We start from the raw sequence: 67,773 nt of genomic DNA on the forward strand, positions 1-67,773 counted from the left end.
CACTACACCACAGCGCTGGCCCTGACTGGGATGTTTTAAGACAGATAGATCGTACTTGGGTGAGTTAACAGTGTTTTTCATTTTACTTAAAGAGGTCACCTCTCCCATCCCTTACTGTCGTCACAGGATTTTTCATAGGACATTGGAGAGAGCAGATGAAGCACAGCATCGATGGGAATAACTAAAGCCAATGAGTCAGCAGGAGGCGGCGTGTGTGTGTGTGTGTGTGTGTGTGTGTGCGCGCGTGCTGCTCACCCCCGGGAAGGCAGGCAGGCGAGTTCACGGCAGCGGTTAAGACAACGCACAGGATGCCTGCAGCCCGGGTCGCGGTGCCGGCCTGGATGCCAGCTGCACTCCGGATCCTGGCTTCCTGCTGATGCGCACTGTGGGAGGCGGCAGGCGATGGCTCAAGTAGTTGGCTCCCTGCCACCCATGTAGGAGACCCGGATGGAGTCCCAGCTCCTGGCTTCCGCCTGACACTAGAGGGTGCAGGCACTTGGAGAGTGAACCAGCACAGGAGAAATCTCCCTCTCTTCTCCCTCTCTCTACCCCTGACTCCCTTTCCTTCTCCCTGTCTTCCCCCTCCTTCTTCTATCTCTTCCTCTCTCTCTCTCTCCCCTCTCTCTCTCTCTCTCAATCTCTCTCTCTCTTTCTGCCTTTCAAATAAGTAAAAATACATAAAAATTTTTAAAATAAGCACAAGCAAGGCCCGGCACTGTGGCGCAGTAGGTTAATCCTCCACCTGCAGTGCCAGCATCCCAAATGGGTGCCCGTTCTAGTCTCAGTTGCCCCATTTCCAATCCAGCTCTCTGCTATGGCCTGGGAAAGCAGTAGAAGACAGCCCAAGTGCTTGGGCCCCTGCACCCACGTGGGAGACCGGGAGGAGGCTCCTGGCTCCTGGCTTCAGATTGGCACAACTCCAACTGTTGCAGCCATCTGGGGAGTGAAACAATGGAAGGAAGACCTTTCTCTCTGTCTCTCCTTCTCACTGTCTGTAACTCTACCTCTCAAATAAATAAATAAAATTTTTTTTTAAAAAAAGCATAAGCAAATTCCCCAGTATGCTATAACACAGGTGAAGCTTGAAGACATTTTGCTAAGGTAAGGGAAATAAGTCAGCTATAAAAAGACAGCTACTGCACGAGTCCACTCATCTGAGACATTCAGAATAGTCCCAACCACAGAGACACCGCAGGCAGGTGGTGGTCAGGGCTCAGCCTGGGGGTTGGGGGGAGATGGGCGTTGTCACTGAATGGTCCTGAGACAGAAGGGCTGTGGGGTGGGCGGTGGTGACAGCTGCCCGACATCATGAACACACACAGTGCCACCATGCTATCACTCATGTTACAGTGGCAAGTTTTATATACGTGTATTTTACAACAGCAAACTCAATAGAAGAAAGGTTGCTAGAAAATGCCTTTCTTTTTACTTACTTGGACGCAAACGATTCTCCTCAGCTCTCAACTCCTTCCTAAGGTGCACCCCTGTAGCCAGCACCCCCGCCCCCCGCCAGCAGCTGTGCCGGTGCACGACCCAGGTGGAGGCAGGTGGGTTAACAGAGCCAATTCTGCAGAACAGGACTGGCAGGGCCTCTGAGACCGCCAGACTCTCCCACTCACATTGGATAAAACTCACAGGAAACAGTTTCCACAGGTTAACTCATACTCTGCATACTCAAATGGAATTGAAATCTTTTTATGAAATTGTATCACAAAATAGTTATCGGCATTAGAGTCAATCATTATCCCTTTTATAAAACAATCATTTCTACCTTCTCTTAATAAAAATAAAGGATATGCTATTTTCCAGACTGATTAGTTTTTACTAGTTTATATCATCCTGTTTCATAAAATATCTTAAAAATACTTGGTCAAGATGGTTGTCAAAATCAATGACAAAAGTTGTCATTTTCAGTTCCCTGCTGATGTGCCTGGGAAAGCAACAGAAGATGGCCCAAGCCCTTGGGCCCCTGCACCCACGTGTGAGACCTGGAAGAAGCTCCTGGCTCCTGGCTTCAGATCGGCGCAGCTCCAGCCGATGCAGCCATTTGGGGAGTGAACCAGCGGATGGAAGACCTCTCTCTCTGTCTCTCCCTCTCTCTGTCTATAACTCTACCTCTCAAATAAATAAAATCTTTTTTAAAAAATCACCACGGCTACACTGCTCATCACACACATGCAGTTGTATGTGGGTGCCATGGTGGCTCAATTCCCACCATCCACCATCTGAGTGAGCAGGCTCTGTCATCCAGACACTGGGGTCTAGGAGAGGGTGAGGGCACTCTGGAAGCTCTAATTAGGATCTGCTTCTGATAAGAGGCGCGTAAACAGCCCAGGCAGAAGAGATCAGTGATTAAGCTAACTCGAAAAGGCTCCTGCTACAAACATCGAATTATTTCTCCTACTCATGACCACACACATGCTAAACACTGCCCCAAAGTCTCCACCCACATTATTTCATGTAACCCCGCAACAGCCCCACGAGGCGGGTCCCATTATGATCCCAAGTGTACAAACAAAGCTGGCCAAGACCCTAGCCCTCGTTAGTGGTGATGCCGGGATTCCCTCCCGAGGCCGGGGACGAGGCGTGAGCCGAGTGGGGCGCTTGGATTCTCCCAAGAGCCTCCGGCATTACTCTCTCGGCAGCTCTTCCAAGCAGCGGGGCCAGGATCGGTATTTGATTTCTATCAATATTAAAGCTAAAGCTCATAAAAGCCCCAGAGACTCAGGCAGAGGGGAGTGGGGCTTGTGGAACTTCGGGATCGTGAGACACAGCCCCAGGTCTCCATGAAGGCTCCGGCTAGGACTTAGCTCAGGGCGGGGGCGGGGGGTGGACTTCAGAATCAGCCTGGACAGGTTGCATGTGGAGCACAAGAAAGAGCACCTCCACCCCTGGAACTGCAGACGCAGTCCCCTGTCCCCAGACACCCCGGGTCACACTGAGCCAGAGGCCTCGCTGTCTCATCATTGGCTCCGCTCCAAGGGAGAGACCATTTCTGGCTCCACACAGTGGCTAAAAATTCGCCTCAACGATGGGATTCAGCCTCTCAGGAAGCAAGCTTTTAAAACTCTAAAATGTGGGGCCGGCACTGTGGTATAGTGGGCTAAGCCACCGCCTGCAGTGCCAGCATCCCGTATGGGCACCGGTTCAAGTCCCGGCTGCTCCTCTTCCGATCCAGCTCTCTGTTATGGCCTGGAAAAGTAGTGGAGGATGGCCCAAGTCCTTGGGCCCCTGCACCCCCATGGGAGACCTGGATGAAGCTCCTGGCTCCTGGCGCAGCTCCACCCTTTGCAGCCATTTGGGGAGGGAACCAGCGATGGAAGACTCTCTCTCTCTCTCTCTCTCTCTCTCTCTCTCTCTCTCCCCTGCCTCTCCCTCTGTAACTCTACCTCTCAAATAAATAATCTTAAAAAAAAAAAAAAAAAAAAACCTTCTAAAATGTGTCCTGAGACTGGCGGCATGTCTCTGGTCTGGAGCCGCCAAGGAGAAACGTGAGGCCAACGTGAGGCCATCGGGTCTCTCGCTCCTGCTGCAATTCAGAGCACCATTTGGGGTCCCAGCGGCACCAGTTGAGGCGAAAGCGCAGGCTCTAAGCAGAAACGCGTGGAGCGCGACCCCGACGTGCGCATGCGTGGCGCTCACTCACCGCTTTTTGTAGTCCTCCACTACGTCGCGCATGTTGCGAAGCTCCGAGTCCAGCCTCACCCGGTCGCCCGACAGCATCTCCAGCTGCTTCTGCATGGTGCTGATGCGGCCCTCGTAGATGGGCTCCAGGTTCCTCCGGGAGATGTTAAGGTCCAGCTGCTGCAGCAGGTTCCACTTGGTCTCCAGCACCTGGTTCTGCTGCTCCAGGAAGCGCACCTGGAAAGCACAGGCGGTCACAGCCCAGAGTCCCCCGTGCTGTTGTCCCCTCCCAGCGTGGGGAGGGGAAGCCTCGCATGTCGAGGGGGTGGGGTGGCAGCAGGAAGGAGCCAGGCTCATCGAAGGGTGGCTCTGGCCAGAGGGTCGGGTCTCTCAGATGAGGAATAAAAGAAAGGAGGAAGTGGGCACAGCAGCACTATCATCTCTTGCTGTAAAGTGCCGGTGCTGAGTAAGTCCCATCCGTGTCACCAAGCAACATCCCTGTCAGTGTCACCCCCGGTTACTCTCGGCCCCTGTCACTTCGAGGCCCTGTCGTCTTTCCCCACTCTGAAGTCACCGCCTCTGCGTCTCCAGGCTCCCTCCCTACCACCCCGATTTCGGGGCTCACTCCTCTTAACACGTGTGGCGTCCAAAGCTCCCCCAATCCCACCCCTTTTCGCCCCTCCCGGCTCACACGACCACCCTGAATCCTCCCTTCCAGGTCTTTCCTGGTTGCCTGGGCACCATGACGGGTGGCAGTCCCGGACCTGAGCCCATTGTACAGATGAGAAAATAGAGGCTTGGGGAGGGCGGCTTTAGCTCTCCTCGGCTGTCACAGAGTTCATCAATGGCAGAGCCGGGTGCACCGTGGGCTCCGCAGGGAAGATGAGCAGGTGCACAGAACCCACCTTGTCGATGAAGGAGGCGAACTTGTTGTTCAGCGCCTTGATCTGCTCCCGCTCCTGGGCGCGCACCCGCTGGATCTCAGGGTCCAGCTCCAGGTTGAGGGGCGCCAGCAGGCTCTTGTTGACGATGACTTGAGGGATGCCCCCGGGCGGGCACACGGATGGACACGCAGGTCCCAGCCCAGCGCTGCCGAAGACCGTGCCCACGAAGCCGCCCAGGCGGCCGCCGCTCCGCCCGGCCCCAGCCGCCGCTGCGCTGAGCGCCAGGCGCCGGCCGCCCCCGACGCAAAACAGGCTCCTGCTGCCAAAGGCCGCCGCGCCCTTGACCCCGGCCCGGAACGAGGTGGAGCTGCTACTGAGCCGGCCCGAGACGACGGCTGAGGAGCCGCTGAAGCCCGGGCGCTCCCCGCCGGAATACAGGGACAGCTGGCGGCTCATGGCTGGCGTGGACGGACTGCGCGGGGCGGTGCGTGCCGGTCGTGCGGGCGGTGCGGACCTTGAGGTCGGTGAGTGCTGTGCGCGCGTGCAGGAAGGGGGCACTCCAGCCGCTGCGCTGCGGGGCTGGCGCGCCCCTTAAATATCCGGGCGCACCAAGGGGCTGGAGTCAGCCTAATTTGTAGGTCGGGAACTCCTTTTAGATCCCCAGGAGCCTCTTCATAGGGGAAATTACCATCCGCTCTCAGATTTTTGTCTCCCACCCTGAGTCCCCAGTAAAACGGCCCAGAACCCAGCATTTGCTTTGCTCCTGCATTATAATAATTTGGCCGCCTATCTCCGCCTGCTGCCCTCCAATTACCAGGCTTATCCCGGCGGGATCTCGGAGCACACACACCTCCTGAGGGTCTGGCCAGTGCGTGGGTGCCCGGGGGCTGGGGGTGTTTGTGGAGCGATGTGCAGACTGGTTCTGCCGCAGGTGCACAGGACCAGGGTCAAGAATGTTCTAGAGAGTCGTCCCCTCCTGTCAGGGCAGGAACTTCTGAGTAGGGGTTGGGGGGGGTGGGTCGCGGCCCCTCGTACAGGAACCACCCCACCCCCACCCAGGGCGCAGGGCTCAGGTCCCAAGTGCCTAGGGCTGATATGGAGCCAGAGCTAAGAGCAGGTCTGGTTGAAGGGTAGGGGAGGTGGCGGCTGGAGAACGCAGGATGGCTGTGGGTGTGGCTTGGAAGACTGCTCTGCTTAATTTTAAGAGCGGAAAATGTTCACTCGTCCAATCCAAGAACCCCCGGAGTGACCCCTGCAGCTCTGGCATTGCTGATCTGGCATCAAAAGTGGCCGGAAGTCCGGCAGCAAGACTATACCCCCATAGAACAGCGTCAGAAGCGGAACGAGTCGCTGCGGAATTTTAAATAACAGAGAGGATATCAGCGGCTGCGAGCTAGTGGCCACTGGACATGCAGGCATTACCCTGGAAAGCAGTGTTTTGGTTCTTCCCTGTTTGCCTGCACCGCTCGGTCGTGAGCCTAAGCTTGCCGTGGGACCCTCACAGGGGCTACCCGAGGACACCTGGGGGTGCTTGGCTGACACAGCCTCCCCTGGGCCAACCCCAAGGCATAATAGCAGCCAAGGTGAGTGGTGCAGATGGCGCCGGGCCAGATGGACAGATAGGGGCGTCTGCGGTGTCCCTGGGCTGCCTTATTGGGGCCGGGTGGGGGCGGGGGCGCAACCTGTAGTCCTCAGGGAGAAGTGATGTCATCACAGCTGGGGACCAGTAGCCTTGAGAGGGGCTCCAGGTTACGCTTTTCAGTATTTCGTACGATTTTTCCTCTCCGCCCCCTAATTTTAGCCAGAGTGTTTGTTTTTCCGAAAAGCACAAAGTGTTTGTTTGCTAATTCTGGCCCCCGAGGACAGACGCAAGGAAGGGAATCCGGCTGGGAGAGGAGCAGCCCTTCGGTGGAGTGACCTACAGAGGGAGTTTCTGAGACCATGTCTCCTGGGTGACTTCTCCCACCCAGGGAACAGGAAGGATGGCATCCTTATCTCCCCTGAAGGCTCGGCTGGCATGACCAATCAGGATTCCTCCACCCTGGGATCACCCTTATCACAGATGCTGTAGGGACAGACGTGTGGGATCAAAGGCGGCTGAGGGCTGCGAGAAGGAACCCTTGTTGCACCTGCTCCTGGCGGCGGCTGGCTGTGCCACCTCAGGTTCCGGTGGCCACCTCTCCCATTAGCTCTCAGGCTAACGCCATCCCTGGATTGCTAGACCAGGCCAGCAGCATTTCCCTGGGAAGCCAGAGCTGGACAGTGAAGGGCAGGATACTGCAGCAGTGCACAGGGGTCGCCGTAAGTGTGTCGTCCAAATCCACAAAACCTGGAAGACCATCAGTGAGCCCCAAACTGCGGACTCTGGGTGAGAGTGGCCCCCCGACGTGGGCTCATGTGATGTAACAAATACTGCGTGCTCTAGTGGGGCTTGTTGGCCCCAGGGAGAGGCCAGGGGCAATCTCCATACCTGCCCCCCTATTTTTTGCTGTGACTCAACAACCGCTCTAAAAAAATTAAAAATGAATAAAATTATCTGGAAAAATGGATCTCCATAAAAAATTAGAAAGGGAAAGGCAGACGGAGGAGAAAAAAGGGCGGGAATGTGAGTGGGAGAGAGAGAGCGGGGAAGAATCCTCAAGTTCCCAAATCTGTATATATTAAACACATGTAGCTGTATTCCTTAAACAAAATAATTTTTAAAAAGTTAATGCAAGTGGAATTTTAAAATAAATATAATTTATGCAAAAAATAAAAAGTTGGCAAAGTCATAAAAAATTAAAATCTAGGGGCCAGCACTGTGGCACAGCAGGTTAACGCCCTGGCCTGAAGCGCTGGCATCCCATATGGGCACTGTTCAAGACCCGGCTGCTCCATTTCCGATCCAGCTCTCTGCTATGGCCTGGGAAAGCAGTAGAAGATGGCCCAGGTCCTTGGGCCCCTGCATCCACATGGGAGACCTGGAAGAAGCTCCTGGCTCCTGGCTTCGGATTGGCACAGCTCTGGCAGTTGTGGCCAATTGGACAGTGAACCAGTGGATGGAAGACCTCTCTCTCTCTCTCTCTCTCTCTCTCTGCCTTTCTTTCTCTCTCTGTGTAACTCTGACTTTCAAGTAAAATAAATAAATCTTTAAAAAAATTAAAATCTAATAAATAAATAAATAGATGGGTGGTGCTGAGCTGTCACCCAGGGCTGGGGAGACTTGGTGCTTTTGCTGTGCCAAGGAATGGCCCAAAACTCCATGTTTTCCACAGCCACCAAGAAGTAGGATTGTGTACAAATGGGGTTGTTCCTCCACTTTTCACTATTTCTGGATTTTCTAATGTGAATGTCTACGTTTTGGTAAATGACAGCTTTCAAAAAAAAATAAATAAAAGGGCTAGCATTGTGGCATAGCAGATAAAGCTCCCACCTGCAGTGCTGGCATCCCATATGGGTGCCAGTTCGAGTCCCAGCTGCTCCACTTCCCATCCAGCTCTCTACTGTGGCCTGGGAAAGCAGTGAAAGATGGCCCAATTGCTTGGGTCCCTGCACCCACAAGGGAGACTCAGATGGAGTTCCTAGCTCCTGGTTTGGCCTGGCCAGACCCTCACTGTCAGCCATTTGAGGAGTGAACTAGTGGATGGATGAAAGGTCTCTTACTCTCTGTCACTCTGCTTCTGGCTCCTGGCTTTGGATCCATGCAGCTCTGGCCATTGCGGCCAGCTGAGGAGTGAACCAGCGGATGGAAGACCTCTCTCTCTCTCTCTCTCTCTCTCTCTCTCTCTCAATCTCTCTCTCTGCCTCTGCCTCTCTGTAACTCTGCCTTTCAAATAAATAAATAAATCTTAAAAAAAAAAAAAAAAGAAATTGCCTAGAATAATCAGTGCAATATACTGAACTGATCAAAATGGAATGAACTTTGGAAAACAAGGCTGCAAGACTGTCACTAACATCACAATCATTATGTTGCAAATGACAGGGATATTGCTTATTATGGTTCTTCCCAGGGAGGGACAACTGAAAGCCTTTCATTTCAAAGGCGGGAGAGAAGCTAATTAGCTGTCTTGGTAACTGTACATTTGTATACTTTAAGCACTCCTTAAAGGTTACAGAAAAGTAATAAACATATAGGGATACTACAGTGCAGTGCCCTATTTACAGTACAGCGGAAGATCAAATTTAAAGTAACCGAGTTCAAATGTACATAATTGTTACTGCATTGGCTACATTATACCCAGAGGGAACAAAAGCTCTCTCCCTGCTCCCAGACAAGACCTATGTAATAGCCAGCAGGGAATAAATAGAAATCGCAGACACCTGCTTTCATTTCTTTTTTTTTAAGAGCTCATATAGGGGCTGGCTCTGTGGCATAGCTGATAGAGCTGCTGCCTGCAGTACCGGCATTCCATATGGGCACTGGTTCGAGTCCCAGCTGTTCTACTTCTGATCCAGCTCTCTGCTGTGGCCTGGGAAAGCAGTAGAAGATGGCCCAAGTCCTTGGGCCCCTGCACCTGCATGGGAGACCCAGAAGAAGCTCCTGGCTCCTGGCTTCAGATTGGCCCAGCTCCAGCCATTGCGATCCTCTGGGGAGTGAACCAGTGGATGGAAGACCTCTCTCTTTCCCCGCCTCTCCTCTCTCTGTGTAACTCTGCCTTTTAAATAAATAAATAAATAAATCTTTTTAAAAAAAGAAAGCTCACATGTGTGAAGGGAACATCATCCACTAAGTCATGTTTTTCAGGTTCCATATTCCTAAAATAAGATGGGGCTTACATTTGACTTTTTTTTTAGCCATTTTAAAAAATAACAGGAGTGGCTGTCATTTGGATGCCACCAGTGCTCATCCGCCTCCATCATCCGGAGATTTTTCTTGTGGTTAATTTACTTAAAAAGTACAAATGTAATTTAAGTACAGATACCAAGAAAAATTGCCTTTTGCCTGGAGTACTGTACCCAAGCATTAATACACTCCGAATCTCCTAAAAAGCATTTTCTGGAAAGTCCCAATAAATTCCAAGTTCTTTTCACAGATGACTGCGCTGCCAGTTTGGAGACGCTGGCTGCTTAACTGAGGGTCCAGGGAGTCATTTGTATCCACCTGCAGTGATGAGAAATGACCACCACGAGAGAGGGGGACACACAGTAGCTGCTTCCCCTGCCTGCTGCTGGAACACTGGCCCGAGGGGACCCAGGCATGTCATTCATCACAGAGTTCAAAGCCACTTCAAATAATGCTGTATTAGGAACTTGACTCTCCCCTGTCTCTCCTTTTCAGAAGTCCCACTGGGCTGGTTCAATGCTGCAATCCTGCTGGTATTTAGGAAGCAGAAGGATTTTCCAGCTGGTTCAAACTGGAGGTCCAGTTACCACCTTACCGACTGCTGGTTGCTTCTGTGGGTCCAGTAAGGTCTGTTCCTCTTCCTCTAGCAGAATTCATCCCTGGAGTCTGGGCTTCACCTTTTTAGCATTTGCCCGAACTGTTTCAGTGACATCCGTCGACATTTTAACTGATGGCTCCTTGAATAATAAGCTGTTGTTGCCTGCATAGGTGACATGTGTCGCGCCTGAAGCTTTTTTTTTTTTAAGATTTATTTGTTTATTTGAAAGTCAGAGTTATAGAGAGGCAGAGAGAGAGAGAGTCTTCCATCTGCTGGTTCACTCCCCAATTGGCTGCAACAGCTGGAGCTGTGCTGATCCGGAGTCAGGAGCCAGGAGCTTCTTCTGGGTCTTCTTATGTGGGTACAGGGGCCCAAGGGCTTGGGCCATCCTCCACTGCTTTCCCAGGCCACAGCAGAGAGCTGGATCGGAAGTGGAGCAGCCAGGTCTCAAACCAGCGTCCATATGGGATTCTGGCACTGCAGATGGTGGTTTTACCCACGACACCACAGTGCCGGCCCCTACCTCTGAAGCTCTTTAACCCATTTTTTTGCTCTTGCAAAGGACTCCTCATTTGTGACACTAGGAACAACAATGGCTGCTTGTGTGGGGTGGCCTTTTGTTACTGATAGTGCACAGGCTGCAGCTACGCCTGTTGTGGTTGTCTCTGTTAGGGCCTTGCGCAGGTGTCTTTGTCCCTGCGTCCCAAGCACCAGCACATGCCACGCACAGGAAGGACACCCGGTAAGCATTTGTCGAGCTGCTCTCTTCCACTGGTCCAAGCGCAGACTCCCAAGTCCGCTTACTCTATCAGCCTCCCTTGGGAAATAAACGGACTGTCCTTATGGTTTATGGGTATTGTTATGACTTCGATATTAATTTGGGTGGCCCCCGAAGTCCCATGTGTTACAGGCTGGGTCCCCAAGTGGTTGATGGATTGACACTCACGGTTGATGGATGAAGGATGAAAGCTGGGAGGTGGGCTCAGTGGGCAGAAACCCCCCAAAGGCGGTTCTTGGGAGTGGCTTAGTTACAGAGGCTGAGTTTGGTCTGGCCGTTTCTCTCTGGGTCACCCAGCCCTTCCCCTGCACATGTCACAGCACCCAGCACCCTCTGGCGGTTGCCACCACCCACTGGTCAGGTGCCAGCCTAGTGGGGCCACCTGATCTTGGACTGTGAACCTCCAAAACCATGAGCCAAAATAAGCCTCCGCCCTTCTTAAGTGGCTCTGGTCAGGAATTTGCTACAATGAAGAGAAAATGACAAAGGCAGGGGCCACCTCAAGTGTGGATTTCAGGAAATGCTTTGGCAGCAGCTATAAGCTTCTTCCAGTGAGCGACTTAAGTTTTTGAGCCACAAAGATGGAAGACAAGCTTCTGTCCCCACTAATATTTTTTTAAAGATTTGTTTATTTATTTGAAAGTCAGAGTTACACAGAGAGAGAAGGAGAGGCAGAGAGAGAGAGAGAGAGAGAGAGAGAGAGAGAGAGGTCTTCCATCTGCTGGTTCACTCCCCAATTGGCCGCAATGGCTGGAGCTGCGCCAATCCAAAGCAAGGAGCCAGGAGCCTTTTCTGGGTCTCCCATGCCGGTGCAGGGGTCCATGAACCCGGACCATCTTCTACTGCTTTCCCAGGACATAGCAGAGGGCTGGATCAGAAGTTGAGCAGCCAAGACATGAATCGGAGCCCATATTGGTTGCCGGCACTGCAGGCGGGAGCTTTACCTGCTATGCCACAGCGTTGGTCCCTCCACTAACATTACTAAACATCAATTCTGTGCCAGGAACTGCATAGGGCAGCCTCTGCTGTTTTGTTTGAGCTCACCAGGCACCTGGGTGTACCACTTCTGCCTGTTTTATAGTCAAAGAGAGGAAGTCCAGAAGGGGCTGGAAGCTTTGTTCATGGTCCTCCAGTCCTTGCAGAGTCTACCTCTGGACCTGAAGCCATGGACCCCACTCTGATGCAGCACGGAAGCACACCCTGAGGCTGGAGCTCTTGCCTCTCACTGGCTTTTGCATCCTGTGGTGTCCTGGCATGGGGACTTAGGGGAAATCTCTGAGCATCTGTTTGTTGGAGCAGCAAAGCCACGTATGTGACAGGGATGGTCTCTCTCTCTCTCTCTCTCTCTCTCACACACACACACACACGAACACACAGCATATTCATACATGCACACACACATACACATGCTCATCCACACGCAATTCAGTGGGAAGTCTGTGAGGCTCAAGAGAGCAGCAGCTGTTGCCTTAAAGAGGAATCTACTCCTGGGTCCTTTCTTGGGGTACAGGAAGCAGGCACAGGGCAGATGCAGCTCCAGCCCCAGCTTTTCTAAAACTGGCTCCTGAGCAGTTCTAAATCTTGCCACCAGACAAGGATTGGCTTCTCCTCCCTGCTGATAACACGCGGTGTCCTTAACGGAGCGTGCGTTCACTGGAACACAGGCCCGGGAGAAGCATGGGTGGAAGGCACACCTGCTGGGGTTGGAGAGAGGGGTGAGCCCCGGATATCAGAAGCCCAGTGGAGGGGACAGTGGGGTCCATCTATGGAGGACCTCTCGCTCAGATCCAAAGACACTCTGGGGCTCTGTGGAGCAGACTGGACCCTGGACACCCCAGGTTCCCACCCATTGGCCATTCCACATGGGCCAGAGATGACAGTTTCCTTAGGAGAGAGACACAGTCTGGCTCTGCGTGAGTTTCCCAGTTTATTGGTGAGACATGGAAAGCAGGGGTGTGAAGTCTGAACCAGGACATGAACTCACGGACTCAGAGTACAAATCCCTTGACTGATAGGACCAGCGACAAGGGGGACTCCATGCTGAAGAGTGAGCGGCGGACGCACAAGGTGCAGCCTACAAGCAAGTATCTGATCTGAGCGCGTGGCCAGGGAGCACACAGCCAAATAACTCCCTAATGCCCGCTGGGGAAGTGGCTGTGCTTTATCTTGTGGTTTTCTTGGGGGCTGAGGTCTTCACTGGGGTGTCCCTGAATTCGCCTGCACCACCCAGCTTGGCCTTGACCTCCGCACGGGGGCTGCAGTTCCCACTGCCAGTGATGCAGCCCCCCGACAGCATATTGTAGCTCCCGAGGGTGCCTGGCCGGTAGCTGTAGGTGCCAGCACTGCCGAACCCATAGCTGGGCCCTGTGCCCACAGTCCCAGCTGTAGAACTGCTGACGACTGCTGTGGAGGGTGGAGAAAGGCATGGTGAGTGGGTGTCCTGGACAGCAGTGACCCTAGGTCCCCCCTCACCTTCCCAGTCCAAGCTCAAATGTCACCTCTTAAGCAAACACTTCACAAACGCCCATGAACTTGGGGTTGGTGACATCTGCTTCTGTCCTGAACATCTCAAATGCCAGGAGAAACAGCCTGGGCCCCCCGAAGCCACAAAGCAGGTCTCTGTTTTCAGGGAGGATGTGGGACCCTCTGTGCTCACAGCATCTTGCTGCAGGAAGCTGGGGGAGAGGTGGCACCCGGAGCCTCCGCCATGCATGCTGGGATTTCTGGGACGAGGCCAAGGTGGGGAGGCTGAGTCCCCTCTGAATGGGGAGGCTGCAGGTCTCCCATGGGAGCAGGGATTGGGGGGGGAGGTCTTCAAAAAATGCCAACTATAAAAAATAAATCTTGGCCAGAATTTCAATTTTTTGCACCAAAATGAACATACTTTTGAATTCTATTTTCCCACACACTTTCTAAAGTGCCCTCATATGTCACCATAAGGGTCCACCAGGCGGAGCCCAGGCTGTCCCGCGGGCACACCCACTCACTCCCTTTGTGCTTGTTGATTGCCTAAAGGAAATTCCTTCAGAGGTGTGAAATACTCACAAATGCTCACGGAGTTGGTGTATTCTCCAGACATTCTGCACAGAGAGAAAAGCACGGTGAGTCCCCACCCCAGCCTGGACACCATCCCAGAAATCATCAGCTGGCCCTGCCTGGTCTCCAGGAGCCAAGCTGCTGGCCAGATGCACCTGCCACGTTAGGCCCCTCCCCCACACATCCCCTCCCACCTGCCCACAACGCTGGAGCCCCGCCCTCCACTCCACTCCTGGGTGTTGGGGGGTCCCTCCTGCAGGGTTTCTCTTAAACCCACTGCTGCAATCAGTGCAGCTGGTGCCCAAGCAAACCCAGGACCAGGAGCTAACAAGGGGACTTCAGGGTGCTTTCCCTCTCTGGGTGTCAGTAGCAACATGGTGCTCGGCTGGCGCAAGGTTCCTCGGAGGCCAGTGCCTCCCGTAGCTCCTTCCAAATGCTGTTGTGACCACATGGAACATCCACGTGCTAGAGCTAGCGTTTAATGAGCTGTGCCTTTTATCACCAAACTGCATTTCTCTTATAAGGAAGCCTTGTATTGCCAGGGTAAATAGGGAGTCAGAAATGCCTCTCCAAAGAAGAAAAAAAAAAAAAAAGTAGCAATGCAAGCAAAGATACTACCATTAAATGACTTAATTTGTCTTTGGCTGAATGCCTCCTGCCCAGAGACTCAGAGCCTGGGTCCTCTTGCATCACAATTAATATGGAGGATATGGGTGGGTGTCTGAGTGGTGTCATTGAGACTCTGTCATCTGCAAAGGAGGACACTGCTGCCCCATTATCTAAGTGGTTGCTGCTTCAGGCTGTGTCCCGGGCCAACGGCAGGTGGCTCCAGGCCCCACCACCTGCCCCTCGAGATGGACTCTGAGGATTGCCAAAGTGCTTCCGGCCCCTCCACCCCGCACCTGCACTCCTCGCCCTCCAGCAGCTTGCGGTAGGTGGCGATCTCGATGTCCAGCGCCAGCTTCACACTCATCAGCTCCTGGTGCTCACGCAGCATCCGGGCCAGCTCCTCCTTGGCCTGCTGCAGGGCGGCCTCCAGCTCGTCCAGCTTGGCCCGGGCGTCCTTGAGGGCGCAGTCACCTCGCTGCTCGGCGTCCGCCACGGCCGTCTCCAGGTTGCCACACTGAGGGCAGAAGGAAGAATTCCCTGCCCACCATGAGCTCCCTGGGGCTAGACCTGCCTGTTTTGCCCCAATCTCTAGAGCAGAGATACAGCCACAGCCACGGTGAGGGGGGCCCCGCTGGAGGCTTGGTCTCTGGAGCCCTTCGGCTTTGTGAAAAGGCACTGGGATTGCTCCAGGCTCGGGATGGGAGCTGAGTGCGGGGGATGAGCCGGAGATTCTGGGCTGGAGGATCCCGAGAAGGAGGAGGGCCAGGGGCTGTGCTAAGCGGATCTCCCCTGCCTTGGGAGTGAGTCAGGAGCCTCCCCAGCCTTTCACCTGCTTCTTCACGCTCTCGATCTCCGAGCGCAGCCTTTGGGTAAGCCGGGTCAGCTCCGAGATCTCGTTCTTGGTGTGCTTGAGGTCGTCCCCTTGCCGGCCGGCCGCCAGCTGCAGCTCCTGGAACTGGGGACAGAGGGGCCGAAGCAGTGGCATTGAGTTGAGGTTGGACTGCACCCCGCCCAGCTCCGAGGCTGGACTCTGGCTTGGGGGCGTGGCAGAGGTGGGGAGAGGTCCTTGTCTCCACCAAGCCTGTCCACAGCCTCCTGGTCAACCATTTGTCTGTTGAGTTTGGTTGCCTTGGGGTTGTCTATTTGGCTTGAGACTGCTCAAAGTCTCCTGTTCTCTGTGCTGCAACTTTGTAACACAGCTCCAGTGAGGATGCCGTTGCCTACAGCTCTTCAAACTCAAGGTCAAATTCAAACTCATAGAAGGGAACAAGATGCTCAGTTCTCACTGCCCCTGCCCAACCTGCCTGTCTCCCCAGTTGTGCCAAACAGTCCCTCGGCTCCCCCAAATGTCCCATGTGGTCTCCCGTCTCTGAGTCTTTGCATGAGCACCCCCCCAACCTGGAAACTCCCCTATCCTGCCTGCTTTTTCCCCTGGCCGGCTCCAACCCATCCAGAGCCACTTCCTCCAGGAAGCCTTCCCTGATCCCTTGGCTAGATGCAAGTGTGCATCCATTGCCAGTCCATAGGTCTTACCTCACTGTACTGATTGCACACTTTTGTCTCCCTTGGAAGACTTAGAATGAATGGATGGCAGGGGACTTTTATTTCTGAATCACCAGTGCCTAGCATGCCACCTGGTTGGGGCCCAAAAAATGTCTCATGGGGGCAAGCGTTTGGCTCTCAAGTCAAGGTGCTGCTGGAATGCCCCCCATGAACTTCAAGTCATTTGCTTGTTTTCAGCTCCTCCTGCCTGTGATGTCACCCACTGACAGTTCTACCCCAGAATTTGGCTTAGAAGGTGCACAGAACAGGTACAGCTTTGGCCAGGCCCCGTCTGTCCCTGGAAGCTTGGCCACAGGTGCAGGTTTCCTGAGAGACTTGTGGAGCGCAGGGTGGGGTGGGGCTGGGTGCAGTGGGCGGGGCTCCTTGTGTTTGCTCTCAGGGGCACTCTTGCTTGGTCAGTCTTGCTCTTAGTGGGGGAAGTGGGGGTATGGATAAGCCCAGACAGCAAGGGGTGCAACGCCCCCGTCTGAGCAGACCTGGCCTGTTCCCTCTGGAAAGAGCTGGTGGGGGGAGGGGAGAACAGCCCAGGAAGCAAGGGGCTGGTGACAACCCAGAGTACCATGGCCACAAGGCACTCCCAGCCCTGGCTCCCAGTACCATCCTATGAGGATATGGGGCCCAGGCTGGGCCTGCGTTGTCTCCTGGGCCTCAGCGGAGTCACCTCCTCCCCAGCTACAGGTCAAATCTGTCTCCAGGCAGGAGGCTGGGGAGGGAGAGATAAGATCTCCCAAGAGTGTGGATTTCCCTTGAGAAAGATCCAGATAAACAGCAAGAAGCAATTAGGGAAAAGGAAAAAGGCATGGGAAAAGGCAGATTACTTGGAGCGCCCGGCCCCGCCCAGTGCCCAGTGGAGGTCTCCACGTCTTGGGTGCCCCCTTGGTCCTTGCAGCTGGACATCGATGAAAAGGTAGGGACCACCTGACTCCAGGCCACCCCGCAGAGCCCCCTCGCTTACTAAGGTTCCTGGCGGAGTTGAGATGCTGACTCTGCATATGTGTCTACCGCCTGCCCCACCCCCGCCCCAGACTCCACCATGGCTCATCCAGACTCCGCCCCACAGTCGCTGGCTCTCAGTCCTGCGCGTCCCCATGGGGCTGCCGCGGGAATGAGCCACAAGGACAGATCTGGGCTTCCTCCTCCCTCCTGATGGTTCAGACCAGACAGACACTGGGCCCGGAGGCCCCTCGGCACCGCTGACCCTGGGGAGCTGGGCCGCCTCACCTTGGTCTGGTACAGTGCCTCGGCCTCCACCTTGCTTCTCTGGGCGATGTCCTCGTACTGGGCGCGCACCTCGTTGATGATGCTGTCCAGGTCCAGGTTACGGTTGTTGTCCATGGACAGCACCACGGACGTGTCGCTGATGTGGGACTGCATCTGGGCGATCTCCTGGGGACAGGGGGAAGTGCGGAATTGTGACATGGCTTCAGGAAACAAGGAAGGTGCTAAGGTGATTGGCCCCTCCTCACCAGGTGGCCCAGGACCACCCCAGGCAGAGCCAGATTCCCTGAAGCTGGTGAGAACAGAGTGCACTGCCCCAGAGGGGCCAATCCCACACCAAAACACTGCTAATGGGTCTAAAGTGGCCCCAGAGGAAAGCAGCCTCCATGTTGGTCCCTGAGACAGGACAAGAGGGGGTGAGTGGCCACCCTGGAGGGGACACTAAGCTCAGGAACCCACACACGCCCAGCCACAGGCTGAAGCCTGAAGCCAGATGTTCATGGCGGGGTGGGGGGGGACCTCCACACACATTCTCCCCCGCAGATGCCTGCTCAAGACCCCAGGAAACAAGCAAACAGGAAGAAGAATATATTTGGCTGGGGCCAGTGCTGTGGCATAGTGGGTAAAGCCACCACCCACAATGCCGGCATCCCATATGGATGCCAGTTCGAGTCCCAGCTGCTCCACTTCCGATCCAGCTCTCTGCTATGGGCTGGGAAAGCAGTGGAAGATGGCCAAGTTGTTGGGCTCCTGTACCCACATGGGAGACCTGGAGGAAGCTCCTGGTTCCTGGATTTGGATCTGCCCAGCTCCGGCCACTGTGGCCATAACTCTGCCTTTCAAATAAATAAATAAATCTTTTAAAAAAAGACTGTCTGGCTGGAGCTCAGTGGGAACTGACTTCCAGAGACTGGCAGGGACGCAGAGGGTTCAGGCACATTGCCACTTTCAGCTTTAGTCTACACAGCTCCCAGCACCCCTGTGATGGCGGCCCCTCGGGCTCCTACAGTAAGTAGCTGCCCATCACAGGTCTGACCTCACAGGAGGGGGCTGGGGCGTCTTACCCCCTCATACAGGCACTTGAAGAACTTGGTTTCTCTGTCCAGGGCGTCCACCTTGGCCTGCAGCTCCACCTTGCTCAGGTACGCAGCATCCACATCCTAGGGAGATGCCAGCACCCCGACATCACCCAAACAGGCCCCTCCCCGGCACGGCCGTGCCAGCACCCAACCTGCGGCTGCTCCCCAGGGAAGCAGACTCAAGCCCCAGGGGCGAGGACCGGCCGCCCAGCCAGGGCTCGTGGTGAGCCCTTGGCCCCGTCCCTGGGATGTCCTGGGCTCCTCCTGCCTCTGTTTCTCAGGGAGCAGGTGTGGGGCCCTCCCCGCTGCCAGGCGGGGTGCACACGGCTGGAGGCTCCGCACTCAGGAGCTGCAGCAGCCACGGACATTTGCCAGAGCTGGAAGGTCGAACGGTGGCCCCTCCCAAAGCGAGCTAAGGTCCAGACGCCCCCAGCCATCCCCAGTCCGCCCAGCTGTAGGCTCTTCTGGCTTCCGGCCGTGAACCCTGCTCACCTTCTTGAGCACCACGAACTCATTCTCAGCAGTCGTGCGCTTGTTTATCTCCTCTTCATACCTGGAGGAGAAGCATCAGACTGAGCATGGGCGCATGTGTGTGCGTGCATGTGTGTGTCTGCATGTACATGTGTGTGTGCATGTGTGTGTGTGCGTGTACATGTGTGTGTGTATCCGTGTATGTGTGTGAATGTATGTGTGTATGCATGTGTATGTGTGTATGTGTGTATATTCTTGTGTGTATGTGCATGTACACATGTGTGTATGTATGTGTGTGCATGTGTGTATTGTGTGCATGTATTGAGTGTGCATTTGTATGTGTGCATGTGTATATCCATGTGTGTGTATGTGTATGTGTCTGCATGTGCATATGCATGTGTGTATGTGTGTGAATGTTTTGTGTGTACATGTGTATGTGTGTATATCCTTGTGTGTATGTGCATTGCGCATACATGTGTGTGTGCATGTGTGTGTGTCCATTTGTGTATGTGTGTGTTGTGAATGTGTGTGAGTGTGGGTGCGTGTGTGCATGTGTGTGTGCACGTGTGTTCTCACAGTGCAAGAAGAAGAGAGAGGCCCCTCCGACAGCTGAACGTGGTGTAAGTCTGTCCTTGTGCCAGCCTTCAAGGACTGTTTGGGCAGTGGTGTGGGTGGGGTGGGAGGCCCTTCCCCACCCCTCCCAGGCCCGGGGACTGGATGGCCAGGCAGGGGGTTTTCCTGGGATGCCAGCGGAGAGATAAGGTTCATCCTGCTCCCCGCGGTCTGGTGTCCCTTCCAGCGTCTCCACTCCACGCCGAGGCAGGCATTCCAGGGAAGCCAGAACTATCCTCAAGACAAGAACAAGGAGCATGGCCATGTGTCCAAGACCTAAAGCCCTATGGGAACCGTGCTGGGGGGTTCCCTGAACCCGGGGCACAGGTGGCAGGCAGCTGAGGAGCGAGGGGCCATGGTGCACACACAGGCCCCTTGGGTGGGCGGTGGAGAGAGGTGGATCACCTGCAGGGACAGCCCTGACACTGCCCACGCAGCTGCCTGGCCACCATCCAGCCCGCCTGGCTCCCATTGCCCATCTGTGGCCAGAGGCCAATGCCCTGGTGCCTGCTGGGAAAGCCCAGCCCCAGGAGGCGGCCAGCCTGGCTGCCCTCTCCCTGCTCACCGCTTCTTGTAGTCCTCCACCACGTCGCGCATGGTCCTCAGCTCCGAATCCAGCCTCACCCGGTCCCCAGACAGCGTCTCCAGCTGCCTCTGCAGGCTGCTGATGTAGCCCTCGAAGATGGGCTCCAGGTTGTTCCTGCAGTTGTTCAGGTCCAGCTGCTGCAGCAGCGCCCACTTGGTCTCCAGCACCTGGTTCTGCTGCTCCAGGAAGCGCACCTGGGACCCAAGGCACACCGCAGGCAGTGGGTCAACGGGGAGAAAGGGGAGGAGGTTTCTGTCCCAAGACAGGAACTGTTGCCTGCCTATGCCGCAGGATTTTGTCGGAGGTCCTCACTCCACGAGCAGCCCCAAAGCTCATTTCCTTCTAGATCTGTCAAGATCAAGACCTCGGGGCCAGCGCTGTGGCATAGCGGGGAAAGCCTCTCCCTGCAGTGCCAGCATCCCATAGGGGCGCCAGTTCGAGTCCCAGCTGCTCCACTTCTGATACAGCTCCCTGCTAATGCACCTGAGAAAGCAGTAGAGGATGGCCCAAGTCCTTGGGCCCCTGCACCCACATGGGAGACCCGGAATCCAGGTTAGAATCTGCATTATCTCAGAGCCTTATCCCAGGGAGGAGACCAAACATTCTTACAATACAATTATTGCAATCTAACAATATCCTTCTTCCCTGCCTTCAAATCCTGGGGTGGCTCCACCTCACCTGCAGGGTCAAGTTCAAGTTCCTTATCTTTGTGAAGAGCCTGGCTGCTGGCTGCTCCTCCTCTCTCTCCCCATTCACCCAACGTGCAAGAACTGAGGTGCCCTCCCCAGGCAAGTTCTACCATGGTACACACGCTCTCTCTCCCCAGACTGCCTTTCTCTCATCTGCATCTGGAAAACTCCTACTCATGCTTCAATACCCTAGCTCAGAGGTCCTTCCTGGGGAGCCTCCCCCGCTCTGCACAGCTCAGGAAGTCTCTACTTTCCAAGACCTTTGGCCACCCTGTTCCTCAGTGGTTCCCAAACCTGAGAGTTTACCATCATCTCCGTGAGGGTCCCGCACCAAGGTCTCTGATACAGACACTCTGGGCTGGGGCCAAGAAAGTGCATGTCCACTAAGGGTTCTGGGGATGCTGGTGCCGCTGGTTTGGGACCATGTCTGAGAACCATCGCCCTGGTGCACGTGGCCCCTGCCTGCCTGGCCTTACCGCTCGAGAGTGCCGCAGACTGAGGTTGGAGTCCCACGAGGGAGGAGGGGTGTCCCCCAGTTATCTAGATACTCCGGGCTGCCAAGGGGCCTCTGCTCTGCCTGGCTTTGACACCTCCCAGGCCATTCTGTCCGTCTCCTATGCCTGCTCCCGGACTAAACTCTGCAGCTCCCTTGGCATCCAGGGCTTGGTCCACCTGCTACGCCTGGGCCGCACCCGCCTTCCTGCGCTTCAGATAGCATCCCCACCCCCCACCCCCACCCCTCCGGGGCCCAGAAAGATGCAGCTGCAAGCCCTACAGCTCCCACCTTGTCGATGAAGGAGGCGAACTTGTTGTTCAGCGCCTTGATCTGCTCCCGCTCCTGGGCGCGCACCCGCTGGATCTCAGGGTCCAGCTCCACGTGGAGGGGGGCCAGCAGGCTCTTGTTGACGGTCACCTGGTGGATGCCCCCCGGTGGGAAGATGGACGGGCCCGTGGACCCCACGGCCACACTGCCAAACATGCTGCCTGCAAAGCCGCTGGGCCGGCTCCGGCCAAACCCATAGCCCCCAGCCCGCCCGCTGCCACTGGCTACATTGAAGGAGATACTCCGGGCGCCCCCCAGGCTGTAGAGGCTCCGGCTGCCGAAGCCCCCATTGAGCCCTTTGCCCCCTGCCCGGAAGGAGGATGAGCTGCCCCCGGAGAGCACGGCTGAGCAGCCGCTGAAGCCCCCCTTGGCGGCGGACACGGGCTTGCAGGTAAACTGGCGACTCATGACGGGGAGGCAGAGGGCTGGGGTAGGCGCTCACTGTGATGCAGTCAGCCCGCCTCTGATCTCAGGCTCCGGCTATATAGGGCTCAAGAGGGAGCCACCGCTCTAATTGATGGGTTCAGTGTGCCTGGGAGCGAGAAATCATTTTTTCCCCAGCAAAATCAGAGGCACTGGGTAAATAACTTGAAAACCCCTGAAGTGCTGGGCTTGCAAGCCTTGCTCCTGTAATTGAGTCTTATCTCACTGACATGAGTAATTAGCCTGGTTGGGAGGTTTGTCGCAGCCCCAGTAGTCCTTCCCCAGGGAGGGGGGAGAGGCTGGGACTGTGGGGGTGCTCAGGCGGGGGAGGAACCTCTAATTGCCAGTGCCATCCGTGAGAAATCTCAGGACCATGCAGGCAGGCATCAGATGGGCTGGTGCAGAGCCCTGCTGGGTGGCTTTTATGTGGTTAGGAAGAGATCGTCCTGGTCTGGCTTCCCAGGCCTCCTGGGATGGCTCTCAGGCTGTGTTCCCTGCGCTGAGCCCCCTGGGCAAGTCCCCTGCTCCCTCGTGCCAGCCTGGCTACCCTGCTCATTGTCCCCCAGTGCACACCGACTCCCCTGTCCTGTACCACCCATCCCTCTGTGCCACTCTTAACCTGGAGCTAACAGCCGGGGCCACCGTCACGGTGGCTGGCACAGGTGCAGGGCTGAGCAGCGTTGAGAGCGCACTTTGCACACTGAGCTCATTCCCTCTGCTTGGCGTTCCTGGAGAGGAGCCGAGATGAGGCGTGAGGCTCAGACATGCAGGTACAAAAAGATCGTGGGCAAATGGAATCAAAAGAGAGCTCATTTTGATGCAAAAAAATGGAAGCCGTGCACATGAGGGCTGTAGCCTGGGATAACAGTAGAACATGGCCTAGGTCCTTGGGCCCCTGCACCCACGTGAGAGACTTGGAAGAAGCTCCTGGTTCCTGGCTTCAGATCAGCGTAGCTTTTGCTGTTGCGGCCATCTGGGGAGTGAACCATCGGATGGAAGACCTCTCTCTCTCTCTCTCTCTTTCTCTCTCTCAAATAAGTAAATAAATCTTTTTTTTAAAAATGTTAGAATTATTGGCAAAGATTTCAAAGCATCCAAGGAGAACCTGCCGAGCTCATTAATGTGCTAAACAGACGGCAACTTAGGAAGTCCCAGCAAAGACACAGAAGCTATCAGGAGGAACCAAGTGGAAGAGTTAGAATTGCAAAATGTGATGCCCAGGGTGACAGCCACTGCAGTCATGCTTATCGGCAGAGTTAAAGGGACCACAGCAAACCCTGGCCGAACGGGAGGCCGGGACAGCAGGAGTCACAGAACCTGAGCAACAGAGAGAGCGCAGCGCCGCAGCATGTCAGCGCACACGTGCAGTGCTGAGCTCACAGGGTCACACCACCAGCTGCTGCTGTAGCCTTCTCGGTGTGTGTCACACAACAAAACCACTCAACACACACACGTACCAGAACACAGCCCCGCCCTTATGTGACAGCTGCAGCCTGAAAAAAAAAATTTTTAATGAACTGAGCCTCAGGTTCATGTGAGGCTATAACCTAATGGTCATGCCCTCAGAATGTTCTAGAAGGAAAGAGGGAAGATTGGCTGATCAAATCAAAAAGGACAGGAAAAAAGTCCCGAAAAGTAGCTGACATAAACCTATAGAATGAAGAAGCTGAGCAAACCCCAAACAGGATAAATCCAAAGGAATCCACATCAAGGGATATATTCAAAGTTATGAAAACTGGTGCCAGTGCTGTGGCATAGCAGATAAAGCTGCCGCCTGCAGTGCCGGCATCCCATATGGGCACCAGTTCGAGTCCCAGCTGCTCCACTTCCCATCCAGCTCTCTGCTATGGCCTGGGAAAGCAGTGGAAGATGGCCCAAGTCCTTGGGCCACAGCACCCATGTGGGAGACCTGGAAGAAGCTCCTGGCTGCTGGCTTCAGATCGGCGCAGCTCGGGCTGTTGCGGCCAATTGGGAAGTGAACCAGCAGATGGAAGACCTCTCTCTCTCTCTCTCTCTCTCTCTCTCTCTCTCTCTCTGCCTCTGCCTCTCTCTAACTCTGCCTTTCAAATAAATAGATAAAAATTTTTTAAAAAAAATTACAGAATCAAAAAGGAAAACATGTTAGTTTTTAAAAATGGGCAAGTACAATAGATTTAAAAAAAAAAAAAAAGATTCATTTAATTGTTTATTTATTTGAAAGTCAGGGCCACAGAGATAGACAGGGAGAGACAGAGAGATCTGCCATCTCCTAGTTCACTCCCCAGATGGCTCCAGTAGCCAAGGCTGGGCCAGGCCATAGTCAGGAGCCAGGAGCTTCACTGGGGTCTCCCACATGGGTGGCAGGGGCTGAAACACCTGGGTCATCTGCTGCTGCTCTTCCCAGGCCATCATCAGGGAACTGGATCGGAAAGTGGAGCAGCAGCCGGGATGCAAACCGACACCCATAGGGGATGCTGGAGACGCAGGTCATGGCTTCACCCACAATACCAGCCCCCACGATAGACATTCTGCTCTTGAATTTTCTAAATTATGCTTGGTGGTGGCTTAAGCAAAAATTATAGCGGAGTCTGATGCGATTCTGGGTGTATTTAAAGTAAATATTTAAGAAATTATAAATGGGAAAGGGAAAAAGGATGTGGAGTTAAGGTTTCTTCCTTTCACTTGCATGAGTAAAAGGAGGGTGGCAGTAAATCTGTATTATGTACACAGAATGAAATACCTAGCAGCAATGAAAATGCTATACAAGGACATAAATGCAAAAACACATACAGAAGTCAAAATTGCTTCTTACAAATGTTCAAGTAACCCACAGGAAGGTAGGGGGAAATAGAAATGAAAAACAAAGATAATAAATATCAAACAAAAATGTCAGCAGCAGGCGTAAGCCCTAACATGTCAATAATTACACTAAATATAAATGATCTAAATATACCAATGAGAAGTCAGAGATTATCAGATTACTCAGCCCCACGAGCCAACTATCTGCTTCCTACAGAAAAAGTCCCCTCGGATATAATGATATGTGCAAGTGGAAAGTAAAAGGACAGAACAAGATGCCTCATGTGAACATGAATCAAAAGAAAACAGGGGCGGCCATATTAAAATCAGATAAAGTAAACTTCAAAGCTGAGAAGCTGATGAGACAGAGAGACAGCACATGATGATAAAACAGACAGTTCAGCAAGAAGACATAACATTCCCAAGGCATAAACACCAAACAACCGAGCCACAATGTAAGAGAGGCAAAAACAGATAGAAATGAAAGAACAGACAAATCCACAATATTTAGGGACTTCAGTATTCCTCCCTAAACAAATACCAGAACGACCAGACAGAAAATCACCAGCGTTATAAAAGTACAGACGCATCACTCCACAGGAAAGACAGCGTCAGTGCGGCAGGAGGGACTGCACAACCATCGGCAAAACAAAACAAAATCACCTTGTCTCACAACTTTTTTTAAAGATGTATTTATTTATTTGAAAGTCAGAGTTACACAGAGAGAGAAGGAGAGGCAAAGAAGCAGAGAGGCAGAGAGAGAGAGAGAGAGAGGTCTTCCATCCGCTGGTTCACTCCCCAGATGGCGGCAATGGCTGGAGCTGTGCCGATCCTAAGCCAGGAGCCAGGAGCTCCTTCCGGGTCTCCCACATGGGTGCAGGGGCCCAAGGACTTGGGCCATCTTCTACTGCTATCACAGGCCACAGCAGAGAGCTGGATCGGAAGTGGAGCAGCCGGGACTCAAACCAGTGCCCATATGGGATGCTGGCACTGCAGGCAGCGGCTTTACCCACTACACCACACCGCTGGCTCTGAGGATTTTATTTGGAGCCTGAACCCGCTTTCAGGAATCCTACCTCATAGGAGCTTGCTGTCATTCCACTTCCAGAACTTAGCTTCCCAGCCACAGGTATTTGCAAATCAGGCTAGGAAAGGTCGCCTTTAGGTGGGTAGCCACGTGCTCACCTCAATTACTGCTTCTGTGGAAGAGGAGAAAGGGGGCTGGGGAAGGGGGGCATGAGCAGGCTCTGTCGCACTCTGCGCCTGGATCACTCACTGCTTAGTCCTGCAGCACGGGGTTCAAATCTCTTGCAATGTGTGAGCCACAGGGCTGACTTGTTTGGCACCCAGTGGGTTCTCAGGACGTGGGAGCTTCCGCTTTTAAACATGAACAGGAACAAGGCGTCCGGTCCACCCAGAAGGGATCTCCAGTAGTCTAGCCCCACCCACCTCTCTGCCACATCCCCCTTCAAGCCCCACCAGACTGCACTTCTTCAAAAGAGCCAGGCTCTTGTCAATCTGCCTTCATTCAGTCAATATTTGCTGAGCACCTGCGGGGGGCCATGCGTGGCGTCAGCCACAGTATCTACCGTCACCCCTGCTTGCCCCGGCTGACGCTCGTCCATCTATCTGTCTGTCTGTCCATCCGTCAGGGCCCATGTTGCAGCTTTCAAAGCTCTTCATCAAGAAACCCTGCCCTCTTCCTCCCCACGTGGGTTCCTTGTCCCCGGCAGGCGGCATTCCCACTTCACTCAGCACTGTCACTTGCCTGCCTTCCCAGGAGACTGAGGAGGTCACGGTCGCCTTTTGTTGCTAGTGCCAAGTGCAGCGTTTCCCAGAGGCTTGTGGAATGAAGGAAGCCAGCCGGGGGTGGGGGGTTTGCTCCAAGGCTGCAGCGTTGCCCACCCTGTCCCTGTCTTCCCTCGCCGGCTGGCTCAGGACAGAGCTCATGACGAGGAAATGAGGAGGTTCACTTCCCCAGCAAAGCTCGGGACACCAAGGGCACAGCTGGGCCCCTGGGACCGAGAGTGTGAATGTGCATGTGTGTGGAGTATGTAAGTGTGTGTGAGTGTGTATGAGTATGTGTGTCAGTATCTGTGTGGAGTGTGTATGAGTGTGTGTTCAGTATCTGTGTGGAGTGTGGATGTGAGCATGTGTGTGAGTGTGTATGTGAGAGTGTGTGTGTCAGTATATGTGTGCATGGTTTGTATGAGTGTGTCAGTGTGTATGAGTGTGTGTGTGTATGAGTGTGCATGTGTGTGTGTTGCAGGGTGAACAATACTCAAGGTCTGTGTGGTCAATGAATATTTGGAAAGTTCCCAGACAGAATGTATTTCCCATGAAGTTACTGGAGAAGCGCAGAGGAGAGGCAGGTGGGAGCCGCCAGCCCTGTTCGATGAACCAGAGTCGACACCACCTCTGCAAACCCGCTGCCAGACGTGGCAGGCAGTGCGGCCCCTGGGACGCGTTTGCCTCATCCCTGGGGAGGGGGAGGCCCATGGACCCACGTCACCCACACACTGTCTCCAGGAGGATGATCCACAGTTGTGTCCTGGGGTGGGGGGAATATATGTAGACGAGTGTGTGTGTGTGATATATTGTAGATGAGTGTGTATGTGTGTGTGTCTGTGTGTGTTTGTGTAGCTCTTATCTACCAAAGCTAACTTTGAAGGTAAATGGATTGAATTCTCCAGCCAAAAGACTTAAGTTGGCCAACCTGATTAACAAAAGCCAAGACTCCACTATAGTCTGCCTACCAGAAAATTACTTCACAAACAAAGATACACAGAGACTGGAAATGAAGGGCTGGAAAAATATATACATGGTTAAGGAAAACCAAAAATGAGCAGGGATAGCTATCCTCATGTCAGGTAAGACAGACTGAATCAAAACCTGTAAGAAGATACAAAGAAGTTATTATATGTTGATAAAAGGTTTGATTCAGCAAGAAGACACAACAACCATAAATATATATTTGCACCCAACAGAAGAACATCTAGATATATACAGCAAATACTATTAACCTAAAAGGAGAGATAGACTCCATTTTAATAACAGTGGGTGATTTCAATGCCTCACTTTCATCCACGGCAGATCATCCAGGCAGAACATCAATAAAGATATGTCAGAGTTGAAACACACTATTGAACAGGCAGCTACAATACATTTCACACAACAGTCACAGCTATACATTCTCCTTGCCAGCACGTGGAACATTTTCTAGGACAGACCATACATTAGGCCACAAATCAAGTCTCGGTAAATTTAAAGATATTGAAGTCATACCACATATCTTCTCAGATCACAAAGGAATAAAGCTAGAGATCAACAATAAGAACAGTAGAGTACTCATAAATACATGGGAACTAAACAATATGCTACTGAATGATCAAAGGGTCACTGAAGAAAATAAAAAGGAAATCAAAAACTTTCTTGAAATAAATGAAAATGAAAACACAACATATCAAAACCTATGGGATTTAGCAAAAGCAATATTTAGAGGCAAGTTTATAGCATTAAGTGTTTACATTTTAAAAAGAGAAATGTCTCAAATAACAGATCAAATGATGCATCTCAAAGACTTAGAAAAAAACAAAACAAACCAAACCCAAAATTAGCAGGAGGTGAGAAATAGTAAGGATCAGAGAAGAAATTAATGAAACAGAAAGTTAGGGGAAAAAAGATAACAAAGCAAAAAGCTGGAGTTTTTTTAGAAAATAAACAAGATGGATAAGCCTCTAGCCAGACTGTCATAGAAAAAAAAAAAAAAACAGAAAACAAAACTCAAATGAATAAAATTAGAGATAAAAAAAAAAAGAGATATTACAACTGACAGCACTGAAATACAAAAGATCCTAAAAAACTGTTAGGAGGGATTATATGCTAATAAACTGGAAAGCCTTGAAAAAATGGATAAATTGTTAGATTCATATAACCCACTAAGGTTAAATCAAGAAAATATAGACGATCTAAAAAGCCCCATAACAAGCAATGAGATTGAAGCAGTAATCAAAAGTCTTCCATCAAGGAAAAGTCTAGGACTTGATGGCTTCGCTACTGAATTCCACAAAACATTTAAAGAGGATTGAATTCCAATACCTTTCAAACTATTTGAAAATATTGAGCAAGATGGAAACTCTGCCAAACTCTTTATTTGAGGCCGGCATCACTTTGATACCAAAATCAAAGAAAGAAATGACACGAAAAGGAAACTATAGACTTAGATCCTTAATGAACAGAGACTCAAAGATTCTCAACAAAATACTCACAAACCAACTCCAAAATCACAGGAAAAGATTATACATCAGGATCAAGTGGGATTTATCCCAGAGGTGGGAGGGGGTTCAACAGTCGCAAATTAATATGCATCATAAAGTACATCAACAGAATGAAGATAGAAAACTGTATGGCCACTCAACAGATGCAGAGAAATCACTCCATAGGATTCAACACTTCTTCATGATAACCATTCACAAATTAGGTACAGGAAGAACATACCTCAAAATTGCAAAGGCCACGTATCACAAACCAACAGCCAATATCCATCTAATACTCCATGGGGAAAGCGCCTCCCCACAGATCTGGAACAAGAAGACAAGGATGTCTACTTTTGCCACTCTAATCCAATATAGTACTGGAGTTTTAGCCAGAGCAATGAGGCAGAAGAAAGAAATAAAGGCATCAGAACTGGAAAAGGGGACAGTCCAAAGCCCCGTGTTTGCAGGTAACATGATGCTATACGTGGAAAAAGCTAAACACTCCACCAAAAACTGTTAAGAAGTGGTCAACAAGTTCAGTAATGTTGCAAGTTACAAAATAAAGATAGAAAAAAACAGTAATTTTTTATTCACTAATGAGGGAACTCTCTGAAAGAAAAATCAAGAAAGAAATCCCATTCAAGATAGCCACAAAAAAAAATCAAATATTTAGGAATAACTCTATCCAGAGAGATGAAAGCTCTGTACAATGAAAATTACCAAACATTGATGAAAGAAATCATCAAGGACACAAAGAAATAGACAGATATTCTTTGCTCATGGATTGGAAGAATCGGTGTCATTAACATGTCTATACTACCAAAAGCAATCTACAGATTCAATGCAATCTCTTTCAAAATACCAATGACATTCTTCACAAAATTAGAAAAAACAGTCCTAAAATTCATATGGAATCACCAAAGACCCAGAATAGCCAAAGCTATCTTGAGCCAAAAAAAAAAAAAAAAAAAAAAAAAACCAAACACAAGCTTGGGGGCCAGCGCTATGGCAGCTCCAATCCGATCCAGCTCTCTGCTATGGCCTGGGAAAGCAGCAGAAGATGGCCCAAGTGCTTGGGCCCCTGCACCCACGTGGGAGACCCGGAGGAAGCTCCTGGCTCCTGACTTCAGATGGGCACGGCTCCAGCCGTTATGGCCAGTTGGGGAATGAACCAGCCAATGGAAGACTTCTCTCTCTCTCTCTCTGCCCCTCCTCTCTCTCTCTCTGCCTCTCCTCTCTCTCTCTCTCTCTAACTCTGACTTTCAAATAAATAAATAAATCTTTAAAAGAAATAAAATAAAAACTCAACAACAAAAATAACCGATCTAGTTAAGAAATGGGCAAAAGACTTCAAGAGACAGTTCTCGAAAGAAGAATTGCAAATGGCCAACAAATACATGAAAAAAATGCTCCCCGTTGCTAACCACCAGGGAAATGAAAAATCAAAGCCACAATGAGATACCAGCTCACCCCTGTCAGAATGGCCCAAATCCAAAAGACAGAGAGAGTAACGGACGCTGGCAGGATGTGGAGAGAGGGGAACACTTATACACTACTGGTGGGAATGTAAATTAGTGCAGCCACTGGGGAAAATAGTATGCAAATTTCTTAGAAAATTAGAAATAGGCTTGCCATATGACCCAGCAAGGCCACCATCGGGTCTACACCCAAAAGATGGGAACAGGTTGTGTCAAAAAGATACCTGCACCTCCCTGCAACATGTTCACAACAGCCGAAATATGGAATCAACCAAGATGCCCATCACCAGATGAATGGATAAAGAAAATGTGGTATAGATGCACCATGGAATATTATTCAGCTATAAAATAGACTGAAACTCTACCCTTTTGCAACTAAACAGATGGGCACAGAAAGACAGACATCACGTGCTGTCCCTTATATGTGGGAGCTCAAGAAGCCGCCCTTCCTATAGGAAACCCTTGTGTGGACCAAGGGCATGGCATGGCCCCTTCTTGAAGTCACTCCATAAGTTCCTGGCCGATGGCCTGAGAAAACGTTCTGGGTCAGGCTTGCAGGCTGCCTCACTGACCAATGGCCTCAGCTGGGGCCCCCGATTCTCATCTTACCCTGAGACTGCGGACCTCACAGAAGCCACTTGTGAGCTAACAGGCATGTGCCCGACAGGAGTCAGGGACCTCTCTCTGAGGGTCTCTCTCTCTGGATCCAGGCTGAGAGACTCCTCACCCCTGTCGTTCTGTACCCTCCCTGCTCAGCCAGGTCTCTACATGAGCCCCCATCTGTGGTAGGGAGGGAAATACAGGCAGGAGAGGGCAACAGGGTAGGGTGTCCAAGGAGGAGAAAGAAGGGGCAGGCATTTGGCTCAGTGGTTAACCTGCCATTCGGACACCTGCCTCCCATATCAGGGAGCCTGGGTTCAAATCCCGGCTCTGTTCCCAAGACCAGCTTCCTGTTACCTGGGAAGCAGCAGGTAACAACTCAAGTTAGGTGGATCCCTGACACCCAGAGGGCAGACCCGGAATTAGATATGTTTGGCCCGGCCCCAGCCATTGCAGGTTTTTGGGGAATGAACCAACTCACGGGAGAGCAACGTTCACATGCTCTCTCTGGAACAAAGTAAACAAAAATGTAGGAAACACAAAGCAAAGGGGTAAGGTGTAAGATCCACAGCCACAGCCTTCGATTCCAGTGATGACGGACTTTTCAGAGCCTCAGTTTTGTTACCTGCCAAATGGGATAATAATGGCACCTGTGCTGGCTACCTGACCAGGTGCTAATAGGAACTGTCAGCTTTTACCTTCGATGTTTTACAAAGGGAAACATTTCAGTTCACATCTTTTACCAGCTGAACGCATACCATTTATTGCCTGATTTTTGTGTCCAGATTTTTCTGTGAAGCACTTTACGAAGTTAATCTTTTAATCCTCATAACAACACCGGGAAGCAGCTGCCATTGTCACCTTCATGTTTTGTTTATTTTTTCCAGATGTGGAAATTAGGATTCAAAAGATTAAGGGCTTTACCCAAATGATGCAACCGGTTCAGTGGGAGAGGCAGTACCTGTCCCACGGCTGACGGATTCCAAAGCTGCGTACCTGGAGGCTGCCCTGATGCTACAAATGCTGGGCGCACAGCGGTGGCGACCCCTGCTCAGAGCTGGGCGGACTCTGAGCGGCTTTCTGAGAAAGAGGGGCTCTGAGCTAGGTTCAGGGAAAGCCAGAGGGGTGACAATGAGACAGAGGTGACAAGACTTGGACCAGGCCCACTAGGACAAAAGCCTCAGAAGCAGGGACTGCGGGTGCCCAGGCAGAGGCAAAACACAGCTACATGATGCCCTGGGTGTGCATCCTTTGCCTTTTCAGGTTAGTTTGAGAGTCCAGTGAATGCTGTCACTTTTGTAAAAAAAAAAAAAAAATCTTGTTTTTCTTGAATACCCCACATGGTACTAGACCTTGAACCAAGCTCCGTGGAAGAACATGGCCCTGAGAAGGCATTCTCCCATCCTGGGAGAAAGTCCACGTCTTAACAGGCAAGGAGAGAGCTGGCTGCAGGGGCTCCCAGCCCCTGTCCCGCCTCTTGGGGGAGTGAACCAGCGCATGGAGATGGAAGATCCCTCTATCTCTCCTCCCCCTCATAACTCTGCTTTTTTTTTTTTTTTAAAGACAGAGTTACAGAGAGAGGTAGAGCCAGAGAGAGAGAGAGAGATCTTCCATTCTGCTGGTTCACTCCCCAAATAACCACAACATCCAGAGCTGCGCCGATCCGAAGCCAGGAGCCAGGAGCTTCTTCCAGGTCTCCCATGTGGGTGCAGGGGCCCAAGCACTTGGGCCATTATCTACTGCTTTCCCAGGCCATAGCAGAGAGCTGGATTGGAAGTAGAGCAGCTGGGACTCAAACCGGCACCCATATGGGATGCCGGCTCTTCAGGCCAGTGCTTTAACCCACTGCACCACAGCGCTGGCCCCACTCTGCTTTTCAAAAATCATAAAAATAAATCTGGGCGCCGGATTCTGTCCTGGTTGCCCCTCTTCCAGTCCAGCTCTCTGCTGTGGCCCGGGAGTGCAGTGGAGGATGGCCTAAGTGCTTGGGCCCTGCACCTGCATGAGAGACTAGGAGGAAGCACCTGGCTCCTGGCTTCAGATCAGCGCAGGCCGACTGTAGCTGCCATTTGGGGGGTGAACCAATGAAAAAAGGAAGAACTTTCTCTGTCTCTCTCTCTAACTGCCTGTCAAAAAAAAATCTTAAAAAAAGACAAAGACCTGACCTAAACTACCAAGTGCCTTCCCTGACTGTCGGCCATGGCAGGACCAAGGCCACGGGAGGAGGCTCCCTGATGGGGCGCTCCATGGGCAGGAGCAGCAGGGGGGCTGTTGGGTTGGGAGGAGGGACTTCTGCCGAGTGTGAAGGGAGGGGTGCGCTGTGAAAATGGAAGTCAGTTATGTCGGAGGTCCTTTGGTGGAATGTTCCAGATGCTTCCTGGGCCCTCCTTTGCCCACTGGGAGCCCCTCGGGGCCCACCTGACAACAGGGCCCTGCAGACACCCTGCCTGGGTGAGGCTGAGAGAGCCCTGTGGGACCAGGGGCTCGGCGGGTCTGCCCGAGAGCAGGCCTCCCTTCGCTGGTTTGGGGTGGGGACGGGATGGATGCTTTGTGAGAAGACTGGTTTCTCCTAGAAAAAGAGAATCTCCCATGATCCCTCCCACCCAGCACCTGCACACCACGGCGCCAAGTCTGGCAAGTACCTTCAGAGAGGGTCACACCCACCCCCGGGTTAGCCCTGCCCCATCCTACTGGAGAACACCCGAGGCTTCTCCAAGCCACACCACCTCACCCAGGAGCCCCCTGTTTCTGTCTTTTCCAAATATCACTTTCCTGAGAGGCAGAGAGAGAGAGTGAGCTTGCGTTTGCTGCTTCACTCCCCAAATGCCTGCAGTGACTGGAGCCGGCCCGAGTCAAAGCCGGAGCCAAGAACTCAACCTGGGTCTCCTACATGGGTGCAGGGACCCCAACTACTGGAGCCATCACCACTGCTTCCACGGCGTGCATCAGCGGGAAGCTGGGACTGGAGCCAGAGCCTGGCCCCGGAGCCCTGGCTCTCCGGTGTGAGACGCGGACGTGAGAACTGGAGTGGGGACCACTAGGCTAACCATTCCACCCACAACGCACCCACTTCTGGCCAAGCTTGGCACTGAACAGACGTCACAGATATGAATTGCAAAAGAAGTTTATTATGCAGATACCCGGACCACAGCTCTTTGGAAAGCAGAGTTGGCAAGAAGAGCTATGTACACAGCACTGCCAGGGAGAGGATGGCCGTGGGAGCCAATCAGCGGACTGCCTGGGTCCTGATCCCACCCACTCTGGGAAAGGACCAGCAAACGGGCAATGCAAGGACTCACGGGGGCTGGGAGTGGGGCACGGCTGAAAGACAAACTTAGGCAATGCAGCTTCTTCCCCAGAACACAGACGATGTCACTGGCTCCAGCTAACTGGTTTGCAAAGATCTTTGAAAAATGGTGTACGGGTAGCCCTTTCCCCAAATGCTGTCAGAGGTGAATGACAAACTCTGACACTTGTCACCAGCCAAAAGGCACAGAGACAGCCTTCTGCGTTCTGGAGCGGGAGAGTCGGGGGCACCGCACCCTTATCTGAAAGAGAAGGTCACACTGGAACCGTAGCTTTCACCTGCACCCAAGCCACCCTTCTCAGAGCCAGAAACTCCTCCTCCAGTGCCGGAACCTCCGCGGGAGCCGCCTCCGGAACCGAATCCCCCTGCAGAGCCGGAACCCCCATGGGAGCCGCCTCCGGAGCCTCCACGGGAGCCGCCGCCAGAGCCGGAGCCTCCGCGGGAGCTGCCACCAGAGCCGAATCCCCCTGCAGAGCCGGAGCCTCCGCGGGAGCCGCCTCCGGAACCGAATCCCCCTGCAGAGCCGGAACCTCCATGGGAGCCACCGCCATAGCCAGAGGCTCCTCCACCACCTCTGGAACCGGACCCTCTGCCTCCAGAACCATAACTGCTGCTTCCAGAACCAAATCCTCCTCCAGAACCGGACCCTCTGCCTCCCAAGCCAGCCCTGGAGGCCACATTGGAAGAGATGGAGCTGCTTGTCACGGCTGCAGAGAGAGACAGCATCAGGACACAAGTCACCCCTGCTGGCACCTGCCTCAGCCCACACACCACCCCCACCCCCAGGACAGGACCACGCCCAGCCACTTACACACAGTCACGTTGCTGCTGAAGTCTCCAGACATCCTGTGGGGGAGAGGGGGAGAGAATGATCACGGCAGGGTACCTGGGTCTCGCATCTCAAGCCAGCTCACTGCTTTGCTCTAATTCAAATGAACGATGGAGGGCCAGCGCTGTGGCACAGTGGGTAAAGCTGCTGCCTGCAGTGCCGGCATCCCATATGGGCAATGGTTCAAGTCCCGGCTGCTCCACTTCCGATCCAGCTCCCAAACAGGCACTGAGCCGCAGCTTGAGAAAAGCCGCTCCCTGGGTGTCAGTCTGGCTTACTGGTGACCCTGGGAAGCTTCGGTTGCTCCAGCCAGATTATCACCAGGAATACCGGCCAAGGTCTCAGACCACACAGGAAGCAAAGGGCCCCTCTCTGGGGGCAGATAGTTCTGTCTGTGCCTCCAGCACCTGATCCGGGGCAGCACACCCCAGCCAGCCTGCACATCCCCACCCCCACTGCCCCCTTTCAGGATGGGAAGAGGAGCTGTCACTCACCCTGCAGACCAAGAGCCCAGCATTTCAGATGGCTCAGCACGAACCTGTTTTGCATCGTTTTGTCTGATCTTTCAGCAAAAGCTAGAGTGTTTAACATGGCGCTTAACTCAGCATAGCATGCCTGGCCAGGGCTTACATGCCCACAAATGCACCACCGTGCACTAATGCTGTGCCCGCCAGTTCAGCCTGGGAAACACGATCAATGCTGCTCCCTCCCACCCAGCACCAGACCTCTCGCAGCCCCTGTTTTCCCTGCCTTTGCTCCAGCCCTGGTTCTGGGAGATAGGAGAGGGCAGACCAGGGCACCTTCTCCTTGCCCAGCCCCGCACCTGCACTCCTCGCCCTCCAGCAGCTTGCGGTAGGTGGCGATCTCCACATCCAGGGCCAGCTTGGTGTTCATGAGCTCCTGATAATCGCGCAGCAGGCGCGCCAGGTCCTCCCGAGCCTGCTGCAGGGCCTCCTCCAAGTCTGTGAGCTTGTTCTTGGCATCTTTGATGGCGTGCTCGCCCCTCTGCTCAGCGTCCGCAATGGAGTCTTGGACGCTCTTGCACTAGAGAGAAACAGGGAAAGGTTCTGTTCGGGCAGGCAGCAGAGTCTGCTGGCAGAGGGGACGTGGCGTGGAGGTGCTGTGGGGGTGAGAAGCCAGCAGTACTGGGTCCCTCCTGGAGTCCATGCAAGCCACCAGCAACCATACAAAGACTCGGCGCTCCTGTAACTCCCTCTGATGCTCCCAACACAGGGCCAGGGCCTGTCTCTGGTGTCACAGCCACCAATGACAACACTCAACTCTTGTCCTGCTTTGCAAAGCCTCTGCTGCTTATGGAGTCAGCTCAGCCCCTACATCTTGTATTCCAAAGCTAAAGGCCATCCTCGGGGGCCAGTTCCCCCTCCACAAACCCCACATGCAGGTGTCTGGGTCCATGTTCAATCTGGCAGGTCAGACAGACTTGGATCCTGGTTGCTGTTTTTCCGTCTGGCTCATATGAATGATCAGACAGTGACTGCAGTTCTTGCCCTTTGCTAACCCGTACTGTAGAATGTTCCTTAGAGCGCCCTCAGAGTGCTTCAAGCCCCTTAAACGATGTTAAGTAGGAGATTGCGATGACTACATGCTGGTTGGCTCTTCAGAGAGAGAGAGAGAGAGACATGGAATCTTGCACCCACCAGGAATCCCATTCAACCACATCAGCCAGCCGGGTTGGGCCAGTGAGTGGGGGCGGGGCCAGTGGGCGGGGCTAAGCCTCACCTGCTTCTTCACGTGGCTGATGTCGCCTTGCAGCCTCTGGATCATGCGGTTCAGCTCGCTGATCTCTATCTTGAGGTCCTTGAGGCTCTCCCCGTGCTTGCCGGCCGTCACCTGCAGCTCCTCATACTGCATGGGAACAGAATGGTTCACAGGGCGGCTCCAGCCTGCAGGAAGCTTGACCGGAGCCCAGCGAGGGCTGCTGAGTGGTCGGTGGATGGCCACTCAAGTGGAGGGCGGTAGGGGGACATCTCCTGCCCCACCCCGCCCCCACCCCCCACACAAAGGACTTGACACCCCTCCGCGGCAGAGAAGCCTACCTCCTGCTCACCAAGTCACCCTACCGTGCAGCCCCTGTACTCACCTTGCTGTGGTACAGTGCCTCAGCCTCATCCTTGCTTCTCTGGGCAATCTCCTCATACTGGGTGCGCACCTCGGCGATGATGCTGTCCAGGTCCAGGGAGCGGTTGTTGTCCATGGACAGGATGACATTGGTGTCGGTGATGGTCTGTTGCATCTGGGACAGCTCCTGCAGCACGCAAGTTGCAAGTAACCGGCGTTGGGGAAACGCTAAGCATACCTGGGTGGGATTTGCCACTGCTCCCCCCGGGCTGCTGAGAAGTGTGGGGAGGGCTGTGGGCATGTCTGCACCCCTGGGGAGCAGCCTCCACCATGTGAGCAGTTACAGTCACTGCCCCCAAGGAGCCCGCCCATCGCAAATGCCTCCTGTGCTCCTCCTGGCTCAGAAACCTCAGTGTGCTCCTCAAGGAGCTGGGCTCGGGGGCAGGAGACATAATGCATCTTGATCTCTTGAGCATAAGAATGGGCACAGGGCGAGTCTTTTCCTAAGGGGAACTGGATATGTGGGGGTGCAGGGAGAGCCAGTTATCCTGGCATTTCCCGAGCCTAATGTCTTTGGACATCAGAAGAGAACGTTCCTCCACCCCAAGACCACCTGAACTGCAGAAGTCCACCAGGCCATCAGCCACACCCCTGCCACCTTCCAGGAGCGACCTCCTTACCGTAGCGAAGAGGAACTGCAAGAACTCCAGGTCTTCTCTCAACACACCCACCCTGGCCTCCAGTTCCACCTTGCTCATGTAGGTACTGTCAACATCCTGCAGGGAAAATCAGGGTGACACTCAGCCCCCCACCCCACCCCCTACACCTTGCACAGTCCCCTGCTTGGGCCCCAGCTTCCCTCAGTCACCTCCACCACCCAATCCCCAACATCTCAAGCCTTCCAGGTGAGCCACGTCCCATGGGGACCTCACTGGGTGTGCATCTCTGCGGGGGGCTACATGCCCATGTCCACTGACTCCTCACACACCCACCCTATACCATCAGAGCACAGGAGGGACCCAGCATTGGCCAACAGACCCTCAACCCTCCTCCCATGCTCTCTCCCGGTCCCACCTCTCCTGAAAGTTCCCTGTCAGTTACACCAGGGCCCTGCAGGAATTAGGCTGGGAACACGCACCGCGGGGCACCACAACCAACAGCAACTTGACACAGGAGTCCACCTCGGTCCTGTGCCACCTGAGCTCTTTAGAGTAAGGAGACAGGGCCCTCTGTGTTTGCAGTTTTTATGATTCCAGACAGGCTTGGGGTGTGGGCTATGGATGAGAAGCAATCCACTACGTACCGGAAACTGTCTCCAGAAACTTGAACTGTAGACAGTTCTGTTTGCAAGAAAACCAATGCAGACACATCTCCCCCTACCCCTGGCTACTGCTGTGTGCACGGGGAGCTGTTTTCCAGCCTTTCTGTCTGGACACACAGTGGGGTTTGAGGCACATGTGACGCTCCGGGCTCACCTTTTTAAGAGTCACGAAGTCGTTCTCAGCAGCTGTGCGCTTGTTGATTTCATCCTCGTACCTGTCGCGACCCAGATGACAAAGCAGTTAGCGTGCTTCTAGGTGGTTCATTTATTTTGTGCCTTCTCTTTTGGGTTCATCCAAAAAAAAAAAAAAATGCCCCTGTGGTCTGGGAACATTATACACTCTTTGAATGCCTCCATTGAAACTACGACATCCCAAATGAGGCTGGGAGCCTGTAAACTAATTCTAAATCACACAAAACATGTGATCCCAGGGCCAGCACTGTGGCGCAGAAGGCTAAGCCTTTGCCTGCAGCACTGGCATCCCATTTGGGCACCGGTTCAAGTCCCGGCTGCTCCAATTCTGCTCCAGCTCTCTGCTGTGGCCTGGGGAGGTAGTAGATGATGGCCCAATTGCTTGGGCCCCTGCACCCACATGGGAGACCCAGAAGAAGCTCCTGGCTCCTGGCTTCAGATCATTGCAGCTCTGTGGCCATTTAGGGAATGAACCAGCAGACAGAAGACCTCTCTCTCTCTCTCTCTCGACCTCTCTCTCGACCCCTCTCTCTCTCTCTCTTTCTCAAGTAAATAAATAAGATCCCTAAAGCCCTAATATCTGCTTTACAAATAAATATTCAACAAAGGCACAGAGGCCTCTCCCGTTCGTCACCCCAAACGCAGGTGGGAGAGGAAGTAACAGATGGCACCACTGGGTGCTGAGCGCCTCCCAGGCTTTATTGGGCCACCTACTTCTTCTTAAAATCCTCCACGAGATCCTGCATGCTGTTGAGCTCTGAGTCCTGGGACGTCCTTTGTGCAGAGAGCCCATCCACTCTTTTCTTGAGCTCCCCGATGTAGGCCTGGAAGAGGGGGTCCAGGCGGGTGGTCCGGGTGCTGACGTCGATCTGCTGCAGGAGCTCCCATTTGGTCTGTAGCACCTGGTTCTGCTGCTCCAGGAAGCGCACCTGCCACCGCCAGGGAAGAGAACCCGTGAGTGCCGGATCACCCTTCCTACCAGCAAGCTTCCCTCGCCAGAGCAGAGCTGGGGCTGCTTGAGGCGGGAGGGGGCCTGGGGACGTCCAGCAGGCCTTGTCTTGGGCAGCTGAGTGCTGGACGGTGCCCCACAAAGCCCCTTGGCCCAGAAGCCTCCCCTGGCCCTGCAGAGAAGCGCTGCTCTGTGTCACCACCCACTGCTTGGTTTGCAGCTGCTCCCAAGACCCCAGGCCAATTCCCTCCCTCAGCCTCGCTGAATTCCCGGCAGAGATCCCACAACTTCGAGAGAAATGAGAGGCAGGCATCCACTGGCACTACGCCGAGAGGCGCTGAGCCCTCCAGGGCAGGGCTGCCAGCCTGGTTTTTAAGAGCCTCGTAAATTCTTACCCTGTCCAAGGGAGAAGAACCGAGACAGGTTTGTCTGCCTCGAAGCAGGAGACATCCACGGATGCTCCCGGGCAGCACCCATAAAGACTTTATGGGTCACCAAGCAGAAGGCCGGGCCTTCGCCCAGCCCCAAGCAGCCCTCCCAAGCTCAGCTTCCAAGATTTTAACAGAGAAATCTCTTCAAGGGAAGAGCAAAATGACCCCAGGAAGAGTTTGCCTTCCAAACGCACGCTCCCGCGGCCCAACCTCGTGAGCCATTGCACTCGCCTAGCTCACTGTCCGCGCGACTTCTCCAGAATCTCCCTAAGGGTTACGTATTTGGGGTGAAACGACACAGCCAAGACTGCGAGTAATCCCTGGCTGCAGACGGTCTCCCAGACTCGCAGCCCACGGAGCCGCAGACTCTGTCGCTTGGCAATCCACAAGCCACCCAGGCTACGGCGCTGCGGCCGCCACCGGTGCCCCAGAGACACGGCCCACGGCGGGGTGTTGGGGGACCCCGCCTCACCTTGTCGATGAAGGAAGCAAACTTGTTGTTGAGAACTTTGATCTGCTCGCGCTCCCGGGACTTCACGTTCTGGATCTCGGGGTCTACTTTAACGTCGAGAGGCTGCAGGAGGCTCTGGTTGATGGACACTTCGTGGATGCCTCCACCAGGGAATCCTCCAGGCCCGGAGCCGCCGGGACCCCCAAAGCCACCAAAGCCGCCGCCACCTCCAAAGCGGCCTCCGCCGAAGCGGCCTCCGCCGAAGCCGCTGCCTCCGCCGAAGCCACCGCCGCCGCCTCCAAGGCCGCCTCCAAGGCCACTTCCAAGGAAGCCGCCTCCTCGGCCGCCAGATCCACCAGCAAAGCCAAAGCTTCCGCTCCCTCCGGCCACACTTATGGAGATGCTCCTGGAGCCTCCGAGGCCGACCAGACTGCGGCTTCCAAAGCCGCCGGCCCCGTAACCCCCGCCGCCGCCACCGTGGCGGCTCACGCAGGAGAAGCCAGAAGCCGATCTCCGGCTCCCACCAGAGACCACTGCTGAGCCGCTGCTGAAGCCGCGGAAGCTTCTGCCGCCGCCGCCAACGCCGCCAACGCCGCTTCTCCGAGACCTGCACGACACCTGGCAGCTCATGATGGCTCTGCTTAGCAAGGAAGGTGGATGGCACCTGAGAAGTGTGGAGTCTGGGCACTTGGCTCTGACGCTGGGAGCCGGGCAGGGTCCCCTATATATACTGGCAGGTTCGGTGTGGCGGTGCCTGGGTGTGGGCCCACTGAGGTGTGGGCTTGGTCTGCCTGGGAGCTATTCCCGGTGATTATCAAGCTAATAGCCATTGAAAACTTATTACCCAGCTCCATCCTGGAGCTGGCTTCGATTGCGAACTTCGCCTGTTTATCTGGCCATCTGTCAGCAATTTGATTTCTGTAAAATCATCAGAACAGCAGATTAGTCTTTGGGTTTCTCAATCTGGAAGAAAAAAAAAAAAAAAAAAAAGAACCTGCTGCCGAACCCTGCTGCCTGCTGTGGACCAACCGAGGGAGACCAGCTGCTCCCTGGACCCATGCAGGCTGCCGCCCACCACCAGCTCCAGGAGGAAGGGGGTGACAGCTGGAGGGACCCGGACAGCCCCCACCCCCACCCCCACCCCCATCCCCAGCTGCCTGAGAGCTTCCTTGGCTTTTCCCTCTGCCCCAGGGAGAGTTCCAGCAAAGGAGGGGAGATGTGGCAGGGTGACATTGTCACACTCAAAGCATCTTGTCGCTTTCCTTCCCCTTGTCACCCCAGAAATACGCAAGAACCAGGCACCCCGTGGAGGGGACTTTTCTTCCCTGTGACTGCAGTTTTGGGGACCGTAAACTCCTGGCACTTTCTCACATGAAACCCCTAAGGATGAGGGGCTTCTGGTCTGGGTGACTCGGGGCCTGATGAAGGTTATAACGCAAGGCTGACGAGCCGCTGAGATGCAAGAGCGACTCGCCTCGGCCAGCCAGCAGCCACGTATCACCTGTGATTCTGCAAAGCAAACAGGTGAATGCCGGGAGCTCCCCCGTGCCCCGCCTCAGGTCAGAGCCCTCGAATGCATGAAGCATTCACACCCAGGCTCAGCCCGGGGCTCTCCTTTGTCCACGGGACTCATCAAGCACATGGCAGAGGTCATAGGAGTACTAGAACTGGATTGAAAGTCGAAGCTCCCGGTCAGAGTCCTCCTTTCGGTGGCCATCTGACCTTGAACTCAGTGCTGAGACTCTGTGTTCTTACTGGGAAATGGAAACTTTTGTCTAAAGTGTTCGGAGACCCTCAAGTCCCACTCTAAATGTGAGGGTTGCCCTTGCGGATGACGCAAAGAGAGCTCCTTTCCTTGGGTGCTTGGCGTGTGCTTCTGTCTCGATGGCTGAGACTATGCGGTCCGTACAGGCACTGCCCATTCCAGAACCTGGCTGTGCCAATGCTCGGTATAAAGTTTCTAGAAAAATCACGCAGAACACACCTGCAGTGTATTGCCATGAAATGACCTTGGGTCATTCAGAACCTCTGCGCATTGATCTTCTCATTGGAGAAAAAGTAGAAGAGGGGGAGGAAGAGAAGAGAATGGAAAAAAAGTCAGAAGGTGCCAGATATGGTTCCCACTCAATAGCAGAAACCCAATAAATGGCCAGCGCCGCAGCTCACTAGGCTAATCCTCCGCCTAGTGGTGCTGGCACACCGGGTTCTAGTCCCGGTTGGGGCACCGGATTCTGTCCCGGTTGCTCCTCTTCCAAGCCAGCTCTCTGCTATGGCCCGGGAGTGCAGTGGAGGATGGCCCAAGTGCTTGGGCCCTGCACCCGCATGGGAGACCAGGATAAGCACCTGGCTCCTGCCTTTGTATCAGCATGGTGCGCTGGCCGCAGTGCGCCTGCCACGGCAGCCATTGGAGGGTGAACCAACGGCAAAAAGGAAGACCTTTCTCTCTGTTTCTCTCTCTCACTGTCCACTCTGCCTGTAAAAAATAAAATAAAACAAATAAATAAATAAATAAAATAAAAGAAACCCAATAAATGCCATTCATCTCTCTGCACGCCCCCTCCTGGTTTCCAGTCCTTCATGATGGGGGAGGAAGGGCATTAGGAAGGGGGAGCACTGCTTCGTTGTTGTTTTTCTAATCTGGCTTATATAAGTATAATCATGCAAATAAATTGCACGGCTGAAAGTTTTGGAGAGACTCTTAAGCCTGAGCCAAATGTGTCATTGTCTATGGATTTCTGAGCAACGCCCTCATTGTCCCTTGCTCCCCTGTGACTGTGCCGAGCCGCCAGCTGCAGCAGAGGGTCTCGATCTCTCAGAAGCAAACGTCGATGGAGCTTCTGCCGTGTCTGAGCCAGGCACGCAGTCTGTCTTTCTTGCCACATTCTGATGCTGCCCTCACACCTGCTGTGCCTCCCATCTCTCCCCATCTGCACCCGTCCGTCTATTTTTCAAAGTCAAGTTGAAGACGATTTCTCCTCCCGTCTTTAAGTGTGCAGGGTAGAATCAATGCCACTCGAGTATCCCATTAGATGTTTTGATTTTCATTTGTTAAATTCACTCTTTTGCATAATCTCTGTATACTTTTCTACAAAATGTGCTTTGCGCTCCTTAAGAGAATGCATTGGGAACTAAGAGCTTGGGCTGGGGGTGGTGATCTCGGAACTGACTCCCACCGTGGTCCTCAATTTTTTTTTAAATCTGTAAAATGGGAATACTTATCCCAGATTCCCATTGTTCCATGTGAGTATCAGTCTGTTGATGTAATGAATTTTAAGCTTTGCTGTCTCTGAGAATGTAATGGGTTCCCATAGAACAAAACCCTTCTCCCAGTTCCTCAGCTCCTCTTTCACCAAGCTGCCTGCTAACCCAAGATCCTGAATGTTTTCCTCTTTTCAAGAGCACATGCGAGCCTGCACCGCAGCTCACTAGGCTAATCCTCTGCCTGCGGCGCCAGCACCTCGGGTTCTAGTCCCGGTTGGGGCGCCAGATTCTGTCCCGGTTGTTCCTCTTCCAGGCCAGCTCTCTGCTGTGGCCCAGGAGTGCAGTGGAGGATGGCCCAAGTGCTTGGGCCCTGCACCCGCATGGGAGACCAGGAGGAAGCACCCGGCTCCTGGCTTCGGATCGGCACAGCGCCGGCCGTAGTGGCCATTACAGGAGTGAACTTACGGAAGGAAGACCTTTCTCTCTGTCTCTCTCTCTCACTGACTAACTCTATCTGTCGAGAGAGAGAGAGAGAGAGAACCTGCGGTGGGACTGAGAAGCAAGCCTGGGTGTTGAGCAGAGAGGGCTCAGTTGTTCAGCCACGAGGAGCAAATTGAACTCTGAGCCAGGCAAGACACTCAGGTGCTCTCCAGGTTCTCCCATGTCCGTGCGTGCACCCTAGTGCATCAACCTCTCCCTGCCTGCCCCTCGTCCTCCTCTGGGTCCTGAAGACCCGACACATCTGCTGAACAGAGCCCTCCCTAGTCTGTTAGGGTCTTTAAGATCCATCTCCTTCCAGCCCCCGCTGCTGCCTGAGGGAGCCCAAAGCCGTAGAAAGTCCGATGTTGTCAAGAAAGTGCAGACGAGAGGCAGCTGGAGACAGCTGAGCCTGAAGCAGGCAGCGGGAGGCGGGCTGATTCCCCGCGTTCCATCCAAGCTCCACGGAGCTCCGCAGTTCTAAGGGAAGCTAGGACAGGAAGCTGAGTGGCTCCCAGCAGGAGCCACTTGCTCAATAGCTCCCTCCAGCACATTTCTGGGTACACAATTATCTGAGAACTGCTCACTCAGTCTGCGGTCCCAGCCTCTGACCCAGTTTGCCGGCTCGGCCCCAGACCTCCCCTCCTCTCTTACCCAACATGTTCTTTTCAGTGGGCATTTTTTTTAATCACCCTCTTTCCTTCCAGTGAAACTGTTGCTGCTGATTTTAGGGCATCCTGCCAAACTACTGAGAACCCAGAAGCTAGGCTGGCAGGCGGCCAGGTCCACCCGCAGCACCAAGTTCCAAAAGCCCTTGCCACACAGAGCTCCGGGCTCCTCGGGGGGGGGAAAGCAAGGGCGTGTCCACCGCTCAGAAACAGTGCAGACCCCAGACCCAGGAGGGGCGAGGGCACGGACACCGCCTGGGGCACAGCACACTCTCATTGAATGAATGAAGCCATCAGAGAGCTGTGATGATGAACAAATCAATGAAAAGGGAGACTCGAGCGTGGCCTGGCTCATAGGAGCTTGTCAGCCACGATCGTCCATTCCCAGTGCTGCGGCCGTGAGCGCCATACATAGCTGTGGTTTTATAAGTGAGTTCTGGAAGAGCTGACCCACAAGAGGGGACATTACACATGCCAGCTTCATTCCCAAGGGGACCCATCCACACAGCTGGATGGACTTAGCCTGCACACCATGAGCTACCTGCCACTCATGGGGGCGGTGGAGGGGGTGCCTTGTTTGCCAAAAGACTGTCTGGTTCATGACACTGAGTGACAGGCCTGCCTGTGTGTCCCCACCTCCAACACGTCCTCATTCATGCAGAGAATCACAAAAGGTCTCCAGGACCAGGTCTTGCTCCTTCCAGCCCAGCTGTTTCCTGCCTCTCCTGCCCTGCCACCAGCATCCCCACTTTGGTCCCTTACCTGTCCTGCTACCCAAACATGGACGGGCAAGACAACTGTCAAATACGAGGGCGCTCCCAAGAGTTCATGGTGGGGGAGGGGCGGGCATTCAGTCCAGAGGTCAAGTTGCCACTCGGGAGACCCCCCCTTCCATACTGGAGTTTCTCCTTCGAGTCTTGGCTCCTCCACTTCTGATCCAGCTCCCTACTAATGCACCCTCCTGGGAGGCAACAGGCAACAGGCTCAAGTTCTTGGGTCCCTGCCACCCGTGTGGGAGACCCAGATGTGAACCAACAAATGGAAAACCTCTCTCTGGCTTTCAAAAAAAATGAAAATAAGTTTGAAAAAATTATTTGGAGTCCATGTAAAACTAAATGAAAAGATAAGTTTATTTTGGTGCAAAAAAAGTGACATCCAGGGGCTGGTGCTGTGGTGTAGTGGGTAAGCCATTGCCTGCAGTGCCAGCATCCCATGTGGGCGCCAATTCAAGTCCCGGCTGCTCCACTCCCGATCCAGCTCTCTGCTATGGCCTGGGAAAGCAGTGGAAGATGGCCCAAGTCCATAGGCCCCTGTACCTGCGTGGGAGATCCAGAAGAAGCTCCTGGCTCCTGGCTTTGGATTGGTGCAGCTCTGGGGGTTGCGGCCATCTGGGGAGTGAACCAGTGAATGGAAGACCTCTCTCTGTGTCACTACCTCTCTCTGTAATGCTGTCTTTCAAATAAATAAAATAAATCTTAAAAAAAAAGTCATATAAAGTGCATGTTCTAAGAATATAATGGTATTTCCTTCCCCCTTCCCACAGTTCTCCTCCCAAGGATTGCCTCTCTGAACTACATTGAATCTCTTCTCTTTGTATTCACGTTACATTAACACGAAAAGTAGGGCATCACTGGAGAATAAAAAAAAATAGCATGCATATTCGGAAAAAAGTTTGCATGGATCCAAAAACTTGAGGGGGGGAGGGGCAAAAACAAATGTGTCCGTTCCTTCTGCTTTGCCATCAGTTGAAGCTTGCCATGCCTCCGTCTGGACACTTGTGGCCACCCAGTGCTGCCCACCCCCAGGGCCCGCCTCCACCTGCCCCATCCCTCTGAGAGCTCTTTGACTTCTTTTTGAGGCTTCCTGTGTGGGGTGGGTTAGGGGTAGGAGGAGGCACATCAGGAGATACCACACCTCCAAAAAAAAAAAAATGAGAAACAAAACATGAAGGCAAGTTTAATTGTAAAAGACCCAACTAAGAGACTCCTGCCCCTTGGGGTGGCAACAAACTCCTTAGAGATTCGTTCTTACCCACAGGCACCAGGGTGCCCGGTTTTTGGGAGCAGTGGCCACAGGGATGTGGATGGAGGGCAAAAATGAAGATAATTGTTCAAGATGCTCTGGGCAGCTTCATTTCTTTATTTATTTGAAAGGCAGAGTTCTAGAGAGGCAGAGGCAGAGAGAGAGGCAGAGAGAGAGAGAGAGAGAGAGAGAGGTCTTCCATCTGATGGTTCACAGATGACCACAATGGCTGGAGCTGCGCCAATCCAAAGCCAGGAGCCAGAAGCCTCTTCCGGGTCTCCCACATGGGTGCAGGGGCCCAAGGACTTGGGCCATCTTCTACTGCTTTCCCAGGCCATAGCAGAGAGCTGGATCTGAAGTGGAGCAGCCGGGACTCGAGCCAGCGCCCATATGGGATGCCGGCACTGCAGGCAATGACTTTACCCGCTACACCACAGTGCTGGCCCCTTAGCAGGACTTCTATAAAGGAACCCGTGTGATGGATAAACCAGGAAAGGGCACTTCAGGAGTCAAGGTTGACTCTTGCCCGCAGCCAACTGTGCCACCTTGACATCACACCTGCCTTCCTCACCTGCTCCCTGAGGGGTTTGGGAGCCAATAGGCATGGGACGATCATCAGATGAGGAGGCTCGACCCACACTCCATGTGCAGCCACGTGACTCTCCAACTCCCGAGTTCAGATGGAGTCTTTCTGAGCCTCGGTTTTCTCATCTGGAAAATGGGGGTGCTGGGCCACAGAGCTGGAAATAGCTTCCAGCTCAGAGTCGCCACCTTCAGAAAGAACCCAGGAGGAGCTGCAAGGCTCAGAAACCGAACGTGCAGTCACAGAGGCTGCTTCCCTCTGTGACAGAGGAGGGAGCAGCCCCGGGCAGGCCCCAGACAGCCACACCCCCTGCTCAGGGTCAGTCCTCACTCTGCAGCCCCACTGTCGGAAGCCCCCCAATACCTCCCCCCTCCCTCCCCCCTCCCGCCCACCCCTTGGGGTCTGTGCTCTGCCTGCAGGGGACTGACCTCCAAGCCACTCCCTGAAGCGGAAGTGCGGCTTCCCTGGGAGGAGAGAAAGAGAATCCCGAGGAACGTGGCGACGGGTGTGACCCGGGCCTGTTGGGGCTGATCCAGGCAATGCCGTGCACCAAGGTCCCGAGCGGTCAGGCAGGCTGCGGATCCCAGACTCCCGGAGCTGGGCTCTCAAACAGGAGTCCCTGGAGGGGCTGAGCCACGGGGAGTTCCTGCCGCAGCGGGCACTCGCCTGGGGTTGGGCAAGGGACTCTGGCCAAGGAAAGGGAGGAAGCATCACACGAGGTCCCATGATCCAAATAAAGTACAGGCGCCACTGTTCTGAACTGATTTGGCTTGCATATGTCGCTGGCCGCCTGCCCCAGGCTCTGGCTCCCAGGACCGGCTTCTGTGGGAGGTGGTGCCCAGCCCGGGTGCCGCCTGACGCTCCACCCCGGCTCGGGATCCCAGGAGCACCTCGGGACATGCAAGCCACCACCGCCACAGGCTGCAGTAGATTTGGGCCCCTACCCCATAAAAAGACCTGGGAGGGCTGTGGCCTCCAGATGAACACACTCCAAGGCCGACCCCTTGGTTCCGTGGGTGGACCATGGTGGTGAAATAGTAAACAGGGAGCCTGTAGATGTGCGAGTCTTACGTGCTGATCAGAAAGTTTACACGGTAAGAAGAGAGGAGCCGGTGCTGGGGTGGGGGTTGGGGGAGGGGGGATCAGGTTAAGCCTCCACCTGCAGTGTCAGCATCCCACATGGGTGCCGGTTCCAGCCCAGGCTGTTTCACTTCCGATCCAGCTCCCTGTTGACGGCCTGGGAAAGCAGCAGAAGATGGCCCAAGTGCTTGGACCCCTGCACCCACATGGGAGACCCAGAAGAATATCTTGGCTCCTGGCTTTGGATTGGCCCAGCCCTGGCCATTGCAGCCATTTGGGGAGTGAAACCAGCAGATGGAAGATCTCTCTGTCTGTGTCTCCCTCTCTCTTTCTCTGGAACTCGGCCTTTCAATAAATAAATCATAAAAAAAGAAGAAGAGAAAGAGAGAGGGAGGAGGAGGAGACGGTGGGCGGGCTAGCACCCAGGAGATGAGGGCTGCTGAGAGTGTGGCTCAGGGGCACCTGCTGGGGTCAGGGAGGCAGGGAGTGTGCCAGCTGAGCAGGCTGAGTGTGAGGAAGGGGTCAGAGGCCCAGGGGGTCTTGGAATCTTGGCTCACAGCCTCCCTGGGGTCCATTGCCCTGGGAAACCCCTCTGGGGCCCTCCTCCTGCCCTCTCTGGGGATGGAGGCACAGACACAGACGGCAGGGCTGGGGACGGAGCCCAGGGAGCAAGAAGAGCTGGCAGGAAGGGTGCAGCCCCGAGCTCTGCTCCAGCAGCTGCCCTGGGAAGTGAAGGGGGAAGCCAGCAGCAGGCTGGGGAGCCGCCACCCGTCCTGGACAGAAGTTGCCGACCTCCATGGGGACAGAGAGCTCTGGGCTCCTGGAACCTGCGGGACCATTCAGGAAAGGACAGCGAGGTGGTAGATGAAGCCACAGGGGAGGAGGAGAGGGTGGCGTAATGAGGCAGGGAGGGAGCCGCCCGCCACAGGCCAGGCCGTCTGCCCAGCGCTGCCCAGGCTTCTACGCTCATGGGACTTGATCCCTTACTCATCGGGCACCCTCCTCCTTCTTCATCCCCTCCCCAGATTAGCAGCCAGGAGCACTGGGCAGCCTCCTGCAGGAGGGTTCTGACCCCCCAGCCTCTGGGGACACCTGTTCCGGTTGCACCTGCAAGCCTTGCACTCTGTCTGGTGGCTTGCGTCATCTCGGGAAGCAGGCTTTGCCTTTTGCCTCCCTAAAACCTGGACACTTGTCCGCCAAAGAGGAGAGCAGTCTCCCCCCTACCTGTGCCCTCCTGGGGGGAGCCAGTGGGAGGGGCACTGCCAGGCCAAGGAGGGGTCTGAGGAGGCAGCAGCGGCCAGGTCAGGACTCCTGGCCCCGGGGACCCTCAGCTCTCTGCCTCCCCAGCCAGGGCCACTGGGTCTCCTTGCCCCTTCCCTGGGGACCAAGGAGGGACAGAGACAGAGCAGGAGGCTCCTGCGTGGGGCCCAAGGCAGAGTTGCTCTAAATTGGGTGGACAAAGTCCAGGGTTTTCAAACACCAGGCTGCTGTGGCCTTCTCCTGTGCGCCCCACCCCCACCCCAGCTTTCTCCTTGCCCTTGTCCCAGCATAGGTCCTGGCCCTAGCAGCTCTCCCAAGAGAAAGCTTGTGGGGGGGTGGGGGGGGCGTCTGATTAAGGAAGAAAAGCTGTCGAGATTGGCTGCCCTGTGCATGCAGATGAGGGGCGTGGCTTCTCTCGAAGAGCACAATTTCCCACACAGAGCAAATGCCTCTACTTTCCCACGGATGCCACACGCTCCATCACTGTGGCCCTAAGATCACGTAGTCTCCTAGGCTGTGTCTTGCACCTGCCCGCCCACCCATTGCCTGTGGCTCCCAAGCCGACCTCCCCACCCCCCAGCCTCCCTCTGTTTCCTACAGCTCCTGTCCCTTCCGGAGCCCTGGTCTCAGCTGGTGGCCTGCTCCTCCCTGCTCTGGTCCTAGCCAGCCACTCACTACAGGGCTAGTGGGGGTGGCTTCAAGGCAGGGCGTCCCCCCAGCATCACGAATGGGTCTTTCTTTTAAAAGGAGGACCCATAGGGCTTGGAATGCCCATACCCCCTATCGGAGTGCCTGGGGTCAAGTCCTGTTCCCCATTCTGATACCACTGCCCACTAATGTGAACCCTGGGAGGCAGTAGGTCCTGGCCCTAGCCGCTGGGTCCCTGCCACCCACATGGGAGACCTGGATTAAGTCCCCAGCTCTTGGCTTTGGCTCTTGCAGGAACTGGCGACTGAACCAATGGATGGGAGTCTGGCTGGCTGGCTATCTCCACAGAAATTATTTAAAAGAAGCACTCTTAGGCTGGCGCTGTGGCGTAGCAGATAAACCCGCTACCTGCAGTGCCGGCATCCCAAATGGGCACCGGTTCGAGTCCCGGCTGCTCCACTTCCGATCCAGTTCTCTGCTATGGCCTGGGAAAGCAGTGGAGGATGGCCCAAGTCCTTGGGCCCCTGCACCCATTTGGGAAGCCCAGAAGAAGCTCCTGGCTCCTGGCTTTGGATGGGTGCAGCTCCAGCTGTGGTGGCCATTTGGGGAGGGAACCAGTGGATGGAAGACCTCTCTCTTTCTTTCTGCCTCTCCTTAAAAAAAAAAAAAAAAGACTCTTGCATGCATATTTATATATAAAAATATATATAATAATATACACATATATGTAATTTAGAAGGACTCCTGAAAGCCTTGAGACTCACAGGAATGAAACCCGGGACTCGCCTTGCTCCCCAAGGACGGGTCTTTCCCAGGTGACCTAGGAGCCCCTCCCACACACCCAGGAGCCATCTCAGCGAATAGCAGCAGTGACAAGCCCCCCTCATATGCTCCCTCCGCTCACCTTCACAGACGATATTTTGCTTTTTAATCTCCTTCTGCAGGATAAAGATCACTGCACCCATTTTACACACAGGCAAACTGAGTCTCTAAGCGAGCAAGGAGACGTGCCCAGGATTGCAAGATGGAAAGGGCTTATCCTGATGTGTTCAGACTTCACTCCCTCCAGGAGCCCCACAGGCACTCTCTCCGCCCCCTCCCATGTAACTCCCCATTCCCAGTGAAGAGAAGCCACAGGAGGACCCTGGCCCTCTGCAGGGCTCTCTAACCCACGCCGGTATCTGCACAAGGACCCAAAAGCCTCCTGGACACTGCCCAGCTGGTAACCGCCTGTCTAAGCTGACAAACTGAGCCCAGTGGTTTGACAGGGTCCCTGCTCCACCAGGCCACCCCACCCCCGTGGCTTTGCACATCACAGCCAGAAAAGGCCTCAAGGAGACCAAAGGCCAGGGCTTAATAAACTCTGCAGTCAGCACTCGGTTGCCCACAATGATGGAAAACGGAAAGCAAGCAGGAGATGCGCCCTTCGCAGGCTTCTAGAATTTTCGGTGTAGCATTTCCCTGGGCGGGGGGCATCAGACGAACCCTAAAGTCCCTACACACATCTCATGGGATGACCAGGAAAGGGGCCAATCGGTTGGGTTCAGGGACAAGATCACCCACCCCAGGGGTGTGGGTTGTGCAGCTGTGATGGCCTGCGTGTAGACCCCGGCCCTGCCAGCACCCACCTCTCCGTGGAGGTCACAAGTGTCAGGGAGGTGGCGTGAGGCTCCTGCCACACCGGCTAGCCTCACCGTGGAAACCTTGTTGATCCATTAGCAGAACCACAGAGAGGATTACTGAGGAGGCGCAGCCGCACACGTGCGTTCCCCGGGAAGCCCGAGGGGTTCCTCTAATCCCGAGAACACCCTGGCAGTCAGCTGAGCGGGGACCACGATGCCCGAGCGCCAACCTGCACCTGCTGCTGGGGTGGTTTCCAGGCAGGATCGTCCTGTCCTTCCTGCCCAGGGCACACGGGAGTGTACATCATGTTCTCCATTTGCCAGCTCCAACCAGGTGTGGGACGAAAGGAAACCAACTGTGCTGACATCAGGAGGCACTTAGGAGTGACAACCAAAGGGACTTCCCAGCTACTCCCTCGCATATAGGGTAGGAATGTACAGATTGCTGGGATTTAGAAGGCTGAGCCGGGACCTGCCCCCCACACCCCTTCCCCCTAGCCTGCATAATTGAGGTTAATTAAGGGCCTAGAGCTACAGGAGGGGTGAGCTGGCCTCACCTCAGACCTTGTCTCCTGCACACCTCTGCATGGAGACAGGGGACTCCCACCCCAGGCGGGGTCGCCTCACGGCCTCGTCTTCCCAGGCAGGAACTCTTTGCACCCGAGTGGGACTATCCCAGCCCCACCCACCCACCCATGAGCATCCTCTGAGACCCAACTCCGATCCTGTCTTCTCTGATGAGCCCTGCTGGGATGCAGGGGCCCCCTCCCCCCAGAGTCCTCCAGGGCTTCTCCTCCTTCCAATTCACTGGCCCAGGACACACTGGTCACCGGCTGGGAAGCGCGCACACGGTCGCATCCTTGGTGATGAAAAGGTTAAAGACCAGAGGCCCTGCCCTCCTGAAACTCATTGTCCCATAGATGAGAGGGGCTCCCGGCCACGGCCACCACGGCCACGGGGGGGGGGCCAAGCAAGCACACGGCCAGCCGTTGGGGTGGGCGGTCGTGTGCCAGCTCTGCAGCGGGGGAAGCCCTGCCTCCCGGCGTTGCTGTCAATCTCTCTGATGGAAACACACGCACGCCAATCAGGATTGATTCCAAGCTATCACCGAGATGCTACTGAGCAACAGGCTGTCTGAGCAGATGTAAGCTGAGTCTGGCCCGCTGCGGCACACACAGGCCAGAAGCCAGGAAACCTCGGTGGAAAAGCAATGCATTGTGCCAGCGTTGTGGCACAGTGGGTTAAGCTGCCGCTTACAATGCTGGCATCCCATACCAGCACTGGTTCTATTCCTGGCTGCTCCACTTCCAATCCAGCTCCCTGCCAATGTGCATGGGAGAGCAGAAGATAGCCCAAATACTTGGGCCTCTGCCTCCCACATGGGAGACCCGAATGGAGTTCCTGACTCCTGGCTTCAACCTGGCCCAGCTCTGGCCATTGCAGCTATGTAGGGAATGAACCAGTGGATAGAGTCTCTCTCTCTCTCTCTCTCTCTCTCTCTCTCTCTCTCTCTCTTGTCATCAAATGAATAAATAAATCTTTTTTTAAGTGATGCAGGCATCAGGGAAGGCTTCCTGGAGGAGGACATGTGAGCTGGCTTTTACAGGGTAAATAGGAGTTTACACACAGATAAGAGAAAGAAAAGCCGAGACGATGGAGAAGCATTTGCAGAGACCTCAGAGCATGAAGATGTGTAAAATCTCAGCGTGTGAAGAACACAAACCCCGCCCCCCGCCAAGCCTGGCCCCAACCAGAGACCACTAGACGCCAACACTCCCAACAGGTGTCCCTGGGTGGCGTTCCGTGCAGGGTCTCAGGCTGGACGCCGCTGGCCCTGCTGCCTGCCTGCAGCCGGCTCCCATCCACATCACCCACACCACCCCTGCACCACCTTCTCGATGCCTGGGCACGGGACAGCGTGGCCCGAGCAGCATGCTTCCTGCCAAAGCCCGGTGTCCTTCTGTGTGTTTCATGGTTCGGGTCCTGTATTTGGTAACCTTGCAGGACAGGTCTGAATGAACTGCAGTAGCACCCAATCTTTTGTCCCAACGGCCTCTCATCCCAGAGGTGTGCCTGACAGCACCTGTCCAAATGGCTGAGGCCGACCCACTGTGGCCTCTTGTTTGCCACCCTAGAAAAAATTAAGGCACTGGGCAGATGGCTAGGAGCCCCATGGAAACCCTACAGATGGACTCAGAGGCTGGGCACTCCTGATTTCATGAGCACAATTTTTCTGTCCAGTTCTAGAAACTACCATTGCGACACTTACTGTCACTCCGCGGAAAACTCTCGGCTGGTGACTTATGTAGTTGGCTACACCCCACGCCCCCACACCAGGATCCTACTTTGGGAAAGGGTTAGTCCCTGAGGTCTTTCCAAAGGAGTTTGGCCCAGTTCATGCCAGTCCCTGTCCTCCTCAGCCAGCTGGATGCTTGTGGCCTTGGGCTGGTCATGAAGTACCCTCTCCAGCCTGCTCCTGCTGGCCTGGCCAGACAGCCCCCAGAACACCCAGGAAAGCCAACACAGGCACATTCAAGACCCTGGGGTGTGCTTGGCCCGCATGAGACTGATGAGACACAGGCAAGGATCCTGGTGTTGTTTGGGAGGAAATTTTTGAACAAATATTTGAATAAATCAGGATAAATAAGGCAAGGCTCAGCCCCCTACCCAGCCATTTAGGGTATCAGAAATCAGGGGGACAGACAGCCAGGTACTCAGCTAACTCAACAATAGCACAAATGTCAGGATGTCAGCAGGTGACACAGGATGGGACCACAAAAGAATGCTTTCTTTTGTCTAGGAGGTGGAGAGATGGGGCATGGCCACAGAAGTTCTGGGCTTAGCTAGGCTTTGAGGGACATGTGATGATCTGTACTAAAACAAGTGCTGGGCCCAGTGTTGTGGTGCAGCAGGCTAGGCCACTGCTCTCAGGGTCAGCATCCCATACCTGACAAGTGCTGGCTGTGTGGCTGCCGATTCAGCTCCCTGTTAATGCACCTGGGAAAGCAGCAGAAGGTGGCCCAAGCACTCGGGCCCTTGCATCCACAGACCCCACCTGCCAGCACTTGGGGTCCCACTGGGAACACAGCAGGAACCCAGGCGGAAGTGGACCCAGCCCAGGCCCATGGACCAAGCTCATTCTTTAACTGAACAGCAATGTTCTCCGACAGCCCTTGAGATCAGCTCAAACCAAGAGCAAACCTCTTTTACTTGTTTAAATAATGGAGCCAAAGATTCTGGGGGTTGAATTCTGGGCCTCTTGCAAAAGGAAATGCAAGGAAGAACATCTGGAGGACTTGGGGAGCGAATGGGCCAAGGAAGCAGCCACGGATCTCGAGGTTGGGAGCAGTCCAACCTCTCGAGACCCTCTGGCCCCCTTGCGTGGCGTCCCTGCCTGGGGAGAGGCCCCTCTACCCGAGCATCTCCGGTGGGGGCTGAGTCATCACCCCACAAGACAGACAACTGGGCCTGGGTATCCGATGTCCTCTTCACAGCCACGCCCCTGACTTCCAAGCAACAGGCGGGACCCTCCCCCTTCCACACGGTGTGAGAATGGCCATCTTAGTGAGACTGGCCATCACCCTCCACCCTCAGCCAGCCTCTTTGAGCCTCTTGAAGCCACTTGTCTGCTCCAGTTCTTATTCCAAACTCACATGAGCTTTCCAGGGGGTCAGTTGAACTGTCACAATGTTCAGGACTGAGCTCCACCCACAGGGACAGCCAAGACCCCTCCCCAGAAGGATGCAGCTGCTTCTTTTGTCTTGGCAACCAAAGAACAGAACCAAGAGAAAGCCTGGTCCTCTCTACTACTCCCCAAAAGCTTACTGAAACAGCCAGACTACATCATCTTCACTCTCGCTGTCCCTGGGAGCTACTGCCTTGTGCAAAGGTGTCTTTGCACCAGCAGAGGACGCCACACCGCCAGACAGAACGGGCTGGGCTCATTGACAGATTGGAACCTGGGCGCGGGCCCCTGGGAGGGGTGGGAGCAGCCCAGCGTGAACCTGGGAAGGTCACAAGTTGACTGAGATGGCGCCATTATCCCCGTGGTGGATTGGCAGGTGCTGTGGTGGATTGGCAGGTGCCGCGGTGCCTCCAGCAGGTGGAGGAGGGGCAAGCACAGTGACACAGAGCTTCCCGGGGCATCTTGGGTATCCCTCCTTTCAACACGCCACTGAGAACTGCTGGCACCTCCCGCGTGTCCCGTAGGCACCTCGATTCTCCTTTCACCTGGCACCAGGTTCCAGCCAATGGCGGCTCAAGGAAGCAACTTTTCATAGACTGCATTTCTGGTCTTGGCCACACCAGGAAAGGGCTCCTACTGCTCACCCCATCCCTTCCACCTGCTGAAGGCTCACCATGTTTCTAGATTCTTCTCAGCTCACAGCCCCACCCCTCTTCAGCTCCGGTGGACTTCTCTTCCTGGCTGTATCCTGCAGTGTGTAGCTCTCCTGGTTTCCATGGCAACACCCCTTCTCCTGGCTCCCCATCACACTCTCCACTGACTTCTTTCCCGGGTGCTCGGGCTGAGTGGTCCCTGGGCCGTCTTCCCGAGTGTCCTCTTATTTTTAGGAGACTATGCTTCCTATCAGGCAGACAGCTGCACCATTCAGGGGTCCACACGACACCCTCCCAGGAGGGGACAGCCTTTCATCAAGACCAAATACCCAAGACACAACACAGAACAAAGTACAGTGGAGAATACGTGGCTCATTTTCTCCCCCTGAATGTTCTAAAAATGGCCCCAGCCCACAAAACGTCCTAAGCACGCCACACTGCCCCCAGGGATCATTCAGAAACCTGAGGATGCGTTTTTGCTTGTCACTCTGAGATGAGCAATCATCCCTGACGTTCTGTGATTGGGATCCAGGTGGAGCTGGACTTCCTGCCCCACCGTGAAGGCTCTCCCATACGTAATGGTCAAACCCAGAATCCAGCTCCGTATCACATGCAGACGCAAGGGGTTTTCTCAGTTCCCAGCTCTGCTGAGCTACTGGGGAAGGTGGCTACAGTATAGAGAAAAGATTGCACACTCTGTTCATCAGAAGGCACACAGGAGTTTCTCACCTTTTTGTAAATGGATGTCCTCGGTGGCCAAGATACTCAGGGCACCTCCAGTGGACATCCCTGCTTCAGCGTGTGTCTGTAGCTGGTTGGACACGTGATGGCTCCCCCTCCGAGAGCAAGCACCATGGCCACGCATTGTAGCATGCCCAGTGCTTAGCCAGTCCTTGATGCACAGGGCTGGCGCAGGAGTTGGGTTTTGTACAGAACAGAATCCACATTTTTCCTCTATTGTCTTTATTTTATTTTATTATTTTTTTGAAGATTTTTATTTATTTATTTGACAGGTAGAGTTAGATAGTGAGAGGGAGAGACATTTACTCCCCAAATGGCCGCTACGGCTGGCGCTGTGCCAATCCAAAGCCAGAAGCCAGGAGTTTCTTTCTGGTCTCCCATGTGGGTGCAGGGGCCCAAGCACTTGGGCCATCTTCCACTGGACCACAGCAGAGAGCTGGACTGGAAGAGAAGCAACTGGGACTAGAACTCGGTGCCCATATGGGATGCCAGCGCCACAGTGAGCCACGGTGCCGGCCCCCTCTATTGTCTTTTTAACATCGGTGCCTGAGGGCCCTTGCTCTTCCTCAGTTCTTCGTTACTCACCAACGACTGCAGTTTTTTCTGCATCCCTGACCACTGTACGTGACACCGGTATCTACTTCACGGCTCTCCTTAGCTAGGAAACCCAAGTCAAATCAAGATGAGCCGGAGAGGCCAGCGCTGTGCTGTAGTGGGTAAAGCCACTGCCTGCAGTGTCAGCATCCCCTATGGTTGCTGGTTCGAGTCCCAACTGCTACTCTTCCAATCCAGCTCTCTGCTATGGCCTGGGAAAGCAGTATAAGATAGCCCAAGTCCTTGGGTCCCTGCATCCACATGGGAGACCTGGAAGAAGCTACTGGCTCCTGACTTCGGATCAGCTCAGCTCTGGCCATTGCAGTCTTTTGGGGAGTGAACCAATGGATGGAAGACCTCTCTCTCTCTGTCTCTATCTCTCTCTGTAACTCTGTCTTTCAAATAAATAAAATAAATATTTTAAAAAAAAGAGAGAGAGAGCCAGAATGTTCCCAGCAATGAGATGGAGAAAATGTGGACCAGGGGGCATGAGTCCATCCCTGTCCCTTCACTCAGCACCCCCAAGAAAACGGCCCCAGGGGTTGGTCCTTCCACAGACAGGGTGGGGTACACCACCCAGCTGTCTTTTGAGACTTGTTTCCTGGGTGTCCTGGTAACAAGATTGGGAGGCTCTGGTATTTCAGCCACTGCAAACATGGGCCTCTTGCAAGCTAAGGCTTGGACATTGTGGTTGGCACACCCGTCTCTGTGGGTTTGGGTTATATCAGTCCTCAGGTGCAAAGTCAACTTTGAGTCCTCTGCCAAGATCAATGGTACCTCCCCACAGGGCTGTTGCTGGGCCACGGCGACCACTGCTAGGTGCCGCCCTCCTTGGTGTCACTCTGCCCGCCCTTCTTTGTCACTCCTTTCTAACGCCACTTAGTCACTTCCCTATAACACACAGGCAGCTCCCAGAGGACTCGCACTGCATTTCTTGCCCCCTTGATGTCTGGAGCCAAATGTCCTCATCCCCATCTCACCCAGTAGACAACTGAGGCATGGGAAGGCCCAGGGACTTGCCCAGGGACCCACCTCACTCCCTGTAAGCTGTGGGCCATTTCTCATTGCCAACCCTTTAAATATCACAGCCGGATGGACTCAGATTCTCTGAATCCAAGTTCCACGTCCTTCCAACCCCACCAAGGTGCTTTCCAAGTGCTCACATCATCAGTCCAGGTGGAAACAGATCTGGGGGAGGGGTTTGACTTGGCTGAACCCTCGGCTGAAGTCACCCCAAAAGTGGCAGCAGTGGAGTGCCCCCAACTGTCCTTATGGGGCCAGCTGGGATTCCAAGGAAGGAACCATCAAGGGTCAGGGGGATCGGCGCCAGCTATTACTAGGGGTGCTTGGGGACAGAGAATTACACACGCCCTTGCAAAGGACTCTGAGACAAGAATATTCTCTGGGTGTGTCCATGAGAAAGGATCGGGTGGTGGAGTGTGGGCGAGAGTGTAAGGCTAGTTTCCTGAGTTTTGAAGCAGCAACCTAAATAGTTTTCTCGGTGGCTGGGAGAGTCCTCTGTGCCACAGGGGTCAGCAGAGCTCTGGGTGGTGGTGGCCCACAGGGGAAGGGAAGTGTCCTATCCCACTCTCTGTCACCTCCCTTGGTTCTGAAACTCCCCAGGCCCCCGTCTGCATCCTGCTGTCGCAGCAGTTGCTGACCCGGTGTCCCTTGTGCCCCTCACCACAAGGACATCCCTTTTCCATGCAATGCTGTCCCTTCTTCTCAAGGCCAAGCGCTCACTGCTATGGTCAGCAGAGCCCTCTCTGGGACATACAGCCTGCCACCGCTGTCCCTCCATTCCTCAACCGCATGCATCGCCTCTGGGTGACAGCCTGCTCACCCCTTGCAGCTCCACCCTGCAGCCACGTGTCTCGGGAATCCTCTCTCACTCCCAACCCAGCACCCATCAGAGACAGAGGAGCCACAAACAAAGGCGACGGAGACCTGGAGCGAATTTCCAATGCAGTTTATTGCAGCAAAACAGGGGGCTGGGGGCTGGGGGACCTCTCCACAGAAGGCAAGCGGCTTGCTTGCCCCTTCGGTACGGAGCCGAAGCAGCTCCGAGCGCAGCACAGAAGCCCTGGGGGGCAGGAGAATGGGAGGGGCCCTCCTCTGAAATGTCGTGTGTGGCGCGGTGGAACCAAGCGGGGCTGAAGCCAGGGCACGAAGACCTCCGGCGAAGGATCGGGGAGCTACTTGGGCGAGCGGAGCAGAAGAGAGCGGGCTGCGGGGGCGGGACGAAGGGGTGGGCCGAGCCACCTTCCTCCCTGCAATCAGGCTGGGGCAGTGGACCTCGGCCCCGCCCAGAAGCCTCGGTACTGGCGGGGAGCGAGAGCGGCGCGGCTCCAGCGCCCTCTCCAACCGGCGCCTTAGGAGTAAGTGGCCGACACGAACTTCACGCTGGAGCTGCCTCCCGAGCTCTTGGTCCCCCCAGAACTGGACCCCCGGCCTCCCGAGGAGCTGAAGCTGCCCCCGGAGCTCCCGCCGCCGGAAACCCGGCCGCCCGAGCTGCCGCCACCCCCTCCGGAGCCGCCTCTGCGGCCCCCGGAGCTGCCTCCGGAGCCATAGCTGCCGCCGCCGCCGCCGCCTCTGGAGCCATAGCCGCCGCCGCCACCGCCGCCTCCCGAGCCGTAGCTGCCACCGCCGGAGCCGTAGCCGCCGCCGCCGCCGGAGCCGTAGCCGCCGCCTCCCCGGCTGCTTCCTCCGCTGATGCTGGTGTGGCTGGTGCTCACCGCTGCAGAGAGAGGGGCGGCAGCCTTCAGCCCCGCCCCCGCCCCGCCCCCAGGTCCCCTGCACACGCCCCCAGCGGGAAGGACCGGTACTTACACACGCTCACGTTGGGGGTGCACTCCCCAGACATCCTGCAGAAGGAGAAAGCGAGTGGCACCCCCTGAGACTCCGCCGCCGCCACAGACCCCCTCCCTCCTCCCTGTCATCCGGGAGGCTCCCCAAAAGGAAGTCGGGTCCTCCCTCCTGCTCTGTGCCCCTTTCATGCCGCGCTCCCGCCCCCCGCCTCAGGCTGCAGCCCCCAACTTCAACCACAGCCAGCTTGCAAGGAAAGAAGCCCCTAAGGAGACCCCCTCCTCACCTGCTCTCCTCGCCTTCCAGCAGCTTCCTGTAGGTAGCGATCTCGATGTCCAAGGCCAGCTTGGTGTTCATGAGCTCCTGGTAATCGCGCAGCAGGCGCGCCAGGTCCTCCTTGGCCTGCTGCAGGGCGTCCTCCAAGTCATTCAGCTTGTTCTGGGCGTCCTTGAGAGCGTTCTCTCCACGCTGCTCGGCGTCCGAGATGGACTGCTGCAGGCTGGCGATCTGGGCAGGGAGAAGCCAGCGCCTTTCACCCTCTCGTTGGACCGGGTGCCGCTCCCGGAACTTCTCAGCTCCAAATCACCTCCCCAGCCCAGTGAGGCTGACCAAACACCAGCCCACCCATTCTCCTGCTGAGTAGCATCACTAAAGAGAACCTGGCAGGGTGGCTGAATTCTGGAAACCAGTACAGTCGCTCCAGTGACTATGGAAAATGACGCAACCTTGGGCATGGATGGCGAGCTCCAAGGCTTGGGAAAGCCCCGCCCCCACCTGGGCATCCATCACCCCAGCTGGATGGAGCCGAGCCCCAGAGGAGGGGCCGGGTACCTGCTTCTTGACGCTCTCGATTTCAGCCCTAAGTCTCTGTATCATGCGATTCAGCTCAGATATCTCCATTTTTGAGTTTTTCACGCTGTCGCCTTGTCTGCCAGCTGTGATCTGCAGCTCTTCATACTGAAGAGGGCGAATCAGGCCAGTCAGAGGCGGTGCAGAGTACAAAATGGGAGCTAACACAAGGTCATAAGGCAGGACACCACAGGGAAGCTGGCTGGCCACCCGGGCCAGCTCACCTTGGTCTGGTACAGGGACTCGGCTTCGGCCTTGCTCCTCTGGGCGATGTCCTCGTACTGGGCCTTCACCTCGGCGATGATGCTGCCCAGGTCCAGGGAGCGGTTGTTGTCCATGGACAGCACCACGTTGGTCTGGCTGATGTCCGTCTGCACCTGGGACAGCTCCTGCGTGGGGCATATGACGGCGTATGGTGCTCAAACAAGACCTAACTTGCAGGGAGGGCTCAGGAGACAGAAGATATATCCCCTTGCTGCTGGCGAGTGGTGGGTCCTGACCAAAAGACCTCCCGTTTATGTTAAAAAAAAAAAAAAAAAAAGGCAGTCAAGATGAGAGGACTTACCATTTGGAAGAGGGTTGTGTAGAACTCAATTTCCTGCTGTAAGGTGTCCACTTTGGCCTGGAGGTCCACTTTGTTCATGTATGCGGCATCCACATCCTGCAGAAGCCAAGGGCATCGGGCAGCTGTGGTCTTGACCTCACTGGCCATGTGGGGCGGAGTCTGGGATCTACTCCTTGTCTTCCCGCCCCAGGGCAAGCACACCCGCTCTTGCCTGGCTTGCTGAGAACCTGCCTCCACGCTCACCCCCTACAGAAGGTGCTGAGGAAATGGAGAAGCCAACTTCACACCCCAGCTGCTCTCTGCTCCCTAACTGCCTCTTCCATGCCTCATTTTAGACGGGGAGTCCCAGCCTACGGAATCCACTCACCTTCTTGATGGTCACAAATTCATTCTCTGCATTTGTGCGCTTGTTGATTTCATCCTCGTACCTGTGGGAAAGCAGAAGGGTGGGGGGATTTGAGATCGGCAAATCCCAGACTGAAAAACTGGCACAGCTTGGCATTGCTCTCCTGTTACAAAAGCCTAGGAGATCCCGGCCACCGAGATAAAGCCACAATAAAATCTGAGCAAGAAAACCGCGAAACTCTTTTCACCTTCTTAGAAGATGAAGCTCTCTGAAAACACCAAACCCATTGGCCGTGGACCCAAGAAAAGACATGGCTGCACCCTGCTTATTACTTTCCAGGAATCTTTTCCAATAGGAGTCACAAACTGTGTTGCCAAACTTGCTTACTTGTTGCGGTAATCCTCCACCAGGTCTTGCATGTTCTTCAGCTCCGAATCCATCCGAGACTGGTCACTCTTCAGCTGGTCTATTCTGTTTCGGAGGTTGCTGATGTATGCTTCGAACAAGGGCTCCAGGTTGTGGGATCTTGTGGTGGTATCCACCTGCTGCAGCAGCTCCCATTTCGTTTGCAGCACCTGGTTCTGCTGCTCCAGGAACCGCACCTGAAAACCCAAGACCCATCACTCCCGGTGCAGAAGGCGAGAGCCCCATGGATTTGTGTGCCAGGGAGTGAGAGGAGTGCCAAGGGCTACCTCACCACAAGGCCTGGCCTCAATGGGAAGAGAACTTCAATGCCTACTTCCGGGCCTTGACAGAGAAGCAGAAAGAAGGTGCTCAACTTAGCCTCATCTTCCTAACCTCGTGCAACTCACCGAGGACTTGGGGAAACATGGAGGAGGCAGAGACAAATGCCCATCACTAAGCACATGTAAATTTATTACAACTATGCTTTGGAATATAGATTTGCATAGATGATAGTTAAAAGGTTTGCTTGCTATTTGGGTGACCGTATCATAGGGTACCATGAAAATCAGTTTACATTACCTCACACAGTTCAAAAGTGTGTTGGGGAAACCCAACACCTGGATTTGAAATTTCTTATGTATAACCTGGGGTTGATGGCGTTGAAGATTAAGTTAAAAAAATAAGAAATGGTTTGCATGTTTTCCCAGGGCTTGGAAGTATATTCGTATGGAAAAAAAAAAAAAAGAGGATGGCACCCTGCTCTGGTAGCAAGGCAAAGGTCGCTGAGACAGAGCTCCCCTCTGGAAGCAAGAAGCATCTGGCCCTGACTTACTGCACACTGCCTGCAGCAGTGCCACAGTGCACGCCACTCACACTCAGCTCAGGGTTTACGGTTAGGAAGCTCTTTCCAGGGTTCTCACTGATGCGCTAGAAGGTGCAGTTAGCCCCGTCCTGTGATCTTCATTCAACAGCTGTAGCTTGCAATGCAGTTCAAGCAGTGAATAAAATGCACTTAATGGTAAGATGGCCCATGTAGAGTTGGACCTCAGAGTCCCTTGTCCCCGACAGGCTGCTCGTTAGCACCATTCCCAAGCACCTCTTGGAAAGCCTTTCAATAAAATTCCCTTTTGGTCGTCCACACACGAGAACTTGAACCTGAAGCCACCCCTGTCTCGGCTGCAGCCAACACGAGTGGAGCAGTTGAACTCACCTTGTCAATGAAGGAGGCAAATTGGTTGTTGAGGGTCTTGATCTGCTCCCGCTCTCGAGACTTGACTTTTTGGATCTCAGGGTCAATCTCCACGTTGAGGGGTTGTAGAAGGCTCTGGTTGACGGTGACTTCCTGGATGCCACCAGGGGGGCAGACAGGCCCAAACCCACCCCCGAAGCCTCCACCCCCAAAGCCACCACCTCCAAAGCCACCACCCCCAAAGCCACCACCTCCAAAGCCACCTCCACCGAACCCACCTCCGCTGCCGAAACCGCCACCCCCAAAGCCACCACCACTGCCGCCAAAGCCACCACCAAAGCGTCCCCCTCCTCTGGCCACACTCAGGGAGATGCTTTTACTGCCCCCGAGGCTGACAAGGCTGCGGCTTCCGAAACCGCCGCCGCCGCCACCCCCACAGACCCCCGATGTAAACCTTCCCCCGCCTCCACCAATGCGGCGCACGGAACTGCTGGTGGTCCTGCGCTGGCAGCTGAGGGCCCCGGCAGAGCCGGAGCTAAAGCCCCCTCTGCTGCGGTACCCAGATCTGCAGCTGAACTGTCGGCTCATGGTGCCTGAGAGCAGAGTGGCAGAGAGAGGAAAGGAGCTAAGCACTCCTCTAGCCCGAGCCCAGAGACTCGCCCTTATAAAGCAGGAGGCGGTTGGGCTGGGTCCCCCAGAGTCAGCACAGACGCTGTACCTCGGCAGGGTTTGGCTCGCCTGCAGCCATACAAGATTTTTACGAGCCTCAACAATACGATAAACACTACACACCTAGCTCCAGGATGGGCTCTCAGAATCGCTGTGCCTGCAAGATTGGCGCATATGGTAATCCTTTTATCGGACGAGATCTCTCTCGAAGCACTTGGTGGCTTCTGGAAACGCAGGACCCCACATCTGCTCCCTGGTGTGTCCTGGTAGGATTTCACCACCGTGATAAGTAAATCCCCATTCTCGCCTTGTCCCTGTAAAGTTACAGAACACGGCTCTCTCGCCCCCGGTAGCAGGTGCACTTCCCCAGAGTCAGGCATGAGTTCTCTCTGGCTCAGCTCTGAGACCTGCCCCCCAGACCCTAGAGCTCACCGACTTCTATCTCCTGGCACAGAGCAAAGGCGTTAATAACTAGGAAGTTAAAAGATTTTGTTTAAACCAAGCTTCAGTGCGCGCGCTGCATGGGTTGGTTGAAGGAGAGAAGCTGTCATCGCACAGGTGGGTGTGCATGCAGGTTCTCTGGAAGTCTGGCAGGGAAAGCCAGGTCCTTTTCTGAGTTCCCCAGATGCTCTTCTTCTTCCAAGCTACAGCGCAGCACGAGACAGGTGCCAGCGGCACGACACAGCAGCTGCAGAAAACAGGTGCCAACGGGCAGCACACAAAGCACCCGTGGAGCAGGGAAAGGAGCAGATAGAAACACCCTGGACATTTAGTAAGGGTGGGGGGTGTGCAGCTCGGACTCTATGGAGTGACAAAGGTAACAGCGACGGTGTCACCATGGTGACAAAGACCGACCGTGCTCTTACAGATCTGATAGGTATTAACTAGCTCAATTTTCATAAGAGCTTCGAGACAGCTGCGACCCGTCTATCCATTTTAGAAAAGAAGGAACAGAAGCCCAAGGCTACGCAGGTGGAGAGTGGCAGAGCTGGGGCTTAGACGAGGGCCCTCACTATGACATGCACCGTGCTATCCTGCGTGGTGTGCGACAGCGTGGTCCTCCTGCCTAATGTGTGGGAGACCAGATGGCGAGGGCTCCAAGGCCAGCAGGAGAACTTTGATCGTTTGAGTCCCGGGAGCCTGGCATGTGCAAGCACTTGGAAAATGTCTCCCCGGCTCATTCAGAGAGCGGAGACTGGGGACAGAGAGCTCAAAAACCGGCCAGGACACCCCAGGGACCTTCCCAGAGAGCAGCCCTCCATCAGTAGCCTGGTGTGCAAATGCAGAAAGGACAAATGCAGAGGGGACAAAGCCAGCTCTGACTGCAGCTAGCTCTGAGCTCTGGCTCAGCGCGGGAGCTCAGAGACCCATCCCAGAAGTCTCTGACTGTTGCCCAATCCACAGAGGGACTTGGTGGAAGACCATAGGTCCCACTGCCCTGTGCCAGTCCTGCCCTCTGAGCCTTGCCCCCCCACTATGTTGGCTCTACCTCCTCTTCTGGAAGGTGCCCCCACCTCCCCGATGCCCATCTCTCTCTCCCCCACTCAGCCCCTTTCCTGTGTCTGGGGCTCCGTCCCGGCACGACCATCCTCAGACTGCTAAATCAACCATCTCTTTAGGGAGTGAGTAAGCCGGGCCTTGGGCACAATGGGGCCTGGGATGGTCTTGGCGTGGTGACGACTGTTGCCCAATGCTCTCCTCACAGGCAATCAGGATGTTTCCAGTTCAGCACCCTCCCTAGGAGACCTATTGTTGTACACAATCAATTCCTCCTAGCATTTTGGAGGGGTGTGCGTACGTGTATGCATGTGCGTGTGTGTGTGTGTGAGTGCATGGGTGGGTGTGTGTGGGTGCCAGCCAAAACCAGAATCCTGCAGTGACCCTCCCATGCTTCCATCTCTGGCATAGAGAAAAATCCAAGAGGTGGACCAGGACCAAAAAGAACACGAAGGCACAGAAACCGGCAGCGGCTGACAGTTGCACCGCTCACCCCACAGGTGCACGAGAACTCGGGCTGCGTTCAATCTGCTTCAAAGAAATAGGACGCAGAAGCTCAGAGAGACCACAGGACGAGGAGGCTCAGAGAGACCACGCCCTCCAGTGAGAAACAAACGAAGTCAGGGCTCAGTGCCTCCTTCTAGCTCAAACCCGAGCTTGCACATTCCAGTTCGAGTGCACAAAGAACCCTAGCTCCCCCCCCCCCAAACCCGGTCCACGGGGACTCGGACCCCCCACCATCAACCTGCCTGGCAGGGACCAGAGAGCACGGGCCCAGAGCCGTGAGACAGCTTTTCCAAGTCATACAATCGGTTCCTGGGAATCCTCCAATTTCTGAATCAAACTCTTCTCTCCTCACTGCTCGCCTTCGGGGCGCTGCAGTGGGCCAGGCGCTGCGATGCTGCTGGCCAACCACGTCCACCTTCACCTGCGCTGGCCCCAGGATCGTGGTGGGAGTGTGGGGATAGCAGGTGCTCCACATCCCCTCGGTCCTGCAGGAGGCACTGGGTCTCTCCAGGCGCCACCCTAGTGTGGAGAGCTGCAGCTCACGTAAACAGCAAAGCTGCCCCCTGCCCAGGCTGCTCAGGCCTCTTGCTCCCTCTTCCTCTCAGCCCCTCTCCATCTCCATTCTCTTCTCTCCTCTGAAAAAAGCCCTCCGGCTGCCTTGACAACTCTCCACCAACATCTGCCCTCCTGCAACCTTGGGGCACGCGAGATGTCTTCTGAATCTGTTCTCTGTCCATCCATCAGACCTGGGAGGGCCACTGCCCCATCTCTGCTCTGCTGGGCACCGGAAAGGCCCAGACCTCACCTCCTCCTCCAGGGAGCTTGCCCTGATGGACACCACACAGCTATTCTGCTCATTTCTTTTCCTAACCCAGTTGCTGTTGTATTCAAGGGCATCTTGATGTACTCAGTCGGCAGGTGTGTGTGTGTGTGTGTGTGTTTGCCATCTACCTAGTTACTCTGTAAGCCAAAATGACATCTTCTTAAAAGAAAGCAAACACTAAGCCCCCCAAGTGTGGATGCCCTCCCGACCTCCCCCAGGGTCCCAGCCCCAGAGGGGCACTCCCACTCCCAGTGGTGCTAGGTGACAGTGCCAGGACACCTGCCCCCACACACACACTCCAGCACTAATTAAAGAAAGGAGGCTGCCACAGGCAAGCCAGGGGGCATGGGCAGGAGCAGGTGTGGTGATGTTTTGAGAGGTTTTGCAGGGATGGGACGGAGGAGAGGATTGAAGGGAGGCGTGCAATGACAAGCCACCCAGCCCTGCGGGACTCTAGC

General features: G+C 54.6%; 4 protein-coding genes and 3 long non-coding RNA genes across 8 annotated transcripts in view; 2 read left to right on the forward strand and 5 right to left on the reverse strand.

The window, feature by feature from the left end:
• The window catches only part of LOC100347394 (keratin, type II cytoskeletal 72), an 11,564-nt gene extending 6,488 nt beyond the window's left edge, over positions 1-5,076 (reverse strand). Inside the window, exons 1-2 of the mRNA XM_008256491.5 lie at positions 4,530-5,076; positions 3,647-3,861 (exon numbers count right to left, since the gene is read on the reverse strand). Coding sequence (XP_008254713.3) covers positions 3,647-3,861; positions 4,530-4,964 — 650 coding nt within the window. The 5' untranslated portion in view covers positions 4,965-5,076. The remainder of the gene's footprint in view (positions 1-3,646; positions 3,862-4,529) is intronic.
• On the forward strand, positions 4,924-9,184 carry LOC149123471 (uncharacterized). The gene is made up of 2 exons (XR_016216750.1): positions 4,924-5,028; positions 8,943-9,184. It is a non-coding gene; the product is annotated as an uncharacterized LOC149123471 (long non-coding RNA).
• Positions 9,185-12,555: 3,371 nt separating this feature from the next.
• LOC100347647 (keratin, type II cytoskeletal 73) lies at positions 12,556-21,791 on the reverse strand. The gene is made up of 9 exons (XM_002711119.6): positions 21,294-21,791; positions 19,800-20,014; positions 18,644-18,704; positions 18,137-18,232; positions 17,076-17,240; positions 15,121-15,246; positions 14,585-14,805; positions 13,692-13,726; positions 12,556-13,049 (listed from the first exon to the last, which is right to left on the reverse strand). Exons 1-9 carry the CDS (start codon positions 21,738-21,740, stop codon positions 12,808-12,810), a joined length of 1,608 nt encoding a protein of 535 aa, XP_002711165.3. The 5' UTR covers positions 21,741-21,791; the 3' UTR covers positions 12,556-12,807.
• A 12,184-nt stretch (positions 21,792-33,975) lies between these two features.
• On the reverse strand, positions 33,976-41,125 carry KRT2 (keratin 2). Its single transcript, XM_051845514.3, has 9 exons — positions 40,448-41,125; positions 39,310-39,524; positions 38,558-38,618; positions 37,763-37,858; positions 37,105-37,269; positions 36,744-36,869; positions 35,827-36,047; positions 34,986-35,020; positions 33,976-34,881 (listed from the first exon to the last, which is right to left on the reverse strand). The coding sequence occupies exons 1-9, from the start codon at positions 41,054-41,056 to the stop codon at positions 34,412-34,414; spliced, it is 1,998 nt and encodes a 665-aa protein (XP_051701474.3). The 5' UTR covers positions 41,057-41,125; the 3' UTR covers positions 33,976-34,411.
• Positions 41,126-46,891: 5,766 nt separating this feature from the next.
• On the reverse strand, positions 46,892-48,051 carry LOC149123472 (uncharacterized). Its single transcript, XR_016216751.1, has 3 exons — positions 47,806-48,051; positions 47,366-47,505; positions 46,892-47,147 (listed from the first exon to the last, which is right to left on the reverse strand). It is a non-coding gene; the product is annotated as an uncharacterized LOC149123472 (long non-coding RNA).
• Positions 48,052-48,247: 196 nt separating this feature from the next.
• LOC149123473 (uncharacterized) lies at positions 48,248-48,878 on the forward strand. The gene is made up of 2 exons (XR_016216752.1): positions 48,248-48,471; positions 48,600-48,878. It is a non-coding gene; the product is annotated as an uncharacterized LOC149123473 (long non-coding RNA).
• A 10,735-nt stretch (positions 48,879-59,613) lies between these two features.
• Positions 59,614-64,791, reverse strand: KRT1 (keratin 1). 2 transcript variants are annotated; one of them, XM_089308403.1, is made up of 10 exons: positions 64,612-64,791; positions 63,841-64,412; positions 62,613-62,827; positions 62,247-62,307; positions 61,880-61,975; positions 61,539-61,703; positions 61,297-61,422; positions 60,752-60,972; positions 60,490-60,524; positions 59,614-60,397 (listed from the first exon to the last, which is right to left on the reverse strand). In XM_089308403.1, the coding sequence occupies exons 2-10, from the start codon at positions 64,405-64,407 to the stop codon at positions 60,033-60,035; spliced, it is 1,851 nt and encodes a 616-aa protein (XP_089164529.1). In that variant the 5' UTR covers positions 64,408-64,412; positions 64,612-64,791; the 3' UTR covers positions 59,614-60,032. The 2 variants fall into 2 exon arrangements, with proteins under 2 accessions (XP_089164529.1, XP_002711050.4); XM_002711004.6 differs by lacking the exon at positions 64,612-64,791 and having other exon boundaries at positions 63,841-64,466.
• Positions 64,792-67,773: the final 2,982 nt, after the last annotated feature.

This window comes from Oryctolagus cuniculus, chromosome 11 (assembly GCF_051225735.1).
Source record: "Oryctolagus cuniculus isolate XC-2025 breed Fujian yellow rabbit chromosome 11, ASM5122573v1, whole genome shotgun sequence".
Taxonomy (NCBI): Eukaryota; Metazoa; Chordata; class Mammalia; order Lagomorpha; family Leporidae; genus Oryctolagus; species Oryctolagus cuniculus.

Excerpts from the sequence above, each read along its gene's own strand:
- LOC100347647 (XM_002711119.6), bottom strand. The coding sequence starts at position 21,740 with ATGAGTCGCCAGTTTACCTGCAAGCCCGTGTCCGCCGCCAAGGGGGGC. Across the intron at positions 15,247-17,075 it reads AGGCACTGTACCAGACCAAG|TTCCAGGAGCTGCAGCTGGC; the intron begins GTGAGGCGGCCC and ends CTCTGTCCCCAG. Across the intron at positions 13,050-13,691 it reads CACCAACTCCGTGAGCATTT|CAGTCGTCAGCAGTTCTACA; the intron begins GTGAGTATTTCA and ends CACCCTCCACAG.
- KRT1 (XM_089308403.1), bottom strand. The coding sequence starts at position 64,407 with ATGAGCCGACAGTTCAGCTGCAGATCTGGGTACCGCAGCAGAGGGGGC. Across the intron at positions 62,828-63,840 it reads TTGCCTCCTTCATTGACAAG|GTGCGGTTCCTGGAGCAGCA; the intron begins GTGAGTTCAACT and ends TTGGGTTTTCAG. Across the intron at positions 61,704-61,879 it reads ACACAACCCTCTTCCAAATG|GAGCTGTCCCAGGTGCAGAC; the intron begins GTAAGTCCTCTC and ends TGCCCCACGCAG.
- KRT2 (XM_051845514.3), bottom strand. The coding sequence starts at position 41,056 with ATGAGCTGCCAGGTGTCGTGCAGGTCTCGGAGAAGCGGCGTTGGCGGC. Across the intron at positions 37,270-37,762 it reads TGCAGTTCCTCTTCGCTACG|GAGCTGTCCCAGATGCAACA; the intron begins GTAAGGAGGTCG and ends TGCGTGCTGCAG. Across the intron at positions 36,870-37,104 it reads AGGCACTGTACCACAGCAAG|TATGAGGAGCTGCAGGTGAC; the intron begins GTGAGTACAGGG and ends GTTCCCATGCAG.